Source organism: Ovis aries, chromosome 2 (assembly GCF_016772045.2).
Source record: "Ovis aries strain OAR_USU_Benz2616 breed Rambouillet chromosome 2, ARS-UI_Ramb_v3.0, whole genome shotgun sequence".
Lineage (NCBI taxonomy): Eukaryota > Metazoa > Chordata > Mammalia > Artiodactyla > Bovidae > Ovis > Ovis aries.
This window is the reverse complement of record NC_056055.1, coordinates 45,886,149-45,958,237: the sequence shown is the minus strand read 5'-3', so window position 1 is coordinate 45,958,237 and position 72,089 is coordinate 45,886,149. Positions and strand designations below refer to the sequence as shown.

The 72,089-nt window shown below is 39.6% G+C and overlaps 1 protein-coding gene across 4 annotated transcripts; it reads left to right on the top strand.

Annotated features, from left to right (window-relative positions):
- The first annotated feature begins 16,128 nt into the window (after positions 1–16,128).
- On the top strand, positions 16,129–41,368 carry LPL (lipoprotein lipase). Of its 4 annotated transcripts, NM_001009394.1 has the most exon segments (10): positions 16,129–16,378; positions 21,828–21,997; positions 28,372–28,551; positions 30,178–30,289; positions 31,281–31,514; positions 32,867–33,109; positions 34,352–34,472; positions 35,391–35,573; positions 37,094–37,198; positions 39,467–39,508. In NM_001009394.1, coding segments are annotated over 10 exon segments (1,437 nt in total). In that variant the 5' UTR covers positions 16,129–16,290; the 3' UTR covers positions 39,468–39,508.
- Positions 41,369–72,089: the final 30,721 nt, after the last annotated feature.

The window sequence follows — 72,089 nt, the reverse complement described above, 5'->3', positions numbered from 1 at the left end:
CACATGCATACATGACTACCAGAAAAACCATAGCCTTCACTAGATAGACCTTTGTTGACAAAGTAATGTCTCTGCTTTACAATATGCTTTCTAGGTTGGTCATAACTTTCCTTCCAAAGAGTAAGTGTCCTTTATTTTCATGGCTGCAATCACCATCTGCAGTGATTTTGGAGCCCAGAAAAATAAAGTCAGCCACTGTTTCCCCATCTATTTCCCATGAAGTGATGGGACCAGATGCCACGATCTTCGTTTTCTGAATGTTGAGATTAAAGCCAAATTTTTCACTCTCCTCTTTGACTTTCATCAAGAGGCTTTTTAGTTCTTCTTCACTTTCTGTCATAAGGGTGGTGTTATCTGCATATCTGAGGTGATTGATATTTCTCCTGGCAATCTTGATTCCAGCTTGTGTTTCTTCCAGCCCAGCGTTTCTCATGATGTACTCTGCATAAAACTTAAATAAGCAGGGTGACAATACACAGCCTTGACGTACTCCTTTTCCTATTTGAACCAGTCTGTCATTCCATGTCCAGTTCTAACTGTTGCTTCCTGACCTGCATACAGGTTTCTCAAGAGGCAGGTCAGGTGGTCTGGTATTCCCATCTCTTAAAGAATTTTCCACAGTTACTTGTGATCCACACAGTCAAAGGCTTTGGCATAGTCAATAAAGAGGAAGTAGATGTTTTTCTGGAACTCTCTTGCTTTTTCCATGATCCAGCGGATGTTGGCAATTTGATCTCTGGTTCCTCTGCCTTTTCTAAAACCAGCTTCAATATCTGTAAGTTCACGGTTCACATATTGCTGAAGCCTGGCTTGAAGAATTTTGAGCAGTACTTTACTAGCATGTGAGATGCGTACAATTGTGCAGTAGTTTGAGCATTCTTTGGCATTGCCTTTCTTTGGGATTGGAATGAAAACTGACTTTTTCTGGTCCTGTGGCCACTTCTGAGGTTTCCAAATTTGCTGGCATATTGAGTGCAACACTTTCACAGCATCATCTTTTAGCAGTTGAAATAGCTCAACTGTAATTCCATCACCTCCACTACCTTTGTTCATAGTGATGCCCCCTAAGGCCCACTTGATTTTTCATTCCAGGATGTCTGGCTCTAGGTGAGTGATCACACCATCATGATTATCTGGGTCATGAAGATTGTTTTGTACAGTTCCTCTGTGTATTCTTGCCATCTCCTAATATATTCTGCTTCTGTTAGATCCATACCATTTCTGTCCTTTATCGAGCCCATCTTTGCATGAAATGTTCCCTTGGTATCTATAATTTTCTTGAAGAGATCTCTAGTCTTTCCCATTCTGTTGTTTTCCTCTATTTCTTTGCACTGATCACTGAGGAAGGCTCTCTTATCTCTCTTTGCTACTCTTTGAAACTCTGCATTCAGATAGGTATATCTTTCCTTTTCTCCTTTGTTTTTTGCTTCTCTTCTTTTCACAGCTATTTGTAAGTCCTCCTCAGATAGCCATTTTGCTTTTTTGCATTTCTTTTCCATGGGGATGGTCTTGATCCCTGTCTCCTGTGCAATGTCACGAACCTCCGTCCATAGTTCATCAGGCATTCTGTCCATCAGATCTATTCCCTTAAATCTATTTCTCACTTCTACTGTATAATCATAAGGGATTTGATTTAGGTCATACCTGAATGGTCTAGTGGTTTTCCTACTTTCTTCAATTTAAGTCTGATTTTGGCAATAAGGAGTTCATGATCTGAGCCATAGTCAGCTCCTGGTCTTGTTTTTGCTGACTGAATAGAGCATCTCATCTTTGGCTGCAAAGAATATAGCCAATCTAATCTCAGTGTTGGCCATCTGGTGATGGCCATGTGTAGAATCTTCTCTTGTGTTGTTGGAAGAGGGTGTTTGTTATGACTAGTGCATTCTCTTGGCAGAACTCTGTTAGCCTCTGCTTCATTCTGTACTCCAAGGCCAAATTTGCCTGTTAGTCCAGATGTTTCTTGACTTCCTACTTTTGCATTCCATTCCCCTATAATGAAAAGGACATCTTTTTGGGGTGTTAGTTCCTGAAGATCCTGTAGGTCTTCATAGAACTGTTCAACTTCAGCTTCTTCAGCGTTCCTGGTTGGGGCATAGACTTGGATTACTGTGATATTGAATGGTTTGCCTTGGAGATGAACAGAGATCATTCTGTCATTTTTGAGATTGCATCCAAGTACTGCATTTCAGACTTTTTTGTTGACTATGATGGCTACTCCGTTTCTTCTAATGGATTCTTGCTATAATAGTAGATATAATGGTCATCTGAGTTAAATTCCAGACTCCAGTCCATTTTAGTTTGCTGATTCCTAAAATGTTGATGTTCACTCTTGCCATCTCCTGTTTGACCACTTCCAATTTGCCTTGATTCATGGACCTAACATTCCAGGTTCCTATGTGATATTGCATAGGCATTCAGTTCAGTTCAGTTCAGTTGCTCAGTCGTGTCCAACTCTTTGCGACCCCATGAATCTCAGCACGCCAGGTCTCCCTGTCCATCACCAACTCCTGGAGTTCACTCAGACTCACGTCCATTGAGTCCGTGATGCCATCCAGCCATCTCATCCTCTGTCGTCCCCTTCTCCTCCTACCCTCAATCCCTCCCAGCATCAGAGTCTTTTCCAATGAGTCAACTCTTCACATGAGGTGGCCAAAGTATTGGAGTTTCAGCTTTAGCATCATTCCTTCCAAAGAAATCCCAGGGCTGATCTCCTTCAGAATGGACTGGTTGGATCTCCTTGCAGTCTAAGGGACTCTCGAGTCTTCTCCAACACCACAGTTCAAAAGCATCAATTCTTCGGTGCTCAGCTTTCTTTACAGTCCAACTCTCACATCCATACATGACTACTGTAAAAACTATAGCCTTGGCTAGACGGACCTTAGTCGGCAAAGTAATGTCTCTGCTTTTGAATATGCTATCTAGGTTGGTCATAACTTTTCTTCCAAGGAGTAAACATCTTTTAATTTCATGGCTGCGATCACCATCTGCTGTGATTCTGGAGCCCCCAAAAATAAAGTCTGACACTGTTTCCCCATCTATTTCCCATGAAGTGATGGGACCAGATGCCATGATCTTCGTTTTCTGAATGTTGACCTTTAAGCCAACTTTTTCGCTCTCCACTTTCTCTTTCATCAAGAGGCTTTTTAGTTCCTCCTCACCTTCTGCCATAAGGGTGGTGTCATCTGCATATCTGAGGTTATTGATATTTGTCCCGGCAATCTCAATTCCAGCTTGTGCTTCTTCTAGTCCAGCGTTTCTCATGATGTACTCTGCATAGAAGTTAAATAAGTAGGGTGACAATATACAGCCTTGACATACTCCTTTTCCTATTTGGAACCAGTCTGTTGTTTCATGTCCAGTTCTAACTCTTGCTTCCTGACCTGCATACAGATTTCTCAAGAGGCAAGTTAGGTGCTCTGGTATTCCCATCTCTTTCAGAATTTTCCACAGTTTCTTGTGATCCATACAGTCCAAGGCTTTGGCATAGTCAATAAAGCAGAAATAGATGTTTTTCTGGAACTCTCTTGCTTTTTCCATGATCCAGCAGATGTTGGCAATTTGATCTCTGGTTCCTCTGCCTTTTCTAAAACCAGCTTGAACATCAGGAAGTTCACGGTTCACATATCGCTGAAGCCTGGCTTGGACACATCTAACTGTTAGTAAATTGGGAGGTTCTTCTTTTTGTATTTTGAAAATTACACATGAAAGTATCCACAATTGGACAATTCAATCACGTTTATTAATAAATAGATCATGCTTTCCTTCATTTTGTAAAATTAGTTGGGTTTCTCCTTGGTAATCTGGACCTATGATTCCCCTACAGACACAAATCCCCTTTAACACTAAACTGGAGCATTCTTTGATTAGCCAAAGTGTCCAGGGGGCATTTTAATTCCAATACCAGTTGAGATAGCACATATAAATCCCTTAGTAAGTGTATGATCAGGTATAGAGTATGAATCCAGTCCAGTGACCTCAGGAATATCTCAGAAAGGATCTGGTGCTCTTGGGGTAATTTCCAAATACTCAATTGTTAAAGAAAAACTGGAGCTGCAGTTTTGCAAGCAAAGTGATGATAATATCAGTTTGCATCCCGCAATTATAAGCGAGAGCCTCCAAAGCTGAATTTGAAGTCTCACCCATGGGGTGGATGCACCGCCTATGACTCCTTCCCAATTGGAGGATTGTTCCCTTATCCCCATTAGAGTTCTTTGGCAGATGCCCCTCCCAGAGTTCCTATTCAAGTCCTATCAGAACTTTCACAGGGGACATTGCAGGTAGGCACCACAATGAAAGAAGGAGCGGGGTTCTAATCCAGCTGCCCAGCATGGCCTCAAGTAGGTCCCAAGCATCAGTGAGCTTCATTTTCCTCTTGTGTAAGAAGAAACTATAACTTCTTGTCCTGCCTAGCTCTGAAGGCTATTGCGGATCAGAGGATAACATGGAAAGTTTTTTGAACTCCGACGCACCATTCCAATGTCAGTGTGAGAGGAGAGCAGGGGATAAGAATCTGCACCATCAGATGCCTCTTGGTCACTGCTGGACAGCGACCATCAGCTCTCTTAGGTTATCACTTATCCCCAAGGGGTGTTAGGGAAAACTCAGGGCTCACGCATCCTCTAATTCACTTAAGAATTTGGGTGCTGAAGTTTATTCTTTAATACTCAGCACATGAGACTTTTAAGAGGGAACATTCTCTCATAGTGTTAGTTCTAGGGAAATTTATATCAATGCTGTCTTTCTTTTGAGCAAGCAAGTAGGAGAGTTAAGCATGTTGTATCATCTTGTGGGTCCTAAGTCGCTTCAGTTGTATCTGACTCTCTGTGACCCTATGGACTGTAGCCCCTCAGGCACCTCTGTCCATAGGATTCTCCTGGCAAGAATACTGTAGTGGGTTGCCATGCCCTCCTCCAGGGGATCTTCCTGACCCAGGGATGGAACCCACATCCTTATGTTTTCTGAGTTGATAGGCAGGTTCTTTACCATTAGCCCCACCTGGGAAGCCTGTACCACCTTACAGCACAGGTCATGTACCTCTGTACAGAAATGTTTAATTATTACATTATAGAAAGTAGGAGTACATATTTATAACTGTAGTATCAAAGGCTAAAGAAGATGGTTTTACTTTATTCTGATTCTCTGCTCCCTTTCTTTTCTGAAAGACCAATTGTGCTTCTAACAAGGAAAGCATGTTCTAAGAAAACACATGGAAAGAGTCCCAAGTTTGCCCCTTTATTATCTCTAGATCTTAACTCCATCCATTGTTAATTTTCCTCACCAGTTTCAATTCCATGGTTCTCAGCAGAGTGCCAATATATTCTTCATGCATGATCCTTGGAAAAAGTTACTACTTTTATTGATAAATGACAGATCACAAAAGAAGTTTGAAAGAAGCCATCATGTGTACTTCTGTCATTAGTTCAAATTTTTTTGTTCCTTTTAGGTACCAAGATAAAGGAGATTTGCAGTTAGGCAGTAGGAAAATAAGCAAATGATCAAAAGGATTTTGGACTTTTACAAGTGATGTCTGTCTCCTCATGTGTGTTCTTAGTCAAATATGGCAGGAAAATAAGCCCTAGGCAAAGTAATTAGATCTTCAGAACAACATAAAGAGGGCTGAGTACTCATAAAAAGAAGCCTAGAGTTCAGTCAGAATTGATGTCTTTACTTGACTGCCTTCTGTTTATTTTGACATTCCCTTTATATATACACATTTAAACCTCAGTGGAAATTACATAGTGATGATATAAATAGTGGCAAAATGTATAAATAAGGCATAGGGTCTAGGTTTGAAGTCATATAAAATTAAACATGTATGGTGACATGTCTGTGTTATGACATGAATCACCATCGTACAGTAGGGTTCTGATACTGGATTCATATACAGCAATGCATGTCTACACTGAAAATTTGAAAAAGAATTACCAAGCTGGTTGTAAGTTTGCAAATATTCAGATTTTCTTTATCATATAAACAACTTGTCTGAAAAACTTCTATATACTTTTTCTTCAAAAATTATTTATTTGGCTGCTCTGGGTCCTAGGTGTGGGAGATGGGATTTTTCTTTCGGACATGAGAACTCTTAGTTGCAGCATGCAAAATCTATTTCTCTGTCCAGAGATTGATTCTGAGCCCCCTGCATTGGGAGCACTAAATCTTAGCCACTGGACCACCAGAGAAGCCCCAGCTTCTATATATTCTTGATGGAATAAAGGCAAACTCTAGAAACCATAGCTGCTACACTGCTACAGAATTCTTTTAACTCCCAACTGCGCTACCAAACCAATGTGACAAAAAACAATATCTCTGCTTACCAATAATTCAGTTCAGTCACTCAGTCTTGTCCAACTCTTTGCGTCCCTGTGAACTGCAGCACACCAGACTTTCCTGTCTATCACCAACTCCCGGAACTTGTTCAAACTCATGTCCATCGAGTCGGTGATGTCATCCAACCATCTAATCCACTGTCATCCCCTTCTCATGCCTTCATTCTTTCTCAGCATCAGGGTCTTTTCCAACAATAACTAGGCACTCAAATATATTATACAAGAGCAGGTATTTTTTTACATCTTTCTATAGCATGTCTTTGCAAAGCATGGGCTAATCTTCACTGAGATGTAGCAAATGATCACAAGATTATGTATTCAGTCCCCTATTTTATATCACCACATAGCCATAGATTAAACATTTCGACCATTAAAAAAAGATCAACCCAAATTTTTATCATTTAAGAAAACAAATCCTATTTGACTAAATCTACAAGGGCAAACATATTTACAAGGAAATATTTCAAACACAGAATGATTCCATAAACACCATAAAAATAGCCACCAAATATGAGAGCTCTCCTACAAACTCAAAGAACAGAAAATCAAAACCAAAATCCAAAACAATAACCAAAGATTCTTACTGCCTCTCTCAAAATCTACAAATTTACATTCAGTGCAAACTCCTGTTTACAAAAACAAAACAACAAACGTTGTTTTCATCTTATACATTTATTCTTCACTTCTTAAAAATACAGCCATGTTTATAATAAAGACATTAAAATAGAAAAACTTTAATTCTTTCTCTCCAATCATGGTTTTTCTCTTGTTTAAGATGACTGAGATTTTCTGTTTTAGAAGAAAACAAGTACCCGAAAAGAATCTATGAGAGTGAGAAATAAAATATTAGACTTGGGAATAGAGTGTATAGTCCCGTTCTCTATAAAAACCTCACAGCTCTGATCTCTTTGTTGACAATTGAGATTCCAGGAATTTAGGGTTTGGAGTATTTGTATTCACTAGTTAGTTTGTAAGGGAAAGCAAAAGAGAAAGGAGAAGAAATTTGCGCACATGTCCAGTCCCAGCCTTCATGCCTACAGAATCCTGGTGTACGTGTTTCAGTCCAGGGAAAATGCCACCTCTCACCTAGAACCAGACCACTGGGCATTGGAAGCTGAGCTGCCAAAAGAGTGAAGAAACAGAGGTCAGTGATCACCAACCAGCTGCCACATCCTTCCAAAGTCTTCACGTTCTCAAATATCATCCATGCAGATGTCTTCAGAGCATCTTAAAGAAAATATAATTAGGAGCTAAGGCATCAGTTGGGTTTGCCTCCTGACTCTTCTAAGATGACACCACAGTAACAGAGCATGAGAGATAGCTCTCTTATAAAACTTCAGATGCAGGAAATTCACAAGCACACAAATCACTCCACTCAGGTACATGGAGTGGTAGACATTGAACACACAGGATGTACTGTCTCCCACACTTTTACTAGTAAATTCCCACAATGGAGAAGCGGCCTTGGGTTCTGGGTTCCAAAGACATTTCCTGGTGAACTTCTTAGAACTTTGACTTATGAAGGGTAAAATTCTAAGCATTAGGAAAAGCTCCTACTTGTTGCGATAGTACAAACTGAGCCAGAACAATTCTGAGTGGAATTCACTTTCCACTTAGACGTCAGCACAGTTTCAGAAACACCATCAAGTTGAGTAAGCATGAAACGAAACTTCTTTCTTGTTATGATTTTTAATTACCAACTTTGAAAGTCTACTTCTGGGGAGCAACATAACATTTCAAAATGCTCCTGTGTCATACCTTAGAAAGAAGCAATGTCAAGAAGCTATGAATAATCCTTAAACCTCAACATATGTAAAACATCCTTCATTTCACTAAGTCCTTTAAAAATTGACCTCATTTGATTTCAAAATCCCCTAGGAAGAAGCCAGGGAAGATACTATTATCTCATTTTCACAAATGAAGAATCTGAGAAGCTCAGAGGGGTTAGGTAAATTGCTAACCCCCAGCCCACATTATAAACTGGAAAACAAGGACTTGCACTTCACCCTCACGACAGCATGGAATAGTAATAGTCCCCTGTATCTCAACTTCCTTAACAAAATAATAGCAATAAGAAGAAAAAGAAAACTTCCATTCTTGACCTCTAGTGAGGTCAAGTTCTCACACACCACATCCCAGTTTCAGAGTGTGTGCGTTCTCAGTCGCTTCAGTTGGATCCAACTCTTTGTGACCCTATGGATTGTAGCCTGCCAGGCTCCTCTGTCCATGGGATTCTCCAGGCAAGAATACTAGAATGGGTTACTACGCCTTCCTCCAGCGGATCTTCCCAGCTCAGGGATCAAACCCTCATCATCTGTTTCTCCTGCATTGCAAGTAGATTCTTTACTGCTGAGCCACCGAGGAAGCCCAGATTCAGAGTAAATCTACATATAGGCAAATTGTAACATTTTTCTTTAATTCATATTCAAATATTGCACAGAAAAATATTATTAATAAATGTTTATTGAGGGCTTGTGATGCAGTCAGTATTTATGACAATAAGCTGAAAATTTACATTTTACTTACAATTTTTGTTTTGCTGAATATTCATATCTATCAAACTATATAGAATGTTTGATAAATTTATATGCATAAAAATACATAGGCAAAATATGTTGGTGACTGCATTTTTTTCATTTTTCATCTAAATATTTTAGCATCTTATCATAGAAAAATCAAAGATCAAAGGGGTAAAAAAAAAAATCTGCTACTCTGAATCCCAGGCTCTTCCACTGGGAACATGGTCTTAATAAAAAGAGTTCTAGATTTTCAGGCAGGAGACACAGATAGTAATATTAGATTTATCCCAATAAATGTTTTTAGAAGATTCCTTTAGTTCCTTACCTTCTGAATCTGGTAAATATAAATATGGGCTCTTATCAAGAGGGCAAAGAAACTCAATAATCTTTAAAAAAAAAAAAGTGAAGAAAGTTTTAATGGTGAAAAGTCAATTGGGAGTTGGAGGAACCTTGCAAGTAAAAAATTTTTAATACTGTTGCTGCTGCTGCTGCTGCTGCTGCTGCTGCTGCTGCTACTACTGCTAAGTCACTTCAGTTGTGTCCAACTCTGTGCAACCCCACAGATGGTAGCCCACCGGGCTCTCTGCCCCTGGGATTCTCCAGGCAAGAACACTGGAGTGGGTAGCCATTCTCTTCTCTAAGGGATCTTTATCCAAGGCTCCAACCTGGGTCTCCTGCATTACAGACAGATTCTTTACTATCTGAGCCTCCAAGGTTTAATAAATGATGGTACAACTTAGCCATAAAAAGAAAGAAAAAGGGGAGAACCCTTCTGCACAAGCTCATTTCTGCAAAACAACAACAACAACAACAAAGTTGTGCATGTGTGGATGAATAAGCACAAGCACACTTTTAGAAACACATGTATGCAGGCAATGTATGGCCTTTTCTAGAAATATACCCATGAAAGGAAACTATTAGCTTCTGGAGAGAGACTACAGGATTGGAAGTCTGAGATTACAGAATTTTCTGGTGTCTATAAGAAGCTCACAGGCAAGTATGTTGATTTTGAATTCCCAGAGTTTCAGTTGTAAAGAGAAACTACTAAATAAAATATTGCTTACACAAAAAAGAAATCCTGCTTTCTCCCATTTAGCACTAGATAATCTTTTGTTGTTGTTCAGTAGCCCAGTCGTGTCCAACTCTTTGCAACCCCATGGACTGCAGCACATCAGGCCTCCCTTTCCCTCACTATCTCCCAGAGTTTGCCGAAGTTCATGTTCATTGCATCTGTGATGCTGTCCAGACATCTCATCCTCTGACAGCTCTGTTCTCCTTCTGTCCTCAATCTTTCCCAGCATCAGAGACTTTTCCAATGAGTCGTCTGTTTGCATCAGATCCCCCTTCAAGGATCACTGCCTTGTCGTTTCCAAGGGGCTTGAGTAACTCAATGAAGCTATAAGCCATGCCGTGCAGGGTCACCCAAAACGGATGGGTCATAGCAGAGAGTTCTGACAAAACGTGATCCGCTGGAGGAGGGAATGGCAAACCACCCCAGTATACTTATTGTGAGAAACTTATGAACCCTATAAAATGCCAAAAAGATAATCTTTTCAGTTCAGTTAGTTCAGTTCAGTTGCTCAGTCGTGTCCGACTCTTTGCAACCCCAAGAACTACAGTATGCCAGGCCTCCCTGTCCATCACTAACTCCTGGCGTTCACTCAGACTCACATCCATCGAGTCCGTGATGCCATCCAGCCATCTCATCCTCGGTCGTCCCCTTCTCCTCCTGCTCCCAATCCTTCCCAGCATCAGAGTCTTTTCCAATGAGTCAACTCATTGCATGTGGTGGCCAAAGTACTGGAGTTTCAGCTTCAGCATCATTCCTTCCAAAGAACACCCAGGACTGATCTCCTTTAGAATGGACTGGTTGGATCTCCTTGCAGTCCAAGGGACTCTCAAGAGTCTTCTCCAACACCACAGTTCAAAAGCATCAATTCTTCGGTGCCCAGCTTTCTTCACAGTCCAACTCTCACATCCATACATGACCACTGGAAAAACCAAAGCCTTGACTAGACGGACTTTTGTTGGCAAAGTAATGTCTCTGCTTTTTAATATGCTGTCTAGGTTACTCAATGTTAATTCATCCACCAACGATTGATGGAGAACGTCCTAATTTCCCAGCACAGTTTGCTGCTGTGGGAGGTACCACAGAGGTGAAAAGAGCAAAAAAGTTCCTTCACCTTGTGTATAACTTAACAAAAGAAACAAGAAACCCCAAATAACAATACAAGAGCCTGAAGATAAGTCCGTTCTGTGTCAAGTCCCTTAAAATAGTTTTGATACTTTGCAGTATCACCAAGACGCCAGCAGGGGGCACTTTAAATATGTCTTTGGTGAGTCAGGCTCAGCTCATGTTCATTCTAGGCCTTTGATGTTCTGTCTAAAAGTATCGCAGAATGTGAAGCCCTCCCCGTAAAACTTTCATGCTCTCCTTTGATTTACTACATGGACTTAGATTTTTAACTTTGGTTTTTGTTTTTCTTTGAAAATGGAAAATAAAAATTGCTTTTAAACAAATAGGGATTATAAATCCATGGATTATGTTTGTGACATTCGTTTTCGTTTTTATGAGCTGTCCTCTAGGAAAGGCCTAAATCCTTCTCTCCCTCCACCCGTTGCAGCTCCTCTGTCCAGAATCTGTATCTCTGGTGGTTCTGATGCAACCCCTCACTGTAAAGCCTTCTCTGTGTGTGTATGTATGTGCGTGCTCAGTCGCTCAATCATGTCTGACTCTTTGCGGCCCATGGACTATAGCCTGACAGACTCCTTTGTCCATGGAATTTTCCAGGCATGAATGCTGGAGTAGGTTGCCATTTCTCTCTGACCCAGGGATTGAACCCGAGTTCCCTGTGTCTCCTGCGTTGGCAGGCGGATTCTTTACCACTAGTGCCCCATGGGAAACCCCAAAGCCTTATTGGGGCTTATGCCATTGCAGATGCCATTGCAATGCATTCTTTCTTTTTTTTTTTTTTTCAATTATTCTCTTTTTAAAACAAATCTTAAAATTAAAAAAAAAATCTAACTATATTTAAACAAATACTTTAATGTTGATATTAGCACATGATTTTTTTTCCTTTCTCTTCATTTTTTGTTTTCTTAAGTGTTTGGAAGAGGGGAAGAGATGAATATCTCCAACCCAATGAAATGAAAATCTTTAAAATGGGTCTGATTTATTTAACACTGTACTTTAATCATTTAAAGCAATTTTCCCTACACCTCACAATTCCTTTGCCCCAAAACAAAGAAAGTAACCCTGCTCCCTTTACTTGATTCTGATGGAGGAGAGAGATAGTAGCAAATTGACAAAATATAACATTTATTTGTACTTTAAGTTTTTGAGAGGATAACTCCCAGCTTTACCAATCAAGAACTAATTCTATCTGTCTGAGATTAATTCCCTCTTGGATAGGTAGCTACTTGGGTAGCTTTGTTAGGCAATGAATAAGAGAAGAGATGTACAAGACCATTATCTTCACTTATCAACTGCTCCAACCTCAAGTCCTAGATTCCAGAGCTATAACTTCAGCTTCATTCTCATCCTCATCCTTATTGTCATATCGTCATCTCTGTTTAGATATAGCTTGGGTTTCTCCCTCTCTACAATTCAATCCTAGGATACAGTTGGGTAGCAATGGGAAAGTCTTTTATAGCAATATTTAGTAACATTTTGTATTTGTTTGTATTAAAGTCAGTAGATCTAAATGTTTTTTCTGGGTTGGCTTTCAGTGTCTCAAGATGTTCCTTTCCTCTTGCCTTTGCTGACTTCTTTTGGTTCTCTTATTTTAAGTTGTGGCTAGCATCATACTCTATCCTTTAGGCGTGCATGCCTGCTTAGTTGCTTAGTTGTGCAGTGACTCTTTGTGACCCTATGGATCGTAGCCTGTCAGGCTTCTCTGTCCATGGGAAATTTCCCAGCAGGAATACTGGAATGGGTTGCCATTTCCTCCTTCAGTAAAGCTTTTTTAAATATTTAAAATTTTGAATTTATAAATTTTATTTGTATTATCCATGTTTTTTTCTAGGTTAAATATAATTTTGGTGATAGAGACCAGGTTCACTTCAATATAGATGCTCTTTCAGAGTCCACTTAGACATTTCATCATATTAATTTAGCAAAAGAGCCACAAAATAAAAGCTGCAATGAACCATGGATGTAGAAAAAATATCTGCTTCCCAGCTATTTTTGGTTTGGACAAGGTTTAGGCAAGCACTTTGTTAAGGCACAGACAGTCTGGACTTGGAGATCATGTGAGCCTGTGCAAGAGAACACAGAGCAATTGGCAATTAGAGCAATATTAAAATATAATGCATCAAATACATTTTCATTCTTTCTTTGGATCACAAAGAACACAAACAAACCCCAAAACACTTTGTGATTTGTGGTTACTTCATTTAATCTTTCTTGAGTTTCATATTTCCTCCTCTATACAACAGGAATGTCATTAAGTTCAGGCATTTTTAAATGATTAAGTGCATAAAGGGATGAAAAGTAGCCAGCGTGTGCAAACAACAGGACTTTAATTTAAATGATAGATATATAGATAGGTAAGTAGATAGAAAAAACTTTCCTACATGTGGAGTTCTGGAGCTTTCTGGTCATTTCTTTAGGCATGCCCATTTAACGTTTTACATTGTTTTAAGCTTTATACCGCAAATGTCCTCGCCTATACTTGTTTGTTAAATGTTTATAAAAAGCTTAGTATCTTTTAACCTGAAGCTTTTTATATCTGTTACAAAGGAAACGCCACTCAGGGAAAAAGTCAAGGCTCACACTATCAGTGATCAGATAACGTTGCTGAAGTTTGGGCGAGGCACTTTGTTAACGCACAGACAGTCTGGACTTGAAGATCAGGCGAGCCTGTGCAAGGGAACACATGCGCCTAACGCTCTGAGGGCAGCCAATCAAGAGAGCGTCTTGGCGCCACACCCACCTGCCCACTGCTTGTTCCAGGGACTGGAGCCAACCTGTCTCCTTTTCTACCACGCTGAGCTGCTGTGAGTGAATTCTTCCTGGAAATCCCTGCAACTCTGATGCACACGCAGTATAACCATACAGGCCACTACAAAGCCTGTTTCATATTTTTTAAAATTACTCTTAACTCCTGATTGCTTTAAGTTTGTGTCTGTCTGTTAACCTGAAAAATCAGTTCAAACATACATTATAAGCATCACACTTCCCTTTTGCAATTATTATTAATACTTAAAATTTTGCAGTTCTCTGAAAGGCACAGCAGTGCAGATTGATTTGGCTGTCTTGGCAAATATTTCTGGTAAAAATAGACTTCATTTGTATTCTATATAAGATAGTAAACATTTCTCCACTTTTGTTTATATGTTATTTACACCTTGAGCAATGCGATGCAAATGTACTCATCTTATATCTTTTTTAAAGTTAGACTTTACTATAGAATTTTTAGAAGACTGCCATGTCATAGTTGTTCATCCACTGCTTGATCGGTTTGACTACTTCTAAAGCTCTTATAGGCATCTAAGTCCTTTACATGTTTTGCAGGATAGAATGAATGTGCAGAATACTTTTTAGTAATTGTAATACAAGACAAATTGTGCTGTGGCATTTAACACTTTGAGGCTTCCCAGATGGCTCAGTGATAAAGAATCTCCCTGCCAGTGCTGGAGACCCAGGAGACTTGGGTTCAATCCCTGGATGGGGAAGATCCCCTCTAGAAGCAAATGGCAACCCACTCCAGTAATCATGCCTGAAAAATCCCATGGATAGAGGAGCCTGATGGACTATAGTCCATAGGGTCTCAAAGAGTCGGACACGACTGAGCACAGCACACATTTAACACTTAAAGATAGAACTCTATTCCATAGAATAACAAACTGAATTATTTGAGCACTATCAAGTATTTTGTTTTTGAGAAAAGCTTAAACTGTGAGCCTAATTTAAATTGTATGCTCTTCATCTGTCTAACATATAAATGTAGATTGTGCTTGTGTGTGTTTTTGTGTGTCTGTGAGAGAGGGGGATGGAAGAAGGAGGGATGAGTAGAAGGAAGCATTAGAAGTATTCAGAGAAATAATCCAATATAGACAGTGAATTGGAGGGTTTGGGTTATGAGCCCATTTCTCAGATGTAAAGTGGAGTGTATACAGTTAATTATCTCTCCTGGCTAATTCAAGTTCTTTACATTTAAAAAGACATTTGAAAGTATTCTGAGCATTTTGTCAAAGAAAATACAACATCCAAAGTGATTTCATTATTCGTGTTATTTTACTTGCATACCTGAACACATCTTTTTAATAGCTTTATTTAAAATATAATTTATGTACCATAAAGTTCTCCCATTTAAAGTGTATAAGTCCATGTTGCTAGTGTATTTACTCAGCTGTACAACCATCACCATAATGTAATTTTTGAACATTTCCATCACCATCCCCTCCAAAATCATCTCCATTCTCCTGCCTCCCCTAGTCCCCAGCACTAGGTAATCATTAATCTACTCTCTGTCCCTAAGGTTTGCCTATTAGTGGACATTTTATGCAAAGGAAATAATAGGATGTGCATCTTCTGTGACTGGCTTCTTTCACTTAGCATAACAATACACTTCCAGGCTGTCTGGCTTCAACATTCTGCCTCTGAGGATAAAATGTTACTTTGCATTTCTTGATGAGTTTGAGGATTGAATATAACTTGCATTAAGGCAAAAATTAGAAACTAGTTAGAGCAAGAGGGCTTTTCTCAACTACATAAGCCAATCCATTTCACCAAAGTTAAAATACCAGATTGTGCAAGCTCAAGCTGCAGAAAAACGTGTGTCCATGGGTCCTTAGATTGACGTTGTCCAGGAGAATTGGCGGGGGAGGGGGCAAACAGAAAACAAAACAGACACTGCAAGTTACAAACAGAAGCCATCAAAAGAAGCTGGGTATTGCCCAAATGTAGTTTAACAACTTAACTTCCCTTTCTTAGAAAACAGATGATTACAGAGTATTTCACATAAAGCCATAAAAACCTTTGTTTGGTGTTTGTATAGGGGACCCAAGAGAGCCAGACCCCTTAGGAAAAGCAAATTGCCCTCCTAGAGAAAGTAAAATTTTTCCTTCTGCCCTTTCCCCTTCTTCTCCCTTGCAGAGTTGAACCGCATTTCAGTTTGCTCAAATATTTGAAAGTGAATTTAGTATCCTCCCCCCAACTTATGATTTTATAGCCAATAGGTGATGAGGTTTATTTGCATATTTCCAATCACATAAGCAGCCGTGGAGTGGAAACAGTGTCAGACTCATTTTCTCCTCCCCCACCTCCTCCTCCTCCGGGGAAACCTGCCGCTTCTAGCTCCCCACCCTCCCCTTTAAAGGGTGACTTGCTCCGCGCCAGACCGCTGCTCCAGCCTGCTGCCGCCTCGGGCTCAGCGGCTCTACTGCTCTGTCCGCGCTCGCGCCCGGTGCCCCGCATCTCCTACGGAGGGACATCCCCCGAGATGGAGAGCAAGGTCCTGCTTCTGCTGGCTCTGAGCGTGTGGCTGCAGAGTCTGACCGTCTCCCGCGGAGGGCTGGTCGCCGCCGACAGTAAGTTTTTTGCGCGCAGACTCCCCACTTGCAGAATAGGCTCAGTGGCCATTTGCACACGTTGTGAGGATGAGAAGGAAAGAAAGTAGGAAGGGGCTGCGATGAGCACCGGGGCCTCTCCTAGCCCGAGCGCTTGCCTCAGATAGGGTCGCGGGGGTGGGATCTGGAAGGAGCACGGAGGAGACTTTTCCTCCGATCTCTTTGGGGCGGCTCCCAACTCCCCTTTCTCTCTTTCGCGCGCAGTCCTCTCTACTCCAGCTGCGGCTGAGTTCCCTGGAGCCTGGGCTCTACAGGGAAATGAGCCGGGTAGGTCCGGTAGAGTGTGAGGGGCGGGGCCCGGAGGCGGGAGGAAGGGCTCTGCCCGCGGTGACCTGCTTTAACCTCTCCTCTTGCAGGGGCCCTGGAATGAAATGAAGGGGGCCAAGGTGACCCTGGCTTGGCCTTGGTCGCAGCTCAGCCCCAGCCAGTGAGAGCGCGAGTAAAAAGTGGCCCCTTCTGGAGAAGCCGGCCCGTAGTGGAGCGGGGGGAGGCACTGACCCCAACCCTGGACACTCTTGCTCTCCACGTGGAGGGACGTGGAGGAGAGGACGCGGGGCGCGAAGTCCTGGGCACGCGGGGTCCTGCACGCACTGGCGCGTCGGGGAAGCTGTCCATTTTCCACTCTTGTACCCTCGGCTTTACTTAGCTGCCAGCAAACCTGGTGAAGGGTTGACCACCGCTCCCCTCACCCCCACCCCCCGCCGTGAAAAACGTGGCAGAGCGACCAGCAATCTGACCGCTGACTTGGAGATTGCCAGGTTTGCGCTTGGCTACCCTTACTGTCCTCGGACTGTTCTCGGAGCTGAGCCCGACTCGGGCGCCCTGCCCCGCGGTGCGGTCCGAGCTCTTGGGGCTTCTTGGGCGCCACGGGGAGGCCACTGGCGGAACCCCAGTCACCGCTCACCAGGGATAAGGCGTCCAGGCCAGATGTGAGTTTATTGCAGGGAAGAAGAGCGCCCAGCCCGAGACCTGCCCACAATAGAGGCAGCCTGTGTAACTTGAGCCTTGGTTCAGCTAACACACAGCAGAACTAAAAAGGTAGCTGAAGCAAGTCATAAAAAGAGGCAACGTTTTCTTTTCTCTTTGGTGGAATTGCAGTTGGGGCGTGTCTCCTGGATGTGCTTTCAGGCGGCACGTCCTGCAGTGGCTCATTTTATAGTGAAGTTTGTCTCTGACTTTGCTACTAAGTTTGTCCCTGACTTTGCTATTTCAGCACAGAGTTGTGAAATAACATTTTTAATTTATTTAAGTCGGAGTAAAGTTGCTTTACCATGTTTTGTTAGTTTCTGATGTACATGAAATAGCATTTTTCATAGGTTAAAAAAAGGAAAGCTGATAAAAGTATCTTTTCTGTCAGATCAGTTTGAGAACACTGGAGGTTCAATTTGTTGTTGTTCAGTCGCTAAGTCGTGTCTGACTCTTTGCAACCCCACGGACTGCAGCACACCAGGCTTCCCTGTCCTTCACCATCTCCCGGAGTTTGCTTATACTAGTGTCCAGGGAGTTGGTGATGCCATCCAACCATCTCATCCTCTGTTGTCCCCTTCTCCTCCTGCCTTCAGTCTATCCCAGCATCAGGAGAAAGGAGACTCAGGAGACATGGGTTTGATCCCTGGGTCGGGAAAATTCCCTGGAGGAGGGCATGGCAACCCAGCCGGGTATTCTTGCCGGGAAAATCCCATGGATGGTGGAATCCAGCAGGCTAGGGCCCATGGGGTCCCACAGAGTCCTACAGAACTAGGGCGACTGACCAGACACACAGGCAAACATCTTACCAAGTAGCATGTGTGTTTTACACTATCTGAGAAAATGGTTGGAACAAAGTCCAAATTCTTGTTTCAGATAGTACATCACGGGATAATGTTACTTAGACCAGAAACACACACAAATAAGTGTCATTCACAGTTTTACAGTTTTTGTCAGACTCCCTGAGAGATTCAGGACCCTAAATTACTGGGCTAGTAAGTGTCACCTGTCTGGATTTTGCTTCTTCAGTCCTAAAATGAGGAATTTAGACCAGACTCAAAATCCTCTTAGACCCTTTAATTCCTTACTCTTCCATGCAAATAGACACAAGTGATTAAGGAATTAAATTGGATTTTAATCAATCTGTTTTTCCTAGCTATAAATGCTTTGTAAGGGAGGAATCATTTGGAAATGGACTTGAAATTAATCCCCCCCATCCTTCCTTCCCACTCTCACTCTAACCCCCATCCCCTCTTTACATAATGCCTCTTCTATCACAGCAACTCTCTGCTCTCTCCTCCAAACTAATTTAGGTAGGAATGTAAGACATTCAGAGTAGAAACGAACAAGTGTGAGGAGGGAATGGTAAGTACCACCACCTCTGGGCTCTGACTATACTTCTCTGTTTTCGATTTCTAAGAAAAATATGAGGATATGGGCACTGCCCTCAGGCTCTTTTTTTTTTTCTTGGAGCCACCACAATCTCTGCATGGCCTCATTAGGAAATTTGAAGAGCTCAGTAGCTACAAGTCTGTTTGACTGGCCATAGAGAATTTCTAGGCTAATATCTGAGTTAAACATGATGAGTGATGACAGCAAAATAGCACATAGCACCTTCAAATGAAGCAGAGCTCAGCAAGAGCATGATTGATTAATGTATGGAAAGGTGGGAGTCAGGCACCGGGGAAATTTTGGCAGCAGGAAATGTTCACTTTCTTTCTGGCGGTGTATTTTTAGCTCAACCATCCTTTCTTGCTTTATTTCAGGAGGAGAAATTAGGCTGTAGAGTTTACAGCTGATATTTTTGCAAACATTTTTTTTTGTAAAATTGGAAAGTCAATCTGCTTGTTAGGTAAGCAAGCGGCTTGTCTACATTAGAATGTCTGAAAACTCCAATCAGTTCATTCAGATAGCAACACTGATTTTTTTCCCCAAACCTTTTTTTTTTTTTTTGGTGGGGAGCGGGGGGTCAGCATTCTATAGAAGCTGAGCTGATAATTATGACCATCAGCCTCAGAGAAGAAGTGAATTACTGATGACATTATTTAGGAGTGTATGTTTGTGTGTGTCAGAGAGGAAAAACAAACAGAGAAAGGAAGGAAGTAAAAACTTTAAGAGAATGGCATTATAATTGAGCTCATATACCTCATGTCTTCATATAAATGTTAATCTTATTTATCTGATAACTGTGAACTGCCTTTAGAGTCACTTTTCTGGGATGCTCAATGCTCCTCCTATAATGTACCTTCTATAAGTATACCTTTAAAGGGTTTGGACTTGACCTAATTTCATCTCTGTGAGTTATTATCTGTGTTAAGATAACTCCTAGCCTTTGTCAACACACTTTGATTTTTTGTTGTTTATTTAGGAATTTAGAGATGAAGATTACATAGTCAAGAAATGCATTGACTTGTAACTTACCTGATGCCCCCAAATCTCCCTTAGTGTTTGATGAGGACACATCTCATGGTGTGATGTTACTAATATGATGAGTCAAATTCAGAACAGAGGCCTTAAAAAGGATTAAATGTTAGGCAACTTCCCCTGTAACACACACTATTCTAAGGTGGCTTTACTTCTAAGGGGATCTAGTGAAAGGTCCTTCTATTATCATTTCCATGTATAAAAAACAATAATTTCCTTAGTAGCAGTTGAGTCAAATCAGTTCAATCTGCCAGCCAGGAGCAATCCCCAGGGTATATATTATGATGACTAAACATACTGTTGACCCACAGTCAGGGTCTATCCTTCTCCCTAACTCTTCCTGGCCTAAGTCAGTTGTATGAGGGCTGGTAGAAATTGGGAAACCACACTCATCTTTAGAATGCCAAGACATCCTTAAGTGATTACAAACAACCAGGTATGTGGAAATACCTTTGGTATGTGTCAGAACACCAAGGAGAGGGAAAGACTGATTAAACACCAGTAGCATCTATAATTTCATATACAGAATAGACAAAGAATTGAAAACATCACATAGCATATAGAGGGGTACTGTTTTCTTGTCAAAGGCTTCATTATGCTTTCTGTAACTTAAAAAAAAAATCCGTGAAAAGCAAAACAGAAGTTTCCAAATACAAATTTTCTTGTAAATGTATGAATTTTCTTCTATTTTTCTTTACAAGCTATGTAGCCCATAGAAATGATGGTGTGGGAAATTGGAGCTCTGAATGATCCATATGGTAATCTGGTACAACAGTTAAAGATTTAACAGACTTTTCTTTTTCATAGAAATATACAAATCCTGCCTTAATAATTTCAAAGAATATTCTTAGTCATTTCAAAACCACCAGCAACTCTAGGGCCACCATGTTGCATAAATCTAGAAAAAAAATAGACTAAAAGTGACTCTTATCCTCTGGAGTTATGCATAGCAATAATCTTAAATATCAGTTTAGCAACCAGGTGGTGGGCGAGATCTGTCTGCCAGATTGTTCAGGTTATTTCTGCTTTAAAAAGCTTGCTGATCGAACATATTAAAATAAGACTGTTAAGAAGGGAAACATAAATCATTTGATACAGAGTGATGTGGGTGAAACTAACCTAGCTTGAAATTTTCTAAGGCAGTTTCTAACAGTAAAATAACTTCTTGGGCAAAATCAAAAGTAAATTGCAATACAATTTACTTAAAATTTACTTAAGATGTTTACTATGATATAGTATGTACTTCCTACAAATACCCTGTGAAGATTCATCAACATTTAGAAGTATTGTCCAGAGACTCAAAAATAGGCCAGAGTTTTCTTACTCTCCTGACTCAGTCGGGGCTTAACAATGAAGAGTGGATTCTTTCCAAAACCGCCTCTGCTGTAGTATTTTAAGCATCGGTTTTGTGTGGAAGTCTGTGAAGACATAAGTGAGGAAAGAAATATTAGGGGAAAGAATTAATCATAATTCATACATAGCACAGATATTTCTGAACAAATCACTAAAGCAATTTTGAACTGATGTATCTTGCCATGTGGGGAGGAATAATTCCATACAAAATGTCCCCATGCTTCTAACTTTTCTTCTTGTTAAAATTTTTAAAAATAGTGTAGTGAAAAGGAAACAGTCTTCCCTCAAACAAGCTTTGTTGTTGCTTGTTTTTGTTGGTCGGTCATTATGTCCGACTCTCTGTGACCCCAAGAGCTACAGCATACCAGGCTTCCCTGTGCTTCGCTCTCTCGGAGTTTGCTCAGACTCATATGCATTGAGTTGGTGATGCCATTCAACTATCTTATCCTCTGCAAAGTGTCAGATACAACTGAGCACTGGAGCACTGTCAACTTTGAGTACCACTGGAGGATCAACCATTCTCTTGCAATCTACTTTTTTTTTTTTTTTTTACTTTAGAAACAAAAATAGCATTAGTGGTATTTGCTTGTGAATCTAAAGCACACTAGTCCAGCAAATAAAACAAACCACCCTCTAATTAACCTCCTATCCAATTTTTCATTTTCAGGGATTACAAGAGGAAAAGATTTTAGAGACATTGAAAGTAAATTTGCTCTCAGGACTCCCGAAGACACAGCTGAGGACACTTGCCACCTCATTCCTGGAGTGACGGAATCTGTGGCTAACTGTCACTTCAACCACAGCAGCAAAACCTTTGTGGTGATCCATGGCTGGACGGTAAGGAAGGCTCTTCTTTAGGTAGGAGTAGACTGGCATGAACTAAGCATTCTAACAGGCTTGTTGAGAGCCCAGTGAGTGATGTGGGTTCCCAGTGATAACTTTGCTTTAAACTGAATAAAAACAGTTCTGGCTCAGGTGGGGATTGAGAAATCTAAAGCAACAAGTTGCCTACTATACAGAGTGAAGTAAGTCAGAAAGATAATTCCATACGCATTATGTATGGAATCTAGAAAGCTGGTACTGATAAAATTATTTGCAGGGCAACAGAGATACAGACATAGAGAACAGACTTATGCACGTGGGAGAGAGAGGAAGAAGAGGGTGGGATGTATGGAGAGAGAAACATGGAAACATACATCACCATATGTAAAATAGGCAATGGGAATTTGCTGTATGACTCAGGGAACTCACACTAGGCTCTATAACAACCTAGAGGGGTGGGATAGGGAGAGAGGTGGGATGGAGGTTCCAGAGGGAGGGAGCATAGATATACCTATGGCTGATGCATGTTAATGTTTGGCAGAAATCAACACAATACTGTAAAGTAATTATCTTTCAATTAAAAATAAATTTTTAAAAAGTATATAAGAAAAGCCACATGGGTACTTCCTCTGGACAGTGCTAGCCTTCAGTTTACCATGGTGCCTAGCTGTGACCTCAAACTGGCCGTTCCCCTAGCCTTTGCTCAAGTACAGAGCAGAGTGTAGGTTAGAGGAACCGGTGGAGACTGATGCATCTGGTGCATCGCCCAAGTCCTTTCCTAAGGAAGATGACCTGTGAGAGGGAGGAGAGGGCTGGGGTGGAGGGAAGAGACTGTGTTCTGCTTTGCCATTCTCTAGCTCTGCGACTGGATCCAGCCACTTCTCGCCACTGGGCCTCAGTTTACTAATCTGTTAAAAAAATGAATTTAGACTGGACGTCCCTCCTCTCCCAACATTCTCCAACTGTAAACTTTAGGGAGCTTTTCTAGAGATGAAAGAGAGCTAGCCAGGGAACTGTCATGCAAGATGATTAGCAAAGGTGAAAACTGCTTATATTTACTTTTCAAGAATATGAAAAAAGTAGTTCTCTTTAAATATACCCGCTAGTCCCTTTATATGGTATAGTTCTTACCTAACTAATTTGTTTTCAATATTTTCAGTCCTTAATGAACAGATTTTTATAGCTCATTAAAAATAACTTAGATAAAATAGATGCTTAAAGAAATATTATCTTTCCATTATGTCCAGAGTTTGTGAATGTGGTAATAGATACTCAACTTTAATGAGATGAATCAACTAATGGTTGTTCTTTCTACTCCTGATTTTTTTTTCATACAGAACTTAAGTGCCTTTGTTATTGACAGTGTAGGACAATTGCTATTACTTTTATAAAGATGAAGGCAACAACTAACGGATTTCACAGGAATATTTATTTTAACAAAACACATATATTTGTTAGAGTTCAGGAGCATATTATATATCTTGCATTTTCAAATTTTTGACATAGATTTTTTTTTACATTTTAAGAGGTTTATGTTGGAAAATATAATCTTTGGTTATTTTAGACACATTTTGGCTATATTTAGAACTTAGCTTTTAATACTTTTCTAAAAAGTTTAAGCTTAACATTCATATGACAGAAATAAATTAAATATCTCAGGTATCTCAACTTAACCCTGAGAGAATTTTGTAGTTTAGGAATTTTTGAAAAATATTTCCTCCTCACACTAAGATGACATGACTCACCCAGTATCAGTAGATAGTGGTAATTTCTATCATTAGCCCCACTGCTTAATAAGACTACTTATATTCTTCACATGTGTCCTGACATTTTTGAGTGCCTGGGCTCAGAAGCTGGGCCACTGGCTATGGGACTGTTTCACTCTGCAGAACTAGGTGGTCTGTGCAACAACTCATGTAGGCATTGCAGTGAACAACCTGGCTTCTTCAGTGGGACCACCAGGTGCAGGTGGCAAGGAAGACTTCAAGGGCAGCTGTGTGCCTGTGCTGCTGCTGCCGCTAAGTCACTTCAGTCGTGTCTGACTTTGTGCGACCCCATAGATGGCAGCCCACCAGGCTCCCCTGTCCCTGGGATTCTCCAGGCAAGAACACTGGAGTGGGTTGCCATTTCCTTCTCCAGTTCATGAAAGTGGAAAGTGAAAGTGAAGTCGCTCAGTCGTATCCAACTCTTAGCTACCCCACGGACTGCAGCCCACCAGGCTCCTCCGTCCATAGGATTTTCCAGGCAAGAGTACTGGAGTGGGGTGCCATTGCCTTCTCCGTGTGTGCCTGTGAATCAAAGCTATTAAAAATTAGTACTGATTTAAGGAAACTGAGAAGGAAAAAAGCTAGGAAATATTACCTTTTTGGAACTGAAGAAGGTGGGTCCTTGTTTTCCAGTCCTTTGTTGGGTTGTTGTTACTGTTCACTCAGTCGTGTCTGAATCTTTGTGACCCCATGGATTGTAGCATGACAGGCTTACCTGTTCTTCAGTATCTCCCAGAGCTTGCTCAAACTCATGTCCATCAAGTCGGTGAAACCATCCAATCATCTCATCCTCTGTTGTCCCCTTCTTCTCCTGCCTTCGATCTTTCACATCATCAGGATCTTTTCTAATGAGTGGTCTTTTGTCTTCGCATCAGGTGGCCAAAGTATTGGAGTTTCAGCTTCAGCATCAGTCCTTCCAATAAATATTCAGGACTGATTTCCTTTAGGATTTACTGGTTAGATCGCCTTTCAGTCCAAGGGACTCTTAAGAGTCTTCCCCAACACCACAGTTCAAAAGCATCAATTCTTCAGCGCTCAGCCTTCTTTGTAGTCCAACTCCTACATCCATACATGACTCCTGGAAAAATCGTAGCTTTGACTAGACAGACCTTTGTTGGCCAAGTAATGTCTGTGCTTTTTAATATGCTTCTAGGTTGATCATAGCTTTCCTTCCAAGGAGCAAGCGTCTTTTAATTTCATGGCTACAGTCACCATCTGTGGTAATTTTTGAGCCCAAGAAAATAGTCTGCCATTGTTTCCCCATCTATTTGCCACTAAGTGATGGCCCTGGATGCCATAATCTTCGTTTTTTGAATGTTGAGTTTAAGCCAGCTTTTTCACTTTTCTCTTTCACCTTCATCAAGAGGCTCTTTAGCTCCTCTTTGCTTTCTGCCATAAGGGTGGTGTCATCTGCATATCTGAGGTTATTGATAGTTTTCTTATAATTGATAGTTTTCTTAAAATTGATAGTTTTTTCTTATAAACGTATCTTATGTTAAATTTTAAAAAGAAAGGATAAGATTGTTAGGCCGTTACTAAAAGTATCAGTCACTGTAGGGGGTAGCTTGGGTTCCTTGTCCTTTGACAGACTGCCCAACTCAGAAGCACTGATAGTACAGAAAAAACTTATAATAGGGGTTGAGAGAAAATAAGATTTTCCTGCCTTATCTGAGGTAAGCTGCTCAGCCATTTAAGGGTATGGGACTAAGTGAGGAGGTTCTGCAGCCTTGTCATGAGAAACCCAAGGGAATGCTTAGTATGCAGGGTGCCCAGGACACTTCCCAGGAGGCAGTGCAGCCACAGATGTCCTGGAGGTTGGCCACCTGCTTGTGTTTAAGTACAGGGTTCTAATTGTGATGTTGGAGCTCCTCACCCTAGCTAAAAGGAGGAGTGATTAGCATTGTGTTCTGGAGAAATGACATCATCCTCTCTGGAAAGGCAGCTGCAAACGGTGGTTAGCCTTCAACCTACAAGAGAGGAGAAAGATAGGGCAGCACCAATTCTTCAGGGTTTTATGCTGGGCGGGCATTGCATCTGGTTCTTCCAAAGACCCAGGCTCTGCACCCTGACTGGAAGCAGCCACACAGAGATGTGTTCATAGAAGATTCAAACATGTTCCTAGTGATCTCACATCACCTTTGTGCTTTTTTGGCTTTGCTTTCTCTTCGTGCTTGAGATAGCTTATCAGTTCAGTTCAGTTCAGTCACTCAGTCGTGTCTGATTCTGTGATCCCATGGACTGCAGCATGCCAGGTTTCCCTGTCCATCACCAACTCCCAGAGCTTGCTCAAACTCAATGTCCATCAAGTCGGTGATGCCATCCAACCATCTCATCCTGTCGGCCCCTTCTCCTCCTGACTTCAGTCTTTCCCAGCATCAGGGTCTTTTCCAATGAGTCAATTCTTCTCATCAGGTAGCGAAAGTATTGTAGTTTTACCTTCAGCATCAGTCCTTCCAATGAATTTAAGGACTGATTCCCTTTAGGATTGATTGGTTTGATCTCCTTGCAGTCCAAGGGACTCTCAAGAGTCTTCTCCAACACCACAGCTCAAAAGCATCAATTCTTCGCTGCTCAGCTTTTTTATAATCCAACTCTCACATCCATACATGACTACTGGAAAAACCATAGCTTTGACTAGACAGACCTTTGTTAGCAAAGTAATGTCTCTGCTTTTTAATATGCTGTCTATGTTGGTCATAGCTTTTTTTCCAAGGAGCAAGTGTCTTTTAATTTCATGGCTGCAGTCACCATCTGCAGTGATTTTGGAGCCTGAGAAAATAAAGTCTGTCACTGTTTCCATATAGCTTATAGAGCTGGCCTTTTATCACTGCAAATAGATTGGGAACCAAAGTGGTCACAAGAAGACATTTAGGAGTGGAGAGTAACTTCCAGATCATCTGATCCCTTTGTTTCATAGGAGCCCTGACAAGGTTAAAACAGTGCCTGTGTTCATAGACGTAATTAGGGGAAGAACTGGGATTGGAACCAACATCTCCTGAGTCCCAGGCTTGCTTTTTCCTTCTACAAAGCACAGCAATGTGGTGAAAATTTGTCCACTTTCTTAGTGTCAGGTGTGAATCGAGAGTTCATGTTTTAATGTTTTATCCTACAAAATAGATTAAACAGAATGGAAGTATTTGGCTGATTCATGTTGATATATTGCAGAAAACAACACAATATTAGGAAGCAATTATCTTCCAATTAAAAAATAAATAAATTTTAAAAAAGAAAACAAATACAAAAATAATAATAATAAAGGAAGCAGAGCTGAAAGGACCCACCATCTAAGATCAAAGTTTCAAACGAAGTCCCTTGGTTTGGGAATTCAAGAATCTTATTTTTTCTATTGGCATTACTCTAAGAAGAATACAGGTTTTACAGATTTCCCCTTAAAAGCAGCCTAAGACATTTATTTCAGAATTTTCTTTGTCTGTTGAGTCATAGCGTTTACTAGGGCTACAGTATGATCAGCTCTCAGGTTGTAATAGAGGTGGGTAGATTTAAAACAGGTTGTTGCTATGTATAGGCTCTTGGCAGGATGGCATGGAATTTTGTCATCTGTATTTTTTTTAATGTGTTCGATTATTTTAAAATAAGCATATTTGCCAAGATGTTCAGTGTCTCCTCTTTGATGGCATAAATCTTTCCACTTTGAATTTGGGGGCCTTTATCAACAAGAAGCAAAGGATTACAGATAGCAGTTTGCTTATCTCCAAAACAAGACCAATCTCATAATTTTGGAAATTTGATAATTAAACCTCATTAATTTGCACTCTGATAATCAAGAATTTGAAAGGATGGTGAAAAAGTCTGAGCTGAAACTAATAATTTTCTAATGTATTAAGAGATTGCTAAATAAAATTATCTTCTGTTAGAATAGTATGTTTAAAACTATTTTGTTCACTATCACATCAAATTTTGTATGTAAATAACCCTTTATAAGAATAAAGGTATGGAATCTAGAAAGACAGCAATGATGACAATCCTCCTTGCAGGGCAGCAAAGGCAACACATACAGAAAGAACAAACTTTTGGACACAGTGGGGGAATGAGAGGGTGGGATGATTCGAGAGAAAAGCATTTAAACGTATACATTACCATATGTAAAACAGATAGCCAGTGAGAGTTTGATGTATGACACAGGGAACCCAAAGCCAGTGCTCTGCGACAACCTAGAGGAGTGTGATGGGGAAAGAGGTGGGAGGGTTCAAAGCGGGGGGACCTATATATACCTATGACTGATTCATGTTGATGTATGGTCGAAGCCATTATAATATTGTAAAGTAGTTGTCCTCTAATTAAAAACTTAAAAAAGAAAATGAAAAAAAAAGGAAAAAGGATACTCACATTCCCCAAAATATTTCTGTTGGGAAATATTTATTAACCCAATTGAAAGTATTTAAACTAAATTTCTTTTAAAATAGTCTGTCATTCTACTGTAAATTTTATCTTATTCAGACTGATCTTTCCTTTCAATACTAGAAATTATTGAAGTTTTACTGATGAACCAATGGGCTTCCTATGGATTTTCCCCCCATTTAATCTATGAGGTCGACATATGTATCTATTGATATAACAAGCTGTAGGTGGGCATTTTAAGGATGCTTGTATCATCCTCCTCAGGTGACAGGAATGTATGAGAGTTGGGTGCCAAAACTTGTGGCTGCCTTATACAAGAGGGAACCAGACTCCAACGTCATCGTGGTGGACTGGCTGTCACGGGCCCAGCAGCATTATCCAGTGTCTGCTGGGTACACCAAGCTGGTGGGACAGGATGTGGCCAAGTTTATGAACTGGATGGCGGTAAGACTGAGGGAAGGAGCCTTGTGTATCCAGAACAGACCAGTTGGCTAGAGCTGAACTAACGGCTGGTTTCTGTTCCTTTGTGGAAAAAAAGAGAAAGTGTCACTCGCTCAGTCGTGTCTGACTCTTTGCGACCCCGTGGACTGCAGCCTGCCAGTCTCCTCTGTCCATGGGATTCTCCAGGCAAGAATACTGGAGTGGGTTGCCATGCCTTCCTCCAGGGGATCTTCCTGACTTAGGCATCGAACCTGGGTATCCCACGTTGTAGGCAGATTCTTTACCATCTGGTCCACCAGGGAAGCCCTTTATTCTTTTACATTTAGATATAGATATTTTGGGGATCAACTCATATCTTCAGAATAAGCATAGACATTATTTTTTTCAGCTAAAAGTAGCATTATGATAAAAAATGATAATGCTATAAAATCCATAAAGCATAGTCCTGCCCTGCACTGTCCTTTGATATTTCCATGGTGAATAGATTTGCTGAGACCAAGAACTAAGTGGGCAGAACAGACAAAAGCTTGTTATTTCAGGGCAGAGGAAAAATGTCATGTTCTGCCGAATCCTTCTCTACCAGTTGGCTGGCACATGGAAATTTTATCCAGGCTTTGACCTGTTAGAATACCAATCTTTTGATGAAAATTTTAATATTACTTATTCCTTAGTGTGGATTAAAGATCTGAATTTTTGTTGAGAGTTGGAGGAGTGATGGAGATGAGCTAGGGAAAAAAATGCAGGAAAAGTGTGTAGGATATGAAGTAGCTGAGGGTCAGGAGCTTTATTCACTTTGACTCTCTGAGGTCATCCTCTGAAAGTTACCTTTGGAAAGTATCTTGGGGTTGAAATGAAGATAATACTCTCACAGGCCATTATTTAAGCCAAGTACTTAAAAATAAGCTCGGTTTATTGAATCGATCATTAAAAGATAAAAGTTCTTTTCTTGACTCTTTTGCTAACCAGGAGAGTGAACTTGGGCAAATCAGATCACATTCCTGGAACTCGGACTTCTCATCTGTTGAATGAGAAGGCTGGCCCATATGTGTCCCATATTCTGTAACACTTTCCAATTTTAAGTCATTGCTAGAGTAACCTTAAAGAATAAAGTAACACAAGGTATTTGAGTAGAAAATGATGAGTTAAATATACATTTGTATGTGTGTGTCTATACATATATATATAGAGAGAAATACCTATATATAAATATGGTGCTTGGTCACTTAATCATGTCCAACTCTTTGTGACCCCATGAACTGTGGCCAGCCAAGCTCCTCTGCCCATGGAATTTTCTGGGCAAGAATACTGGAGTGGGTTGCCATTTCCTACTCCAATATATAAATATACACATATACATATATTTTCAGATGTATGGAAATTCAACATTTCTATTTCAGACATTTGGAAAGCTCTAATTGAAATATTAGTAAGGAAAGAGAAAATCTCAACAATATAGTCTATGTTCCTCTTACCTGTAACAAGAAATTAAAATAAATAATTAAGTTTCAGTATTGCCTCTATTTTGAAAATTATATTTATTTATTTGAAACACTATTCAACTTTTATTTCTTTTAGCATTGATATTTTGCAAAGAACTGTAAAACTCCTTTTTCTGTTCGTCTTCCAAAGGATGAATTTAACTATCCCCTGGGCAATGTGCATCTCTTGGGATACAGCCTTGGGGCCCATGCTGCTGGTATTGCAGGAAGTCTGACCAATAAGAAGGTCAACAGGATTACCGGTAAGAAAGCAGTGCCATTTTCTCTTAAAACAAAAGAACTGCATTGCCTGTTGCTCTGAAAGAGAATCAGGATGTTTGTCAAACAAGCATATGTGTGTTACCCTCCTGGGTATGCCTGGCCATTTGATTATCACATGGGAGGGCTCTTTTTCTGGAATAAAATAAAATTCAGACCCTTGCTCTCATGGGCTCACTATCTACTGGCAGAAGAAGAGAAACGATGCAGAGTTAAACACAGAAAGCCCAGTGGCATCTCAGAAACCTGTTTCCCTCCTCCGTTTGCTCTGTGCTTTGATAGTGTATTGCACACATGTCTGTCACCTCTCACATCAATACTGGAGAAAAGAAAAAAGGACCCACACCAGAGGCCATTTGGAAAAAGGAGACCTGTCATCCAGGCCAATGGCAATAGATAGTTTGACCTATGTAGAGAGGAAGAAAGAGCCCAGCCCCATTTACAGGCCTTCTAACCAGGCACAGAAATAATTCACAAAAGGGAATCAAGTCATCCTGTGTGAAAATTGTTATTTAATGATTAGTTTGAGAAATTCAAATTTTTATTTTTGAAGAAGAGATAAGCCTTCTCTTACGAATCTCAGTAATTTAAAACTCAGTCACTGCAGAATTGGAGCTGATAACAATCTGTGACTGCCAATTACATTCAAATGATGAGCAATGGAATGCTAAGGTGATACTGATGGAGACTAAAACTAATGGGAATTAAATAATCTCTGAGTGACTTCCCTGGTGGCCTAGTGGTTAAGAATTCACCTCGCATGAAGGGAACACAGGTTCCATCTCTCCATGGGGGAACTAAGATCCCACGTGCGGTGGAGCAACCGGCCACATACCTCAACTAGAGAATTCATGCAACCCAAAGGAAAGATCCCACGTGATGAAATGAAAGATCCCACATGCACAGCTAAGACCTCATGCAGCCAAATATATAAATAAATAAAAATCTCTGAGGGCTTTTTGCTTTCCCTCTAAGGCCTAGATCCGGCTGGACCTAACTTCGAGTATGCAGAAGCTCCAAGTCGCCTTTCTCCCGATGACGCGGATTTTGTAGATGTTTTACACACGTTCACCAGGGGGTCACCTGGCCGAAGTATCGGAATCCAGAAACCAGTAGGGCATGTCGACATTTACCCTAACGGAGGCACTTTCCAACCAGGATGTAACATTGGGGAAGCTCTCCGTGTGATTGCAGAGAGAGGCCTTGGAGGTAAATATAATTCAGAAGTTAACGAAACGTAAGTTGTTGTCTTAACTCTTACTGACCAAGTGCCCTGCCATTCTCCACAAGTACATAGTTTGAATATACATTTAGCCAAGATGTGTTTTTGAAGAAGTCTGTCACATTTTACCACGATCACCTTGGAGCCTCAATACTTCCTGGGGTCAGATAGATGTTTCATCTTGTATTATATTGTAAGCTGCACTGAAAACTGCACTTGCAGTAATAAAAGGGAAAAAAACAAACAGTGATACGGCAGGAAAACTGCCTTGCCTTTGATAAAGTATTATCGTGCTACACATTAAACTTTGAATACAGTGCAAAACCAGTAGAGTTATTTTTAGTTCTACTAAAAGTAAAGGACATGTCAATTAGTCCAGATTTCTTTTGCCAGCCTTTTAAAGAGATGTACAAATCAAAAACAAATCACCATTCCCTAACAATAAATATTCCAAAATTTTAAGAAGAAAATACAGTTTAATATTAGTTTTTAATGTTGAATAATCATGTTAAAGTGAAAGTGAAGTCGCTCAGTTGTGTCAGACTCTTTGCGACCCCGTGGACTATAGCCCACCAAGCTCCTCTGTCCATGGGATTCTCCAGGGAAGAATACTGGAGTGGGTTGCCATTATGATTTGTTTTAAGGGATCTTTGCATACCTCGTGGGCAATGGGACCTACCTATAACCAATATACTCCTGGGGGTGGGGCATACATTATAGAATTTACAGCATAATGTTACTAATTTTAATTGGTAAAAAAGCTTATGATAAAAAACTGTACTTTTATGACATTGCTGATTATTTCTATAATTCTATAATTATACATTTATAGAAATATATAAATAATATGTTTATAATTATAGAAATTAAAGAAATAATTATTAATAATTCTATTATTTCTATAATTTAATGTAAATATCATGAACAGTGACACACTCCTCAATTATTCTGTTAATATGGCAATTATACCTATGATGTGGTTTCTAGGGGTATACTTCCAGAATCATCTAGAGGTATTATATACTTTCAATATAAGCAAAAGGTGTCATGAACTGGGGGAAATCAACTTCTATCTTGGATGTCCTTATTACAGCTTCGTAAACATACTCACAAATATAAGACAGCAGAAGCGTCTAAAGTTCCTGATAAAATTGGCAACTTTAACATTCTTGGGGTAGGGAAGAAGCTACTATCAAGAGTGCCTCCTTAAACAGGACCTACAATCAAGGAGATCATTTTGTTCTAACACCACATCTCAGCTGTATTAGACATGCAAGATGAAACATTCATTGTGAACTGTCACAGAGTTGAAATGTTCCTTGTGTCTCTTTTTCCCCAGATGTGGACCAGCTAGTGAAGTGCTCCCACGAGCGTTCCGTTCATCTCTTCATTGACTCTCTGTTGAATGAAGAAAATCCAAGTAAGGCCTACCGGTGCAATTCCAAAGAAGCCTTTGAGAAAGGTCTCTGCCTAAGCTGCAGAAAGAACCGTTGCAACAACATGGGCTACGAGATCAACAAGGTCAGAGCCAAAAGAAGCAGCAAGATGTACCTGAAGACTCGTTCTCAGATGCCTTACAAAGGTAGGCTGGAGACTGCTATAAATAGGAAAATGGATTTGATCCTATTTTTTTATTATCATGCTTGTTGCATCACATGTACTGATTTTGTCCATTGCAATAGAGATGATAAAACAATGTTGCTAAGTTCTGAGCCCTCATTTGTGTTTCTGTTGGTAGAGGGGAAGTTGCACTAATCCATTTTGCTGGAGTTCCTAATTCCCACTGCTAGTAAGGCCCAGGGCACAACTGCACTGCCTTGTGCAGCAGTTCTGCCTGCCACCATCCTCTGTGCTTGTGCCCATTAGCATGGGCCACCACATTAGTACCAGGCTCTGAGTTCATTTGAAACCATTCATACAGAGTCATCAAACTATGGCCCTTGAACCAATTCCAGCCCATCATCTGCTTCTTTAAAAAAAAAAAAAACTTTTGTTAGAATGTAACCACATTAATTTATTTCTGTATTGACTAAGGGTGCTTTCATGCCTCCATGGCAGAGTTGAGTGGTTGAGACAGAGACTATTTGGCCCGCAAAAGCTAAACTCTTTACTCTCATCCTTTGCAGAAAAAGGATGCCAACTCCTAAAATCTGCTTTGGGCTTCCCAGGTGGCTCAGTGGTAAAGAATCTGACTACAATACAGGAGACGCAGGTTCAGTCCTTGGGTTGGGAAGATCTCCTGCAGAAGGGAATAGCAACCCACTCCAGTATACTTGCCTGGAGAATCCCATGGACAGAGGAGCCTGGTGGGCTACAGTCCATGGGGTTGAAAAAGAGTTGGACACGACTGAACTACTAAACAACAAACAACAAAGTCTGCTTTAAGTGAAGGCAGGAACCACCTGTATTTGAAAATGAAACTAGTCCTGAGAGGGAAGAATATACCAAACCTTCTAAGACACTCCCATTTTGTTAAGAATCTGAGTCTCCTGCATTGCAGGCAGATTCTTTACCATCTGAGTCGTTTAGGAAGCCCAGTGCCTGATCTTTCTGGGTCTGCTTACCAAGTCAGATACACCTGAATTCTTCCTATCCACTAGAACCACACTCTTCTGCAAGGGAGTAGAGTTCAAAGCCTGAATATTCTAGTAGTAAGCACTGCATAGATATGAAGCAGTCTTTCCGAGTCACATTTATAGTCATGTATGAACACTTCCTGTTGATCACTAGTAGGATGCAGTCTGCTGTTGAGAGTGCATGCTTGTTTGTGCTGCGGCGTTTCCATAAAGACTGATCAGAGCTTGTTCTGATTTTCTCTCTACAGTCTTCCATTACCAAGTAAAGATACATTTTTCTGGAACTGAGAGTAATACATACACCAACCAGGCCTTCGAGATCTCTCTGTATGGCACTGTGGCTGAGAGCGAGAACATCCCTTTTACCCTGTGAGTAGCCACAGGATTTTACCTTCAGCATGGGGGCTTATCATGACACTGTTACCTGCCCTGACCATCAGTTTGAGGAACAGAAAGGGCATAGGATAGCAGTCCCCAACCTTTTTGTCACCAGGGACCTGTTTTGTGGAAGACAATTTTTCCATGGACCGGGAGATGGGGGATGGTTTCAGGATGATTCAAGCTCATTACATGAATTGTGCACTTAATTGTTATTATTATTACATCAGCTCCACCTCAGATCATCAGGCATTAGATCTCAGACCCCTGGCATAGGACTCCTAAAAAAAGGTGTACACTCAACAGAAAAATTTTTAAAAAGCTTTAAATTTTTTAAAAGGCAAAAGATGTTCATTACAGTGGTACCCACAGTAGCATAAAATTAGAAGCAAAGTAAGTGTCCAAAACTGAGGCAAGGTTAAGTGAATTGTGGTTCAACAAATCAATAAAATCAATCTAGCCTCTAAAAAGTGTAGTTATAGAAAACTAGGTAAAGCATGTTAAAAAGTGGAAGGTAAACCATAAAGTGAATAAAGAAAAAATAGAGAATTGCATGTACACTATGATTGTGACAAAGGAAACACATGTTCACATATCAATACAAATAAGAAGGAAATATATGAAAATGAAAATAATATCTCTAAATGATGGACTCATGAATTTTTTCTCTTAGGAATTATATTACATAATTCATATTGTTAGGATAAAAGTTGGAATACTTTAAAAGGATGTAGCCATCTTTCAAAATACGCTAAGTGCCATTGACATTCATCTTGTGTATTTTGTTGGACATTTTTTGCATTTTTAAAATATTCCCCAAACAATAAAGCTATTTACCTTTTAGGAGGAAGAAAAAGGGAAAAAATTCTGATTTTCAGAACTAACCAAATATGTTGATCTTTTATTCAGGCCTGAAGTTTCCACAAATAAGACATACTCCTTTCTACTTTACACGGAGGTGGATATTGGAGAATTGCTAATGTTGAAACTCAAATGGATTAGCGATTCCTACTTCAGCTGGTCCAACTGGTGGAGCAGCCCCGGCTTTGATATTGGGAAGATCAGAGTAAAGGCAGGAGAGACTCAAAAAAAGTAAATAATTTTTCTCCATTCACTTCTGATTCACTCAAATGTCTTTACCTAGAAATAGTATTTCTGGAGCCTCCAACATTCAGGTGAAACTTTAGTAGGCTTTGTTTTTAAAGCTATATACCTATACCCAAGGATTGAACCCAGCTCGCCTGCATTGTAGGCAGATTCTTTAGCTTCTGAGCCACCAAGAAAGCCCCATTCAGTATAAAAGTTTTAAACCCTCTGAGGCTCTCTATGCAATTCATTTAAAACTATATACCTAGATAATTATTCTTATTTTTTAAGAGTATTATTTTATTATTATACTAGAGAAGTAATGGTATTTCTGCATTTCATGGAAAGAAAACATAAACAACATTGAGTTGCCACAATCATTGAGTAAAGCTGAGATTAGAAGTCAAGAATCTCAACTTCTCATTTAACATTGATTCCTGCAAGCACAAAACAGTTATGCAGAGAAACTTAGTGATGCCACTCGGACATTCAGAGATTAAAACGAATCTCAGGACTTCCTGGCAGTTCAGTTGTTAAGACTGAAAGTTTCCACCGCAGCGGGTGTGGGTTTCGTCTCTGGTTGGGGAGCTAAGATCCCACATGCCAAGAGATATAGCCAAATATTTTTAAAAATTAAAATAAAAACCAACCTCTTCAAGAAGCATGAGATTCCAAGATAATCTCATCCTCTCTCCCCTACCCAAATCCACATAGATCTATAAAATGAAATGCAAAGAGAGCCTGAGAGGATTTAAAACTTTTATACTGAATGGGGCCTCCTTGGTGGCTCAGAAGGTAAAGAATCTGCCTACAATGCAGGAGACCTGGGTTCAATCCCTGGGTTGGGAAATCCCCTGGAGAAAGAAATGGCTTACCTACTCCAGTATTCTTGCCTGGGGAATTCCATGGACAGAGGAGCCTGGCAGGCCGCAGTCCATGGGAATGCAGAGTCGGCCACGACTAAGCGACTACACTTTCACTTTCTTTCATACTGAATGTACAGGGATTTTGTAAACTTCAGTATACCATTATTGTAAATAAAAATGACTCTTTAAATTAGGATCAATAATATATTTCTCCTTTGTCATTTTCTTCTATAACCAAAGTAGGGGAGGGAAAGAAGTTGTGAATGGAGAGGCTATACAGAGTAGTGTTTCTCTAGCAGGGCCAGTTGAAGGCTGCTTTCTGAATTCCTTAATGCAGACACTGAGAAGTGGTAAAGTTGATCTTGTATCATCTTTTGGTAAGAGCCTGATGATTTTAAACCTGCTCCAGGCTATCTGTATGCCAATCTATACTAATGAATGAGCTTTATTGCCAAACAGTGCATTAGGCCCACAAATAACCATCTGATTCAGATGTGTTGCTGACTGGAATGGCCTGAGTATAAATAGTTAATTATTGGAAATATCAAAAGAGTCAGAAGAATCATGTAAGTTTCAGACAACCCTGAAAGAAGAATTTATTTTTGAATAGTCACTTTTATTGTTCCAATATGCTGTGTTCACATACATTTTCTTCCACAGGGTTATCTTCTGTTCCCGGGAGAAAATGTCTTATCTGCAGAAAGGAAAGTCACCTGTGATATTTGTGAAATGCCATGACAAGTCTCTGAATAGAAAGTCTGGCTGGTGAGCATCATGGGCTCAGGCTCTCTGGGTATCTTGAACTTGCTCTCCAAAGGATGCTGCTTCATGCTTTGCCCTTCACCCCTGAACTAGAGACTTGGACTGAGTCTTGTGTTGGGAACCTTCAGATGGTCTTTCTTAAAGTCTTCTATTTACACATTAGGGGGCTTCCCGATGGCTCAGTAGTAAAGAATCCGCTTGCCAACGCAGGAGATGTGAGTTCAATCCCTGGGTCAGGAAAATACTCTGGAGGAGGAAATGTCAACCCACTCCAGTATTCTTGCCTGGGAAATCCCATGGACAGAGGAGCCTGGAGGGCTACAGCCTATGGGGTCACAAAGAGTTGGACACAACTGAGCGACTGAGCATGCACACACACACGTGCACACACGCACGCACATTAAACCTGTCCATTTGCTTTTAGCAATACTTCCTCTATTTTCTTTTTCCTGTTCTTTTTGCCATCTCTGGTGCACTTCGAAGGTTTTATTTTACTTCTTGAATTACCACAAAATCTTCACTTCTGCTTTTTCCTGTACTGCAGCCCTGCTCCCTTTACAGACCTGTGTGCAGAGCATATATCACAAGTTTGTAGCCATCGCTGTGGCTATGGGCACAGCTCCTCCTGGGAGGTACCCAGGGGAGTGAACCATCAGCCAAAACCAGAGTCTGCCTTGATTCTGAGTGCCAGCAGATTCCAGGACAGGGAGCCAAAGGGGCAGCCACCATGCATCCGTCTCAAAACCCCCAAAGCTTATGGACTTAAGAGTTTAAAAGATGGTTCTCTTTTCCACCTCAAAACAACTGCCTGGCTCTTTTCTACCTGACCTTTTAATCCACATGGCAGCTGGCAGCTGAATTTTTCCAGAGCGTCAGTACTAAGTAGAGACTGAACATGTGACTGCCTCTCTCTCCACCATGTCCCCTCCTGGAATTCCCAAAGTATGCCACTTCCATTCCTCCACTCATCCCCCTGCCAGGTGCAAGTGCTGAAGGGTTGTAGGTATAAAGGGGGAAAGCTTAGATCACATCATACCAGCCAGTGACACGAGAAAACAATGGGAAAAGTTGGTCACAACATCATCCGGAAATAGAAGAGCTAATTGCTTTTGGTTTGTCTTCCCCAGTAACATTTACAGACAAAAGTACAGAAGAATTCTCTAATCAGAAAAAGCATATTAAAGGCTCTATGTGACATATCTCTTTTATTTTTAATTTCTATTTTATAATACAGTTTATCAATGGATAAGTATGGATTTCAGACTTTCTCTATACATGTATAATATTTACCTTATTTTAGTTTTTTACATTATGGCCTTATGACATATATACTTTGGACAAAATGAAGCCATCTGGATTAAAAACATTAATGTAAGAGCGTTCAAGATAAACTTGAAAGGGAGAATAGTTACTGGTGTTGAGCAAGGGAGAATAATTGAATTTTTATCCAAGTGTATACTTCTACTAAGAGCTTCATTGCTTTTTTTTCTTCGTCACAAATCTGAGGCGATTCATATTTGTTTTAACTCTTCAAAAGGGACTCTTATAAGAAGTTTTATATATGAATTTATATTATGTACAAACATACATAAACATTCTTATGTATATATTATCCCAAGGTCATCCACAACTTTAATCTGTAATGTGAATTAAAAAAAAAAATTGAAAAATTAGGAACCAACTCTTATCTGTCTATCAAGTATTTCTTGTCACATTTGTGTAAGTTATAAGACTTTATCTAAGATAGTCTAATGATATGTTCTTCATCTGATGATAAGATTACTGAAACAACAGATATTTAAGGAGTTTTGTTTTTTTTTTCTTTTTATTCCTGAACTTTATCTAGGAGGTAATTATGACTCAGACTAATAACCTTCTGCCGTTTTTCACCTCTGTGACTAAGTCAGTGAACTAAAAGCTTCTCTCTCATCTTCTGGTAAAACTCTTTAGAAGACTCATATCACAAGAAAAGGAAAAAAAATAGGTATTTTATTTAACAAGTTTTAGAAGTAAGAAATCTTGCTAAATTTTGAAATCATTCAATTCAGTCTTCTGAAAAGGATACTCCTTATCGAGACATGGCTAAGTAAATACTAGACTGTCTTTGACTCCTATGAGCCTGCCACTTCCTCTGATTAGATTTATTCTCACAACCTTTGTTCTGAACTTCTGGTTGACTGCTTTTTCATCTTGAAGGTGGTGAGGGACGGAAGAGGGTTATAAAACACTAAGCAGATAATAAATTGCCATTCTTCCTCTGTTTTCTCTCAGAAACTTGGCAAAGCTACAGAAGAAAGAACAGCATATGAATTCTATGAAGAATGAAGTAACTTTTACAAAAGACGTCCAGTGCTTTAGATGGTGAAAAGTGAATTTTCCTGAGTATTAACCCCAGCTCTAGTCTTATTAGTTATTTTAAGATACAGTCTCAAATACTAAAACTAATTCAATTTGAGGTGTATAGTGCCAAATAGCACATCTTCCAACATTAAAACAAATAACAGATATGAAAAGCACTGCATTCTGTCCTTGGAGAAAAAAATGAGTTATTTAAAATGGTAAAATAATCAGATCTCTGCATGTAGTAAGTTTAGCCATAGCCTAAAATTGATTAAAATCTCATTTTTAATTGGGATTCTGCATTTTCTAGGTTGATAACCTTCTCAAAGCTTTCTCCAAGTCTAAATATAGAAAGTAGGATTTTTTGCAGCATGAGTAGGACCCGTTTACTCATCAATCAAAATCCCTACTTCCTTGGAATTACTCTCCTCTTGCCATTGGAATGTAGTTCAAGAGTGAACCAGGAACTAGTGACTTGGAGATAGAAATGAAGAATAGAGTTGATAAAGCACTGAACCTTTAAACACCCTCTACGGTTGGTTGCATCATAACTAAGTTACAAATTAAAGGAGATATATAAAGTTGAGATCAATTAAATCTTAATAAACTTTACAGTTTATGGTTTAGTATTTCCCCTTCCTTTTCCTGCTTTGTCTCAAGATTATATTTTAATAGTTTTTCCCTAGATAGGCTTTTCAAATGAGCCTGTTATCATCAGCTGATACAGAATTTTAACTACAGAGAAAAAAAAAAGATACCATAATTGTATTATCAGATTTTCAAAATTATATTCATTGAAGTCCTTTAATGTATGATAGTTACTGTTTAATTTTAGGCTTATTTCAGCCATGCTTCAGTCAGACTTCGAGCATGTCTCTTTCTTCCCTAACTATGATAAGAAAATATGTGTTCAAGATGAAACTTTGCATCATGCAAAGTCCTACAGATTTTAGACAAAGGTTGTTTTTACTAAGTAAAGAAAGAGAAAAGTTACAGTCAGTCATATAAGTGCTTAAAACCATTGTGGACAATGAAAAGGATCAATTTCTATATCCACGTGAATTGTCATGAAAGTTGTTGTTTTTAACAACTAGTCAAGAGTGAGTGAACATTTATTTATAAACCAGATCTCATATTTTCAGAATGCTTTTCTATATATTATTATAAAATGATAGAGAAGTCAAATATTTCAGAGGCTATTACTGGAAATCCAAACTGTGAATGCGTGTGGGTGTCTGAACACATATTCACGTATGAAGCCCCACATATATGATTATTCCTCAGCATGGCTTGGAAGGCAAATGAAGAGGTGCATTAGAACACAGTGCAGTAGAAAGTGTTCCAGTGGTGCCGGAACACTCCTTCGTCTGAGAGCTACGATTGTGCCTGTACAAAGTAGAATGAATGCTGGGATTGACATCAGCCAGTTTGGAATGAATGCTCTCTAAAAATAAAATGTTGTGCGACCTGTTGTTGGCATCCCCCTTCATTGTTATAATTCATTAATTCTCGGGATTTGGGTTTTGAGCAAGGGTGCGTCAACTTAAGAAAGTATAAATTCGATCAGCGTATGGCCCTGGGAACTCTGACTTCTACAGACTTCACTATATATATATATCAGCAATGCTTTGACTTTCAATGTTATTTATTAGCTGTAAATATATGTGTGTATGTGTAAAGGGAGATTGTACATACTGCAAAGGTCCCTGTGGCTATCTGCATTTATAGATGTTTGGTGCTAATTTTGTACGTGTTTTTATCAGTGACAGTTTCACTGAGCCAACTTACTCTGATGAAACAATACAATAAAATGGGCTTTAAGAAAACACAAAACTTACTTGTGTGAAGAAATGGAATCTACTTTTAATAAAACTGACAACATTTTATTACAATGCTAAGTCATTATTTTGTATCATTTAAACTCCCCTTTGGAGAAGGCAGTGGCACCCCACTCCAGTACTCTTTCCTGGGAAATCCCATGGATGGAGGAGCCTGGAAGGCTGCAGTCCATGGGGTCGCTGAGGGTCGGACACGACTGAGTGACTTCACTTTCACTTTTCACTTTAATGCATTGGAGAAGGAAATGGCAACCCACTCCAGTGTTCTTGCCTGGAGAATCCCAGGGACACGGGAGCCTGGTGGGCTGCCGTCTATGGGGTCGCACAGAGTCATACGACTGAAGCGACTTAGCAGCAAACTCCCCTTAAAAGAAATTTATTCTTAGAGCCAGATTCATTCAGCAAATTTTTACTGAATAATCCCTATGCTCAGTAAAAAGTACAGCTTCTAAAAATAACAGTGCACAGTATATTTTTTTATATTTACATTTGTACAAAGTCTTAGAGATCATTTAAACTATAGCAAAAAATGATACAGAATTATTCCTAAATAAAACACACAGAACTTTTCTTGCCTGCCAGACACTTCTTCACAAGTAACATGTTAGACTAATAATAAATATTTTTCACCATTTCCTGGAATAATGTCTCTGTTTCTGAGATCTGATCATTAGCTATGAAGCGGATGGCATTTGTATAATAAAATGAACACTTTGGAAGTACATTTTTAGACCTTTTCATTGAATTGTTTTGATAATGGAAAAGAACAACATACAGCCCACCCATGTAACTAAGTAGGGATTGCTTCTTAGCACAGTCAGTACTTAGTATTCTTGAACAAATTTTTGGAGAATGGATTGTTGTTCTAAGACTTGGAATAGTTTACTATTGGTTTGACTTCCTGGCCCACACTTTCTTCATTTAAAGTGTTATGAATTGCATATTTTGTTTTTCTAGTTACCTTAAACTAAAATAAGTATCGTTTTATAAAATCAGTAGTGACCTCTTAAGAAATTTACACAGTTACTAATGTTTAGACACAGCCTCTATCTTGTTCATTAAGGAAAGTCTTTTGGAAAGCCAAATTATTACACTGAATCTAAATGACATGCATGCTTATCAGCTACTTCTGGACAACCCAAGCTTCTAATCTACCCTATTAGCATTCCAGCTGTGCCCACTGAGTTTTAGAAATGCAAGATCAATGCCTGATTGTTCTCATTTCCACTCTATAAGTGTTAAATGATTAAGGAACACAATCAATAATATTGTAGTAACTTCATATGAGAATGGATGATCACTAGACTTATTATGGTGATCATTTCATAATGAACTCTGGAGTTCAGTTGAGGATGCCCCTGAGTCTTTGAGTACTGATCACTAGGTGTCTGTGTGTGTGAGAGGGATGGGGAGGGGGATAGTGAACTACCAAAGGTTCAGGAAAGAACTCACCAAAAGGAACAAAGAAAATAGTACCTATACAGCTCACATAGAAATAAGATAGTGCCCGTTTCCAACTCACAGACAGGAAAAACCTCATAATTTGTGCTACCAAGTACAATGAACAAAAGAGCTTTGCTTCAATAATTCAACAAAAATAGGTCTAAAACACTTCACTGGTCCTGTCAACACAGCTTAAAAGAAAGACTCAGAAACTAAAGCTGTTTTCAAGAACCTGTATCCCAGAACAAGGCTAAAGAACATTTATAAGAATTTTGAGCATCCACAAAGGCAAAATCCACAAATGTACCTGATCAAAAACTATTAAGAATGCAAAAGGCAGAAAAATGTGACCAGTACCGACAAAGAAAAAGAAAATAAAAACCAACCCATACTACAGAATCAGTAGTTCAGGACCTTAAAACAGTTAAAATGACTATATTGCATATGTTTAAAGAGCTAGAGATAAGAATGAGTATGTGAAGTAGAATCTTGGAAGCTCTTTCAAAACAATGGATAAGAAAGCTGTGGTACATATACACAATGGAGTATTACTCAGCCATTAAAAAGAATTCATTTGAATCAGTTCTGATGAGATGGATGAAACTGGAGCCGATTATACAGAGTCAAGTAAGCCAGAAAGAAAAACACCAATACAGTATACTAACACATATATATGGAATTTAGGAAGATGGCAATGACGACCCTGTATGCAAGACAGGGAAAGAGACACAGATGTGTATAACGGACTTTTGGACTCAGAGGGAGAGGGAGAGGGTGGGATGATTTGGGAGAATGCCATTCTAACATGTATACTATCATGTGAATTGAATCGCCAGTCTATGTCTGACGCAGGATGCAGCATGCTTGGGGCTGGTGCATGGGGATGACCCAGAAAGATGTTATGGGGAGGGAGGTGGGAGGGGGGGTTCATGTTTGGGAATGCATGTAAGAATTAAAGATTTGAAAATTTAAAAAATAAAAAACTAAAATTTAAAAAAAAAAAATCCAGAGATGAAGCTATACTGTTTGAGATGAAAAGATAAACTGGAGGAAATTAATGGCAGACTAAGCATTGGAGGGAATGATGCTGAAGCTGAAACTCCAGTACTTTGGCCACCTCATGCAAAGAGTTGACTCATTGGAAAAGACTTTGCTGCTGGGAGGGATTGGGGGCAGGAGGAGAAGGGGACGGCAGAGGATGAGATGGCTGGATGGCATCACTGACTCGATGGACATGAGTCTAAGTGAACTCCGGGAGTTGGTGATGGACAGGGAGGCCTGGCGTGCTATGATTCATGGGGTCCCAAAGAGTTGGACACGACTGAGCGACTGAACTGAACTGAACTGAAGCACTGCAGAAGAAAGGATTAAGGGCTTGTAAGACATACTATGCAAAATGTAAAAGAGAATAGAAAGTATCAAAAATTAAACAAAGCCTCAGTGAACTGTGGGAAAACTTGAAGTGTTTTATTAAATGTATCATTGGAGACTTCAAATGAAAGGAGGACTTCTTAAGGAAGAGAAAAAATATGAAATGAAAAAATGGTGCAAATATTTTAAAATCTGATGACCACCAGAGATTCAAGAAATGAAACCTGGAAACAAGAAAACTACACCAAGGTTCACAGTAATCCAGTGTCTCAAAACAAGTGAGAAAGAAATATTTTAAAGTAGCTAAAGAAATAAGATATATATAGAGGAAGAAATATAAAGATGGTAGAATAATTCTTGTTGAAAAAAAATGCATGAGATACAATTGAGCAACATCTTTTAAGTACTCAAAGAAAAAAACCTGCTGCTTAGAAGTGTATACCTACTAAGAACATCTTTCAAAAACAGAAGTGGGTGGGGGAAAGAGCTTTTCAGACATTGTTGTTCAGTTGCTCAGTCGTGTCCAACTCTTTTTGACCCTATAGACAGCAGCATGCCAAGCTTCCTTGTCCTTCCCTGTCTCCTAGAGTTTGCTCAAACTCATGTTCATTGAGTCAATGATAAGATTCAACTGTTTCATCCTCTGTTGCTCCCACATATGAAAGCTAAAATAACTTATCAACAGTAGATTCACACTACAAGAAATGTTTCAGAAATATTAAATATTTCTTAGGTGGAAAGAAAATTGTACCAAATGGAAATATGGATCTACACAACATAATGAAGACCATTAGAAATGGTAACTATTTGAGTAAATATTTAAGATCTTTTCTTATTATTTAAATGTGTTTAAACAATCGAGCAATTAAAACAAAAAAATAACAAAAGAATAGTGGGGTTTCTCACATCTGTAGGAATAAATAGATGACAATAGACCAGAGATTGGGAGGGGAGAAATGAAAGCATACAATTGTAAGGTTATAATGCTGAAGTGAAGTTGTATCATATAACATCTTTAGAACAGAAGCTGTCATAAGGTAAAGGTTTACACCATGATTAGTAAGGCAGTGAGTAAAATTACAAAACAGTTCAAGCTCATAAACCAAGGAAAGGGAGCTAAAGTTTATGCTAACAAATTCATTATCTTCTATTTCTCCTTGTGGCAAATATCTTCAACAAGATACCTCTGAGTTGTTCTTCCTAATCAACGTTTTAGCATCTAGCTCACCCTCTTTCCCACCAATGCTAGTCCTATTATTACCGATTTCAATGTTTACAAAAGCAGAAGATTTTCTTTTCCAAAGATGGCCACAACAATATCTCTCATTCCACGTGTTTGTTCTTCTGCAATGTTACTTTGCCAGCCTTTTCAAGAGCTAGTCTCTATCCTTCACTCCCCCTTGAATCTATGTGGGCCCTGAGACTGCTTCTACTAATAGAATATGGGGAACTTCCAGGCAGTCCAGTGGTTAAGGCTCCAAGCTTCCAATACAGAGGATACAGGTTTGATCCCTGATTGGGAAACTAAGATCTTGCATACTGCATGGCCAAAAAACCAGATTATGGTAGAAATAACACTCTATCACTGTACCAGTTTGGGTGTAACCCTGTACTGGCTTTGTGGTTTCTGCTTTCTTCTCCTTGGAACACTCACTGTTGGGACACTTCCCTTTGTAACCCAGTGCTTGTGATGTGAGAAGTCCAAGTTACATAATGCAACCATATGTTGGCACTCTGGGCAACAGCCTAGCTGAGCTTCTGGCAAGCAGCCAGCATCGACTGTCAGCCCTATGAGTGAGCCATCTTGGACTTCCACCCAGTTGAGTGTTTGCTGCTGCTGCTAAGTCACGTCAGTCGTGTCTGACTCTATGCAACCCCATAAATGGCAGCCCACCAGGTCCCCCTGTCCCTGGGATTCTCCAGGCCAAGAACACTGGAGTGTGTTGCCATTTCCTTCTCCAATGCAGGAAAGTGAAAAGTGAAAGTGAAGTCGCTCAGTCGTGTCCAACTCTTAGCGACCCCATGGACTGCAGCCCACCAGGCTCCTCTGTCCATGGGAGTTTCCAGGCAAGAGAACTGGAGTGGTTAGAAGACGATTTCAGCTAACCACTGGAACTAACCACAGTGCTATGAGATAGTACATTGTTGTTTCACCTAAGTTTTGATTAGCTTTGTTATACAAAAATAGATAACTGGAACATATACAAATAATGTGTTCAATATAATGGCTTCATAATTTCTTCTTTAAAAAAATTTTTTTTGGATGCTCTGTGAGGTATGTAGAATCTTAGTTCCCAGATTAGGGACTGAACCTGTGCCCCCTGCAGTAGAAGTAAGGATTCTTAACAACTGGACCACCGGGAAAGTCCTTCTTAATTTCTTTACATCCTGTCCTCCCATGATCTTATCTTTCAATAGACTACTTTTATATAGACTTCCTAACTCATATTTTCAGTTTAGTTCAGTCACTCAGTCGTGTCTGACTCTTTGTGACCCCTTGGACGGCAGTACGCCAGGCCTCCCTGTCCATCACCAATTCCAGGATTTACTCAAACTCATGTCCATTGAGTCAGTGATGCCATCCAACCATCTCATCGTCTGTCGTCCCCTTTTGTTCCCTTCTTCAATCTTTCTCAGCATCAGGGTCTTTTCAAATGAGTCAGTTCTTTGCAGCAGGTGGCCAACTATTGGAGTTTCAGCTTCAACATCAGTCCTTCCAATGAATATTCAGGACTGATTTCCCTTAGGGTGGACTGGTTGGATCTCCTTGCAGTCCAAGGGACTCGCAAGAGTCTTCTCCAACACCACAGGTCAAAAGCATCAATTCTTCACCACTAACCTGTCTTTATAGTCCAACTCTCACATCCATACATGACCACTGGAAAAACCATAGCTTTGACTAGATGGACCTTTGTTGGCAAAGTAATGTCTCTGCTTTTCAATATGCTGTTTATGTTGGTCATAACTTTTCTTCCATGGAGTAAGAGTCTTCTAATTTCATGGCTGCAATCACCATCTGCAGTGATTTTGGAGCCCCCCAAAATAGTCTCCCACTGTTTCCATTGTTTCTGCATCTATTTGCCATGAAGTGATGGGACCAGATGCCATGATCTTAGTTTTCTGAATGTTGAGTTTTAAGCCAACTTTTCCACTCTCCTCTTTTACTTTCATCAAGAGGCTCTTTAGTTCCTCTTTACTTTCTACCATAAGGGTGGTGTCATCTGCATATCTGAGGTTATTGATATTTCTCCCAGCAATCTTGATTCCAGCTTATGCTTCATCCAGCCCAGCATTTCTAATGATGTACTCTGCATATAAGTTAAATAAACAGGGTGACAACATACAGCCTTGATGAACTCCTTTTCCTATTTGGAACCAGTATGTTGTTCTGTGTCCAGTTCTAACTGTTACTTCCTGACCTGCATTCAGATTTCTCAAAAGGCAAGTCAGGTGGTCTGGTATTCCCATCTCTTTCAGAATTTTCCAGTTTCTGGTGATCCACACAGTCAAAGGCTTTGGCCTTTGTTGCTGTTGCTGCTAAGTTGCTTCAGTCGTGTCTGACTCTTTGTGACCCCATAGACTGCCGCCCACCAGGCTCCCACGTCCCTGGGATTCTCCAGGCAAGAACACTGGAAAGGGTTGCCATTTCCTTCTCCAATGCATGAAAGTGAAAAGTGAAAGTAAAGTCACTCAGTCATGTCTGATACTTCACGACCCCATCAACTTCAGTCTACCAGGCTCCTCCATCCATGGGATTTTCCAGGCAAGAGTACTGGAGTGGGGTGCCATCGCCTTCTCTGTTTGGCCTTTGACCAGTCAATAAAGCAGAAATATATGTTTTTCTGGAGCTGTTGCTTTTTCAATGATCCAGAGGATGTTGGCAATTTGATCTCTGGTTCCTCTGCCTTTTCTAAAACCAGCTTCAACATTTGGAATTTCATGGTTCACGTATTGCTGAAGCCTGGCTTGGAGAATTTTGAGCTTTACTTTTCTAGATTGTGAGATGAGCGCAATTATGCGGTAGTTTGAGCTTTCTTTGGCATTGCCTTTCTTTGGGATTGGAATGAAAACTGACCTTTACCAGTCCTGTGGCCACTGCTGAGTTTTCCAAATTTGCTGGCATATTGAGTGCAACACTTTCACAGCATCATCTTTCAGGATTTGAAACAGCTCAACTGGAATTCCATCAGCTCCACTAGCTTTGTTCATGGTGATGCTTCCTAAGACCCACTTGACTACACATTTCAGGATGTCTGGCTCTAGCTAGGTGATCACACCATCATGATTATCTGAGTCATGAAGACCTTTTTTGTATAGTTCTTCTGTGTATTCTTGCCACCTCTTCTTAATATCTTCTGTTAGGTCCCTACCATTTCTGTCCTTTATTGAGCCCATCTTTGCATGAAATATTCCCTTGATATCTCCAATTTTCTTGAAGAGATCTCTAGTCTTTCCCATTCTATTGTTTTCCTCTATTTCTTTGCACTGATCACTGAGGAAGGCTTTCTTATCTCTCCTACCTATTCTTTGGAACTCTGTATTCAAATGGGTATATCTTTCCTTTTCTCCTTTACTTTTTGCATTTCTTCTTTTCACAGCTATTTGTAAGGCCTCCTCAGATAGCCATTTTACTTTTTTGCATTTTTTTTTTCTTGGGGATGGTCTTGATCCCTGTCTCCTGTACAGTGTCATGAACCTCTGTCTATACATCATCAGGTACTCTACCTATCAGATCTAGTCCCTTAAATCTATTTCTCACTTCCACTGTATAGTCATAAGGAAATTTATTTAGGTCATACCTGAATGGTCTAGTGGTTTTCCTACTTTTTTTCAATTTAAGTCTGAATCTGAGTCATATTTAAATACTACATTATATCATTACTAATAACTCATATACTCCATTTAAATTTCTCTTCTTTTTTACCACTACTTGTCTTTTTACTTAATAAATTTAATCCAACAATTCCTCAAATGCTCTAGGAATTCCAACTCATTCATTTATCCATCTCTTGCTTCCTTACAAAGTCTCACTTCAAGCCTTACTCAGCTTAGATTTCAAGGCCCAACATCATTATTACTCCACTGCCCAAACTCTCAAGGCCCTTGTTTCTCTCTCCCTGAATTGAGCTTTATAGGCAAAACACAAGCAAATCCAAACATCACTTTCTCAGTAACTGCATCTGAGAATTTGAAACAGCTCAACTGGAATTCCATCACCTCCACTAGCTTTGTTTGTAGTGATGCTTTCTAAGGCCCACTTGACTTCACATTCTAAGATGTCTGGCTCTAGATTAGTGATCACATCATCATGATTATCTGGGTCATGAAGATCTTTTTTTGTACAGTTCTTCCATGTATTCTTGCCATCTCTTCTTAATATCTTCTGCTTCTGTTAGGTCCATACCATTTCTGTCCTTTATCGAGCCCATCTTTGCATGAAATGTTCCCTTGGTATCTCTAATTTTCTTGAAGAGATCTCTAGTCTTTCCCATTCTGTTGTTTTCCTCTATTTCTTTGCATTGATCACTGAAGAAGGCTTTCTTATCTCTTCTTGCTACTCTTTGGAACTCTGCATTCAGATGCTTATATCTTTCCTTTTCTCCTTTGCTTTTCACCTCTCTTCTTTTCACAGCTATTTGTAAGGCCTCCCAGACAACCATTTTGCTTTTTTGCATTTATTTTCCTTGGGGATGGTCTTGATCCCTGTCTCCTGTACAATGTCATGAACCTCAGTCCATAGTTCATCAGGCACTCTGTCTATCAGATCTAGGCCCTTAAATCTATTTCTCACTTCCATTGTATAATCATAAGGGATTTGATTTAAGTCATATCTGAATGGTCTAGCGGTTTTCCCTACTTCCTTCAGTTTGAGTCTGAATTTGGTAATAAGGAGTTCATGATCTGAGCCACAGTCAGCACCTAGTCTTGCTTTTGTTGACTGTATAGAGCTTCTCCATCTTTGGCTGCAAAGAATATATCAATCTGATTTTGGTGTTGACCATCTGGTGATGTCCATGTGTAGAGTCTTCTCTTGTGTTGTTGGAAGAGGGTGTTTGCTATGTGGGTGTTTCCAGCAAAATTGGAAAACTCAACAGTGGCCACAGGACTGGAAAAGGTCAGTTTTCATTCCAATTCCAAAGAAAGGCAATGCAAAAGAATGCTCAAACTACCGCACAATTGCACTCATCTCACATGCTAGTAAAGTAATGTTCAAAATTCTCCAAGCCAGGCTTCAGCAATACGTGAACCGTGAACTTCCAGATGTTCAAGCTGGTTTTAGAAAAGGCAGAGGAATCAGAGATCAAATTGCCAACATCTGCTGGATCATGGAAAAAGCAAGAGAGTTCCAGAAAAACATCTATTTCTGCTTTGACTATGCCAAAGCCTTTGACTGTGTGGATCACAATAAACTGTGGAAAATTCTTCAAGAGATGGGAATACCAGACCACCTGACCTGCCTCTTGAGAAATCTGTATGCAGTTCAGGAAGCAACAGTTAGAACTGGACATGGAACAACAGACTGGTTCCAAATAGGAAAAGGAGTACGTCAAGGCTGTGTATCATCACCCTGCTTATTTAACTTCTATGCAGAGTACATCATGAGAAACGCTGGGCTGGAAGAAGCACAAGCTGGAATTAAGATTGCTGGGAGAAATATCAATAACCTCAGATAAGCAGATGACACCACCCTTATGGCAGAAAGTGAAGAGGAGCTAAAAGCCTCTTGATGAAAGTGAAAGGGGAAAGCGAAAAAATTGGCTTAAAGCTCAACATTCAGAAAACGAAGATCATGGCATCTGGTCCCATCACTTCATGGGAAATAGATGGGGAAACAGTGGAAACAGTGTCAGACTTTATTTTTGTAGGGGCTCCAAAATCACTGCAGATGGTGACTGCAGCCATGAAATTATAAGATGCTTACTCCTTGGAAGAAAAGTTATGACCAACCTAGATAGCATATTCAAAAGCAGAGACATTACTTTATAGTCTAAGGTCCGTCTAGTCAAGGCAATGGTTTTTCCTGTGGTCATGTATGGATGTGAGAGTTGGACTGTGAAGAAGGCTGAGCACCGAAGAATTGATGCTTTTGAACTGTAGTGTTGGAGAAGACTCTTGAGAGTCCCTTGGACTGCAAGGAGATCCAACCAGTCCATTCTGAAGGAGATCAACCCTGGGATTTCTTTGGAAGGAAGGATGCTAAAGCTGAAGCTCCAGTACTTTGGCCACCTCATGTGAAGAGTTGGCTCATTGGAAAAGACTCTGATGCTGGGAGGGATTGGGGGCAGGAGAAGAAGGGGACGGCCGAGGATGAGATGGTGGGATGGCATCACAGACTCGATGGTCGTGAGTCTGAGTGAACTCTGGGAGATGGTGATGGATAGGGAGGCCTGGCGTGCTGCGATTCATGGGGTCGCAAAGAGTTGGACATGACTGAGTGACTGAACTGAACTGAACTGCATCTGAGAATGTGACTGGAAGCACTCCAGTATACACGTGCACACAACATCCTGCTGGCTGTCTACTTTAAATGTGTTACCACTTCATTCAAACAGTACCTTATAACTGCCCAACATTCCTCCTACATTTACAAACATTCTTTTTTTCTCCCCGATGATTATTTCACCTAACACCTCCAATAATTCCCTACTTCTCCTCAGTCCCAGCTGATGGCTACAGTTCTAATTTTACAGAGAACATGGAGGCAATCATAAAGGCTTGTCTATGTGCACCATTCCTAATGGTACCAATTTTCCTGCTCCATTCCTGCCACTTTCCCTCCATATAAAAGAGATGTTTTCAAGCTTCCCTGGTGGCTCAGTGGTAAAGAATCCACCTGCAGTGCAGGAGACACAGATTCAAGCCCAGATCTGCGAAGAGCCCACATGCCTCGGAACAACTGAGCCCGTGCACACAGGGTTGAGTGTGTGCTCTAGAGCCAGAGAGCCCCAGCTGCTGAAGCCCGGGTGCCCTGGAGCCTGTGCTCTGCAGCAAGAGATGCCACCTCAAGGAGAAGCCTGTCCACCAGCTGGAGAGAAGCCCCCAACTGGAGAAAAGCCAGCACAGTGATGAAGACCCAGCCCAGCCATAAATAAACCTTTTTTTTTTTTTAAGAGAGGGATGTTTTCCCTGTTTCTATCCAAGGCCAATTCATGCACAGATTGATTGTTCAGGAAAAAGAATTCCTTCTTTCCTACTCAGACATCACTCTAAAGTTATCCCTGTTCTCCCCTGTCCTTCAATTTTTACTTCAGGGTGGGTCATCCTAAAATGTTCATCAGTGGCATATAGATGGTTTTACTGAAGAAATAGCCAATGCAAGAGGGACACTCTGACCCGCCTTTCTGTCTGCCTTAAAGTAGGAAATAAATCACTCATGTGAAAATTCTCTACCTGTATCTGGAGACAGAAGGACATCCTCACGAGAGACAGAGAATTCAGGTCAAGAAGTCTGTATAAACAAGATTTAGTCCTTTAATTTATTACGTAAACTCAAATTCTGTTTAGATTCTTCACTAATTGAGCACCCAAAACCTAACTTTCTTTGTCCTCTCAGTTTTCCATATAGATTTGTTGTTTCTTTGTCTAAAAAGGTATAAAACCTCCCTGTTCTGGTTACGTCTTAGGTCTTATTGATATGAGACCTCCATGAACAAAAATGAAATTTACTGTGCCATCATGGTAGTTTGAATCACTTTTATGGGGCATTTCTTTTAGGTTTCCTCTGGCAAATCATCTTGCTTTGCCTGGTTCTGAGTCCATATTTGGTTTATCTCAGGGCCTTCCCACGTATGCATGTGCATCTCTTAGCAAAGATAGATTCTTGTGAAGAGGGCTACGGTGGGTTGACATCACCTACTATGGAGTGTCACCCCCTCCTTTTTGACTTTCAGGGAAGGTCTCCTTGACCTTGAGAATGAGAAATATGTAGTTTCATATCTGGGCAGGGCTTAACTCCTCCTCCTCTTCATCTTGGAGTATTTATCCACAGGGGACAAACTCTACCTGTTCAGCCTCGGATCTATCTATCTCCTGCCTCAATTTCTACTTAACACCAAACAAAAGACCCATGATCCCACATTCATCTCCAACTACCATGCTATGTATACATTCTCCTTTACAGCAAAGTTGCCTGATGCGTCTCCACTTGCTGTCTCTTCTTCTCTCCAGTCTCAAATGCTAACGAAGCTGTCAATTTCACTCTACCAAAGTTAGTTTTGTTAAGGTTATTGGCAACTGCTGCTGCTGCTGTTCATTTGTTCAGTTGAGCCTGACTCTTTGCAACCCCATGGACTGCAGCACACCAGGCTTCCCTGTCCTTCACTACCCCTTGGAGTTGGCTCAGACTCATGTCCATTGAGTTGATGATGCCATCCAACCATCTCACCCTCTGTTGTCCCCTTCTCCTCTTGCCCTCAATCTTTCCCAGAATCAAGGTCTTTTCCAATAAATCAACTCTTCAAATCAGGGAGCCAAAGTATTGGAGCTTCAGCTTCAGTATCTGTCCTTCCAATAAATATTCAGGATTTACTTACTTAAGGATTGATTGGCTTGATCTTCTTGCTGTCCATGGGCTCTCAAGAATCTTCTCCAGCACCACAATAGGAAAGCATTATTTCTTCAATATGCAGCCTTCTTTATGGTCCAACTCTCACATCCGTACATGACTACTAGATAAACCATAGCTTTGACTAGACAGAACTTTGTTGGCAAAGTAGTGTCTCTGCTTTTGAATATGCTGTCTAGGTTTGTCATAGCTTTTCTTCCAAGGAGCAAATGTCTTTCAATTCCATGGCTTCAGTCATTGTCCACAGTGATTTTAGAGTCCAAGAAAATAAAGTCTGTCACTGCTTCCATTGTTTCCCATCTATTTGCCATGAAGTGATGGAGCCAGATGCCGTAATCTTTGTTTCTTGAATGTTGAGTTTTAAGCCAGCTTTTTTACTCTCCTCTTTCACCTTCATCAAGAGACTTTTTAGCTCTTCTTCATTTTCTGCCATTTGGGTGGTATCACCTGCATATCTGAGGTTAATGATATTTCTTCCAGCAATCTTGATGATAATGTTTATATCAACCATCAACTTAAAAAACAAAACAACAAAAAAACCCTCAGAGTATGAAAATAATTTTGCATGTATGTAACAACTCTTCATTAAATAGAAGCATAAATAAATGAATGATGACTAGCATAATTAAGTACTGTTAAAACTTTGGTGAATAATACAAATGAATAAAATTCTTCACTCCACTCTCTGTATTTCCACTTCTGTAGGTTTCCTTCAGCAGTAGGTGTAATTGAACTTAACCAGTATATGCATTCTTCCTGGGATGTTCTAAAAATACATTCTTCTTTGATTTACTAAAATAAATTGCTCGAGTGTAGCAAACATGAACATAATTAGCTCTAGAAAGAGATTTTCCTGTATGTCCTAAGAAGAAGAAAAAAGGAACTGAGATATGGATCCAGAAAAAGCTAAGGAAAGAGTGGGTGAGCTGAGTTTAGGTTAACAAAAAAGCAACAGAAAACAGAAGTTAGAGACAAGGAAGGAAGATAATTATGTCATAACACTGTTTTTTTAAATTAATTTTAAAAGAAAAAATAACTTTTGTTTCCATTGTATGTGCCAACATCATGTGAGATTGTGTTATACACAGAATGCAATGACAGTACAAGTTAAATAAAGAGTTGATTGAATTCATCACTGTGAACTCAGCACTTTGATATCCAAGTAAGGGCTAAAAAAAGTAGGCTCTCAAAAATCCCCAAGTTGGAGAGTCTAGGTTGGAAATGAGGCCTTGGGACTCCCCTATTATCACCACAGGTGACTTTTGGGCTAAGATATCATTGATTAGCATGCTATCAGAAGTAAGGAATATTCTATTTGAATCCAGACCACTAATCATTTCGAGGTGATCATGAGTCAAGGGCACATAACTCCATATGCATCAGACAGTATCACCCAGTTCCTTTACTGCTCCTCTAATACTGAAGAAATGATATGAATAAGTGAGGATAATAGCTTTTATCCACACCAATTAAAAAAGAAACAAGTTATAGTCATTACTTTCTGTGAAAAAAAAATTAGCAGCAATCAGCTCACTATTATTATGTTTTACTGCTGTGGACAACTTTCCACAAGATGATTTGTCAAAGGAATTGATAAAACTACAGTATTTCCCACATTTTCTCATAAGGTCCATTTCTAGCTCATCAGAAAAATTAATGGAAATAATGAGATTCAAGTTAAAATATCACCTTTACACACATATCAAAAGCAAAGTTAAAAAATCATAAATTGACTAATAAATATTGATAAACAAAATAATATCCTAAAAATCAATTTAAAAAGTCATTCACATACACACACACACACATATACACACAGAGTTTAAAAATGGGCAAAAGATGGGAAGAATGAATATAAAAAGTTTCTTAAATAGAAGAAAAGATATTTATAATCACTCATAAAAAGAGATGCAATTTATACATTTACTGAAAAGAGTTTTTACCTGATGGTAAAACTTTTTACCTGATAGTGGGAATATACATTTGTAAAGTTCCTAGGAAGGGCAATTATTTATACTTATCAAAATTATAAATATACATCCTTTTCAATATTCCTGCTCCTGGAAATTTATCTTTAAGATATTAGCCTGATGCCATTTATTATGATCATGTTTGTAATAGAAAATTTGTGAACAGCAGATATGTCCATTAATTAAGATTATTTTTTAACCATTAAAAAAAAAGAGGATAAAAAAACATTTGTCAAAATTTGATATCCATTCATGATTTTTAAAAGAAACTCTCAGAAAATTAGGAGTAGAAGGGGATTTGATGAAGGGCATTGGCTTAATCAGAATTCTCCAAGAGAAAAAGATAGATTATAGGATACATCCAATAGGATATAGATAGATTAGATGCAGATATAGATAGATAAAAGAAGAGATTTATTCATAGGAATTGACTCAAACAGTTATGGAGGCTGAGAAGTTCCACAATCTGCTGTCCACAAAGCAAGTAAACCCAGAAAATAGATGGTGCAATTCTGTCCAGTGGTGTAAATTAGTTCTGATCTGAATCCCAAAGCCCCAAAACCAGGAGTGACACTGTCTGATGAGAGATGATGGATGTCTCAGGTTGAGTAGACTGGCCTGCCTTTTGTTCTATCCGATGGGTTGGGTGATGCCCACCAGCTTTAGTGAGAACTATCTTGACTCAGTCTCCTAATTCAAATGCTAACCTCTTCTGAAGAAACTCTTACACACATACCCAGAAATAAGGTTTACCAGCTATGTGTACATCCCTTATCATGGTCAAGTTAACATACAAAGTTAACCATCATAGGCACCTACAAGCTTAGAGCTTGTAGAAAAATCTTAGAGCTAATACCATTTACTGGTAAAATATTAAATTCATTTTCCCTAAGATCAGGAACAAAGCAAGAATGGTCACCTCACCACTCTACTCAACATTGTACTAAAGGCCCCATTCAGTGCAAGAAGGTAACAAAAAAGAAAGTAAAAGGTATCCAGATTAGAAAGGAAGAGATAAAACTGACTACCAAGAGTAAGTTCAATTACAAAATGTTGCAGAAATATAGGTACAAACTCAGAAACCTTTGATTTTTGAAGGGAGATAGATAGGAGAAGGGTTTTTACATGATGTAAAATAACCAACTTTATTAAAAATTTTTCAGCTTTTCAGTAAAGTTTGTACTGCCTACAAACCCTGCTTTTGGAGTGGGCACAGAAATATATAAAATATAGTTGTATAAACATATAACATCTCATATCTACTTACTCTTTACTGTCTGCCAGTTTTGTGCTAAGTCTTTAATGCACATAGACTGAGTTAATATTTACAAGAGATGTATGGATAAAGTTCCTTTATTATTTATATTTCTTCTTTTTTTTAATTTGGCTGCACTGGGTCTTAGTTGCAACGCTCAGGATCTTCACTGTGGAATGTGGGTCCTAGTTCCCTGACCAGGGATTGAACCTGGGCTCGCTACATTGGGTGCATGAAATCTTATCCACTGGACCACCAGGGAATTGCCTATTATCTGTAGTTGATGAATGAGAAAATCAAGACATGAAAAATTAAATAACTAGGTTGAGGTGATGTGTTTAGTAAATAGAAAGTTGGTATTTTGTAGAACAGCAATCAATACAAAGGCTACAAAGAACAGAGTTTCATGTGTGGTCTTAGGAACTGCAATTTGGAAGACACAGATTTGGGTAAAACCAAGAGTGTACAGGGAAGAAAAACAGTCAAAAGTTTATAAAGGCAAAAGGCATATGACTGTTAAAAGTTACAAGAGTTATGACTGATTCTGATGCAAGCCTCTCAGCTCCATTTTATAGAGCTTTCTTAGCAATATCCATTCCACCTTGATCTTCCATCACAATTCCAAGCTCACGCTAGTGCCCTCCACACAGGTGAAGTCCATGGATGAAGGCAATAGGGTCATTGCTGAAGGTGTGGACTGGGCTCTGACACAGAAGGGACAAAGGGGCTGGGAGAAGTGTTGAAGGAATTTAGAGAATTCCTTCAGCAGTTGAAGGAATTTAGAGAATTCTGGCAAAAAATAAGATGGTGAGGTAAGAAATAGCAGCCAATGAAGGTAAAAGGTTGGGAAATCTGTGAAAACCTTAATTAACATAGCAAAGGGAGTGAGGAAAAAAATATTCTGGGATTGAACAGAGAGGCCTAGCAGAGGGAAATAGAACTTAATTTAGGACTTAACTACCACTGGAATGTTTCTTCTGAGAAGCACATACCCCCTTTTCTGGAGAAAAAAAAATAACTTAGCATAACAATGCTATTGATGCTGGGTAGCTGCTATAAATGGGTAAAAGTATTAGGGGAATCACTGACTAAAACTGCCCCCAACTCCCTCACCCCCTCATTCCACCCCTCACCCCTAGCCAAGCCCAATAGTAACCACTTGAATGAGTTATCTTACAACAGGAGGTCCTGGTAAGGAACATGGAACTATTATAACAAGCTACCACCAGCCAGAAGAATTCAGGAAATATCAAAAGGAGAGAGGAGATACCTGTCCATATATTCTACAAACCTCCCAGAATCCTTCTTGCTGGAATCCATCTTGGCTGAGAGATGTTTGTGCCACCAGGAAGGACTCTAAGTCAGAGTGATTGGCCAGAGACAACCTGGAAAATAACCCCAGGACTCTAAAACCTGGGACTGCAGCCATGTAACAGAGCAGTTCTGAGTTCTCTTACCCTGCTGCTCTGCACTTGGGCGCCCCTTCCCGATAAAGTCTGTTGCTTTGTCAGCTCGTGGGTCTCCTCAGACAATTCATTTCCAAATGTTAGACAATTTGAAAGATTGTCTAACAATCTTCGGGCCCTAGAGGAAGTCCCCATTCCTGCAACAAAAGGAGTCTATTGCCTGAATTTAAACACAAATTACGCAAAAAAGTCTCAATCTCTCAGTCAGTTCCCCCTCTTTCTTCTGACAGGTCACACTTTACATCAGTAATTGAAATGGGAAATGGTGGTTTACTTTCCTGTGTTTCTCACTTGACTGTGATAAGCAAGAACAGATCCTATTTCTTTTCTACAAATATGTGTTTTGAGATATTTGTCCCTCCCCTCCCCTCCAACACATTAATGATTTAAATACATTTATAGTACCATTAAAAACTGGTAGGGACTCAGTGCTATCCTTTTATCTTACAAATGAGAAAACTGAGACTTCCAGGAGTGAAGTGACTTGCTCAGGGTCACACAGTAAATTAAGGGATTCCAGATGAATGTGAAGTCACTCTCTACCCAATTCTACCAAAATACATCCTAGCGCTCACACTGTCCCCTGGCTGCTCCTCACTGTGCTGATACGAATGCACTTGTGTGCACACACACACACTTCCAACTGAGACAAGAAGGGAGGGGCATGGCACAACCTTTAAAAGTGTCAGGGAGTGTATGCTCCTCAGTTTTTGTCTCGTCACAACAAAGATTTGGAGTGACGGACATTAAAGCCCCCCTCGGCGTGTCACAGCTCTCGAGTCTTGGACAGACCATGTTATAGCTCTCAGGTCTCAAACAGACCATGTTATAGCTCTTAGACAAATCAGTGTTACAGCTCAGTATTGCAGCTCTATTTTATTTAGAAGATAGCAGGAAAATCCATCTTTGAGGCGTGAGGGCACGTCGATTCAAAGACACGAAAAGAAAGAGAGAGAGCAAGAGAGAGAGCTAGCTTTGTCTCCTCTTTTTATAGGTTTTTTTTCTTTCCCCTGGGCCTGCCCTATGCAAATTGCGCTTAGTCAGGAGTACTGTTCTACCTGAAGTCCTCACTCTGGTCCTCAGACCTTCCTTTGACCTTCATCTGTTCTATTTTTGCCGGCTTTTCCCTTCCTTGTCTTTTTGCCACTGCCATTTTGGACTCCTTTTCCCTATTCTAACTACGTAACAAAAGAATAACATAGACAAAGGACATGAAAAAAACTGGTTAGAACCAACTGGGTCCAAGATGACAGGCAAGTCAACTTCCAGGGGAACTTGAACCTCAGTGTCCGCTTATTGTAATACATCAGCACACTAAATGACACACCCACAGGCACCATGACAGTACTGAAGCCAGCCATCAAAGACCAAGAGGTGGGTTATGTCCCATTTCCTGAAAATTCCTGCCCCTTATCTAAGATAGTTGTAATAATCCTCCTATTCAGTCAGTTCAGTTCAGTCACTCAGTCGTGTCTGACTCTTTGCGACCCCATGAATCGCAGCACGCTAGGCCTCCCTGTCCATCACCAACTCCCAGAGTTCACTCAGACTCATGTCCATCGAGTCAGTGAGCCATCCAGCCATCTCATCCTCTGTCGTCCTCTTCTCCTCCTGCCCCCAATCCCTCCCAGCATCAAAGTCTTTTCCAATGAGTCAACTCTTCACATGAGGTGGCCCACTGGAGTTTCAGCTATAGCATCATTCCTTCCAAAGAAATCCCAGGGCTGATCTCCTTCAGAATGGACTGGTTGGATCTCCTTGCAGTCTAAGGGACTCTCGAGTCTTCTCCAACACCACAGTTCAAAAGCATCAATTCTTCGGTGCTCAGCTTTCTTTACAGTCCAACTCTCACATCCATACATGACTACTGGAAAAAACATAACCTTGACTAGACGGATCTTTGTTGGCAAAGTAATGTCTCTGCTTTTCAATATCCTGTCTAGGTTGGTCATAACTTTTCTTCCAAGGAGTAAGCGTCTTTTAATTTCATGGCTGCAGTCACCATCTGCAGTGATTTGGGAGCCCAGAATAAATAAATAAATAAATAAAGTCTGTCACTGTTTCCACTTTTTCCCCATCTATTTGCCGTGAAGTGATGGGACCAGATGCCATGATCTTCGTTTTCTGAATGTTGAGCTTTAAGCCAACTTTTTCACTCTCCTTTTTCACTTTCATCAAGGGGCTCTTTAGTTCCTCTTCACTTTCTTCCATAAGGTTGGTGTCATCTGCATATCTGAGGTTCTTGATATTTCTCCCGGCAATCTTGATTCCAGCTTGTGCTTCTTCCAGCCCAGCATTTCTCATGATGTACTCTGCATAGAAGTTAAATAAGCAGGGTGACAATATATAGCCTTGATGGACTCCTTTTCCTATTTGGAACCAATCTGTTGTTCCGTGTCCAGTTCTAACTGCTGCTTCCTGACCTGCATACAGATTTCTCAAGAGGCAGGTCAGGTGGTCTGGTATTCCCATCTCTTTCAGAATTTTCCACAGTTTATTGTGATCCACAGAGTCGAAGGCTTTGGCATAGTCATAAAGCAGAAATAGGTGTTTTTCTGGAAAACTCTTGCTTTTTCCATGATCCAGCCGGATGTTGGCAATTTGATCTCTGGTTCCTCTGCCTTTTCTAAAACCTGCTTGAACATCAGGAAGTTCACGGTTCACGTATTGCTGAAGCCTGGCTTGGAGAATTTTGAGCAGTACTTTACTAGCGTGTGAGATGAGTGCAACTGTGTGGTAGTTTGAGCATTCTTTGGCATTGCCTTTCTTTGGGATTGGAATGAAAACTGACCTTTTCCAGTCTTGTGGCCACTGCTGAGTTTTCCAAATTTGCTGGCATATTGAGTGCAGCACTTTCACAGCATCATCTTTCAGGAGTTGAAATAGCTCAACTGGAATTCCATCAGCTCCACTAGCTTTGTTCATAGTGATGCTTCCTAAGGCCCACTTGACTTCACATTCCAGGATGTCTGACTCTAGGTGAGTGATCACACCATCGTGATTATCTGGGTCATAAAGATCTTTTTTGTACAGTTCTTCTGTGTATTCTTGCCACCTCTTCTTAATATCTTCTGCTTCTGTTAGGTCCATGCCATTTCTGTCCTTTATCGAGCCCATCTTTGCATGAAATGTTCCCTTGGTATCTCTAATTTTCTTGAAGAGATCTCTAGTCTTTCCCATTCTGTTGTTTCCCTCTATTTGTTTGCGTTGTTCACTGAGGAAGGCTTTCTTAACTCTTCGTGCTATTCTTTGGAGCCTATTCATTAGCCTATAAAATTATCCACCCCTATAAAAACTGACCACCCTCCACCCTGATGGTACTCTTGCCTTCTGAGATGGCCCACGCTCTGCCAGTGGGATGTTGTTATTATTGAGTCACTAAGTCATGTCCGACTCATTGAGACCCCATGGATTATAGACAACCAGGCTCTTCTGTCCATGGGATTTCCCAGGCAAGAATATTGGAGTGGGTTGCATTTCCTTCTCCAGGAGATCTTCCCAACCCAGGGATCAAACCCATGTTTCCTGCACTGGCAAGCAGATTCTTTACCATTGAGCCATCAAGGAACCCCTTGTGGCCTGTGTATCTGAACCTATCTTCTCTTACTTTACTATGGCTTGCTCTTGAATTCTTCCCTGTGCAAAGTCAAGAAATCACACTTGGTGGCCATCCCAGGGACTTGGTTGAAAATTGGGACGTGACCATCCTCTCCAGCCCCACTTTCTTTCCTGCACAAAATTAGTTAATTGAAAAGAAGGGCAATATATAAAGCCCCTTCTTTCCAGCTATGATGTCCTTGATGGAGACTAAATTCTCCATATGTTTTTAATTCTTTCCTCGTTTTCTGCTAATCACTTTACAATTAAGTTTCACATGAAACAGTGAAGGAGAAGTGTTACTAACGCAGATTAAACCTAAAAGTAAGTTGTGACTGTTGCCATTACTTTGTGAATAACACAAAGAATTGAGGAATATTTTTCCAATATTTAAAAACTGTTATCTGATTTGGCAAAAATGTCCTTGTGTCATTAGAAAGACAAGTGAAATTTTGACATACATCATTATTTCACTTTCTTCTTACTTGTTAAAATAAAGGAAAATATCAACAAATATTTATGGCAGAAGTACATGTAGAGAGATTGCTAAATGTTTACAAGGGTAGCTCAGACAGTAAAGAATATGCCTGCAATGTGAAGACCTGAGTTTGATCCCTGGTTCAGGAAGATCCCCTGGAGAAGGAAATGGCAACCCACTCCAGTCTTCTTGCCTGGAGAATTCCATGAACAGAAGAGCCTTAGGGGCTATAGTCCATGGGGTCACAAAGAATCAGACATGACTTAGCAACTAACACTACTATTTCTAAACTAAGATCTGCAACCTCTTCCTAGACCTTTGCCCACGGATGAATTTCAGAATGTCCATTATATTATATTTAACATCCATAAGCACACAATATACTTTTCTATGAGGTAGTCCATAGCACTCATCAGATTCTGAAAGAATATAACAAACCAAAAAATGTGTGAATATCTAGTGTAACATATGGTGCACCAGACTGGCAGGAAAAATATTTTAGGCAACCTGTATTCTAAAATCCAGCTCTACTCCTTATGCATTTGGCCTAATCATTTAACTTCTCTGAATCCCATTTTCACATCTAAGTAGATTTAGGACTTGCTGCTTAGGTTATTAGAATCAAACAGGAGAGGACACACATTAGATAACCATTCTCAGGAGCCCTAAGGTCTCATCTATTTACTTCTTGAACTGTGTGACCTTGAGCAAGTCATTTAACCTAGCTGGATCTGAACTCTAGCAGCTTTGGCCTGTAATGGCTAGAAGCAGGATTTTGGTTCCCTGGCCAGAAACTGAAGTCAGGTCACAGCTGTAAGAGTGCTGAATCCTAGCCTCTAGAGCACCAGGGAAAGTGATCCTGGTCTGTCGGCCTTGTAAAAATGAATTTCCACAAAAAGCCAGAAACTAGTGAAACAAGTAAAGTGTTTATTAGGAGGAAAAAAGGGAAATACACAGGGAAAGCTCTGAAAACTGAGTATAAATAACCATTTTGTAAGGGAAATTTACATTTACAAGGGCAACTTTTACTTGTAAGGGTGTTTCCTTCTCAGTTCCCTGAAGAGAAAGATAACAAACATTTTAGAAACTCTTATCAATGGAGAGGATTAAGCACCAACTAAAATCTGCACTAGAGCCATACCCTTCTTTACTGTGCTTTGTGTGATAACCTCGAATAGCTAGCTACTCCCCAAACTCCACCCCACCTCAACTTTTTCTTTTGTCTGTGGACAGGGAATGTTCCCTGCTACTCCAGTAAATAAAGAATTTTGCCCACAATTGCAGTTCTACAAAGATCAAGTCATCAGTCTCTAGCTGCCCTGATGGTGGATTCTGAGAGAAATTCAGGATGGAAAAAAGCAGGAAGAATTTTGTGCTTTCGATACTGATCCTCAGACAGTTTAGTTGTATATCTAAGGAATACTTTCAGTGAAGCCAAACTCTTGTATCTTCTCATAGCACTAAAATCATTAACTTGAGATGCCTGTTCTTTGTGATTAGCAGTACAGTAAGTCCCCTACATACAAACAAACCTTCAAGTTATGAAATTTTCAGGGATGCACACCTGAGTTCCAACAAATTCTGACATTACTAAAGTTGGAGCTTGCCCTCCATCTCCTGTTGCTGTTGATCTTTCAGCTCTACCATCTCCCACCTTCTCTCTCTCCTCCAGTCAGTTACTCTTCTTGCTTGTTCACTTGATGCCAATCCCTGTATGCCAGCTGGTGCACTGTACCACTGTACTTTTCAAGGTGCTGAATGATTAAAAACATTTTCTTTCTGTATGGCTTTATTTATGGGCTTCCCTGGTGGCTCAGACAGTGCAGAATCTGTCTGCAGTTTCTTTCCTGCAAGGTTACTACCTGGAATAAAGAAACCTAATCTGCCTGGGTTCTATCCAAGGGTCAGAAAGATTCCCTGGAGAAGTGAATGGCTACCTAGTCTGGTATTCTTGCCTGGAGAATTCCCTGGACAGAAGAACCTGATGGGTTGCAGTCCATGGGGTCACAAAGAGTCAGACACGACTGAGCATGCATGCACACTATAAGATTAAAAATATTTTCTTTATTCTTTGTGTCTTTTTTGTTTGTTTGTTTTTTGACGTACTATTTGTGTGAAACAAACCTATTACATTAGAGTACTATTAGCCAACTGTGTTAGTTGGCTAACTTTGTTGGACTTACACGCAAATTGGACTTATAAACATGCCCTCGGAATTGAACTTGTTCATATATAAGGGACTTACTGTAATCTTTCAATGCTCCACTAAATGTTTGTTTTTGTTTTTTTTTTTTTCCAGAAAAACCTCTTATATATCTTTTTCTTCCTTTACCTGTCTGTTGTAGCTCCTCGGCGGTATCTGAGAGGATGTCTCCCCAGGTTATAGTCTTCAGTAAGATCCCTGAATAAAAGTTAACTTTTAGGTTGTGCATTTTTATTCAGTTGACAGTTTTGATGACCATGAAGGGATTCAGAGCAGACTTCTCTCCTTCACCTGAACTCTCCAAGGATCCAGAGCCTTGGTACCAGCAAAGGCCTCTTGTGTCCATTTACCTCGTTAGTGAGAACAGATGAATCTGGATAAGTATCTCCTGGTTCTCAGATATCCCAACTATTGGTTGATGAACCTGAGTGGGTTTTTTTGGTGCATGTGTGTTGAGTCATTTCAGTCTTGTCCGACTTTTTGGAACTCTATGGACTGTAGCCCGCTAGGCTGCTCTGTCCAAGGGATTCTCTCTAGGTAAGAATACTGCAGTGGCTTGCCATGCCCTCCTCCAGGGGATCGATGCAAAACAAATATGTGGTTCCCCAGTTTGGAAGATACTGAAGGAAGCCCCTCTAGTTGAAAAATCCTACTGTAGTGGGGAAACAGTGGAAACAGTAGCTGACTTTATTTTTAGGAGCTCCAAAATCACTGAAGATGGTGATTTCAGCCATGAAATTAAAAGACGCTTCCTCCTTGGAAGAGCTATGACCAACCTAGACAGCATATTAAAAAGCAGAGACATTATTTTGTCAACAAATGTCCGTCTAGTCAAGGCCATGGTTTTCCAGTGGTCATGTGTGAATGTGAAAGTTGGACTATAAAGAAAGCTGAGCACTGAAGAATTGATGGTTTTGAACTGTGGTGTTAGAGAAGACCCTTGAGAGCCCTTTGGACTGCGAGGAGATCCAACCAGTCTATCCTAAAGGAGATCAGTCCTGGGTGTTCTTTGGAAGTACTGCTGTTGAAGCTGAAACTCCAATCCTTTGGCCACCTGATGCAAAGAGCTGACTCATTTGAAAAGACCCTGATGCTGGGAAAGATTGAAGGCAGGAGGAAAAGGGGACAACAGAGGATGAGATGGTTGGATGGCACCGCCGACTCAATGGACATGGTTTTGGGTGGACTCTGGGAGTTGGTGATGGACAGGGAGGCCTAGCATGCTGTGGTTCATGGCGTCACAAAGAGTCGGACATGACTGAGCAACTGAACTGAGCGGAACTGAAGTATAGTCCAGTTGAAAAATTCTGAGATTTTGTTCAGTTTAAAGACATTTAAGTAGGTTAAGTAGGTTGAGAGACACTGGGAAGAATTCATTATGAATGTACAGTATTTATACTGACAAGTACTCGCTTAATTGCTTACTTGGGAATTAAAGGAAATCTTGCCCTAAAAGTGATAAAGTTGCTTTTTTTTTTTTTTGGACATTCCAAAATTAATTTTTTTGTGTGCACATCTAAAAAAACCTATTTTGGAAAAAATATATTTTCAGAATTCTGACCTTAAAAGAACAAAAGAACTCCACCTTCCTTCTGGGACAAATTTGTATTTCTCTCTCTCTGTCTTTGAGATGTAAATTTTCTTCCTAATCTTCTTAGACATTTTGTTCTGTGTTCTGAGAGCTTTATCTCTGCCATCCTGAAGGTACACATATGGTGTGCATTTGGCGATCAGTCAAATGGATTCAGATTCCAAGTAATCCTTTTGTCTGGTTATGCCAGCTCTCAGGAAAACCTGGCCGATGGGGTTGCAGTCCATGAGGAATCTTTGTTATCTTGGCTTCAGTTGTGTCTACCTGTATACAATGAAAATCTTTACTTTCTTAAAGTATTTTGGAGAGTAAACTTTCTAGATCTAATGAAGGTTGCATCTTTTGCACTTTCTTATGGGAATGCTTCTTGCTTTTTATTGGTTTGAATTGCTATTAAGATACTACTGGTCAATGGCAAGATGATAAATCTTTTAAGTTGGAGAAGTTTCTAAATTTGGTAAATTTTTAGAAAGCTCTTGCTATAAACAGCTGTCTTATTAGTATCTATAAAAAGATCAAATTAGAATGTGCATACACATAGATAATGACCAAGCTTAAGAGTTGACTCATTGGAAAAGACCCTGATGCTGGGAAGGACTGGGGGCAGGAGGAGAAGGGGACGACAGGAGGAGAGGATGAGATGGCTGGATGGCATCACCGACTCGGTGGACATGAGTTTGGGTGAACTCCAGGAATTGGTGATGGACAGGGAGGCCTGGCATGCTGCGGTTCACAGGATCATGGAGTCGGACACAACTGAGCGAGTGAACTGAACTGAAGCTTAAGAACTCCCCTTTTTTAAAACAAATAAAAACAATCATTTGGGAAACCTTATTTGTGGTCTTGGTTTCCCCTCAATGAACCTTACTGCTGCTAACTCGCTTCAGTCGTGTCCAACTCTGTGCGACCCCATAGACGGCAACCCACCAGGCTCCCCCGTCCCTGGGATTCTCCAGGCAAGAACACTGGAACACTATGTTATAAAAACATTAGATTAATGTTCATTAGCTTCACAGAGGAATAAGAAGAAGCTGAGAGAAAAATCCAGAGACTTCTTCCCAATAGGTGAAAATTTTAAAGAGATTTGTTCCAGAAGAATGGCAATCTTCAGATAGTTATTTAAAAATAGAGATTAAGCATATTCATATTCATGGAATTAAAACAAAGGTCTGATATAGTACTATATCTAAGGTTGTACAAGCCAAAGGGACCTCCTTTTGGTTCCCCCAGTCTTAAAGGACCCCAAAGAAGTCAACTCTCTTTGCCCTAGTTTAAAAAAAAAAAATAAGGATGGAAGACAATTACACTGAACAACAATTGCTTGGGTTAACAGTTAGGTCAATTAAGTTAAAAGATTGATAAAGGGATCCGCCTGAGTCCCTTGTCTCAATTCCTCATTGGGAGCTCTAAAGCCTTTTATACAAAAATACATAAAATGGCCAAAGGACAAAAAGAAAAGTTTGTGGGACTGCTTGTCAGATCAGACTTGTTGATGGAGTCTTAATGGAGGCTAAAATTAGGTATAAGAGTTGACACAAGAGAAACGAAAGCTTATAAGAACTGATATATTTAAAGGGGCTTTATATAAGATGGTTACATCTCTTTAGCCTAATTATATTTTGGGATAGCCATTATATTTCTCTAGGGATGCTTGCCCTGCCTGGTATTATAAGGGAGCGTATATAAATCTGCTTCCAACATAATATTAATTAAACATGCTAAGAGAAACCAATAGGGTTACCTGAGCCTAGAGAGTATGAAATAAAAATCAGGAGCTAATATTTGGAGAGTAATAAAAGCAAGATTTCCCAGGTGCCACTAATGGTAAAGAACCTACCTGTCAATGCAAGAGATGTAAGAGAAGAGCTTTTGATCCTAGGATCAGAAGGCATGGGTCCCCTGGAGGAGGGCATGGCAACCCACTCCAGTTTTCTTGCCAGGAGAATCTCATGGACAGAGGAGCCCAGTCTGCTCCATAGGCTTGCAAAGAGACAGACACGATTGAAATGACTTAGCATACATGAAATAAGAGCAAAAATTGAGGGTTAAGTTACTCTGGCTAACTTTTGAGGGCATTGTAAATTTAACCTTAAAGTTCTAGAACATAGAAATCTTGAGTTCCAGTTTAATTGGAAATCTTGCTAATATATACTTATATTTTTTAAAAAAAGACACAATAAAGTCTGTACAATTTTTTAACAACAAAAAATAAATGAATAAAAAGGAAATTAAAGAAAACGTGGCTAGGCAAATCAATTTTTTTATATCATTTAGGGAATAGACCAATTCTTTAGGGAATTAAAAAGCAACTATATTTGTCTTGAAAATCGCTACAAATCAGAAATTGAAATACAGCACACAATAAGCTGAGACTCAGTCTAACTAGTTCAATCAGGTAAAAACTGTAACCAAAAGAAAAAAAGGAGGAGGGGGGAGGAAACAGGAAACTACTGGAAAGACTCCCTCACTCAAAATCTAATTCACAGCCTCCTTAAAGATTTATCAAGGAAAATACAAATCTTGAAAGCCTTTTCTAAAAATATCAAAAAGCCTTAGTCATATCTGAGCAAATAACTTTAACTGATTCCAATTGTTGTTTATAAGTTAGCAAGTTTATATTGTAATACCTGATTCATGACTAAGTTTTGAAATGAAACTATGAGATTTCTAGTTACGCCTGTTTATGTATCTGTGTGTATATTATACATATGATATATCTTTACCTTCAAATAGTATTTTCAAAATTATGATTAATTTAAATTAAAGAATTTACAAAGTAATTATTTCTAAATGTAATAGAGACTAGCCCAAATTACTTTCAGGTTCATGCTATCTAGAAAATATTTAGTATTAAATTAATATTCAGTATTAAAGTTTGTTTGTTCATATAATTAAATTAGACATGTCTTATGTTTATTGCACCTAGGTTTACTAAAAGTCAGATAAAGTCATGTTATCTCTGTTGTAAAATTTATCAGCAAGAAAGTAGCTTGGAATGATGGATGAACTGGCCTAATATCTCATAAAGTTTTCAGGAACAAACGAATTCAACAGATATAAATGGGGTAAGAACTTTTAAGTTAACTCTTTAGAAATTATTACGTTTTATGGTATGTCTACTTGAAAAGAGTTTGTCCAAATTTTTGGTAATTTGAAATTTTAGAGTTTGCTAAATTAATTTGAATGACAGAAATTATTTAAATATCTAGGTCATTCCCAAATAAGATAGTGAAACTTTACCAAATATAAGCCTCCTTTTACAGAGAAACTAAAGATATTGAATCTTTTAATAAAAATGTTTGAAAATTTTTATTGAAAAATTTTCTATAAAAAAGCATGTTTTTTTTTTAAACAGTCCAATGTTAGACACACTTTAATTCATCTATCCATTCTCTATTATGAATCAAATTTTTTTTTTCTGTTTATCAGTGTTTTTATTTTTATTTTATTTATTTATTTTTTTAATTTTTACTTTTATTCTATTTTACTTTACAATACTGTATTGGTTTTGCCATATATTGACATGAATCTGCCACGGGTGTACATGAGTTCCCAAACATGACCCCCCCTCCCATCTCTCACCCCATATCTTCTCTCTGGATCATCCCCGTGCACCAGCCCCAAGCATCCTGTATCCTGCATCAAACATAGACTGGCGATTTGTTTCTTACATGATAGTATACATGTTTCAATGCCATTCTCCCAAATCATCCCACCCTCTCCCTCTCCCTCAGAGTCCAAAAGTCCACTCTACACATCTGTGTCTCTTTGGCTGTCTCGCAAAAAAGCATGTTTTAGAAATCACAAATAGTATTTACAATATTACAATCTATAGAATGCAAATGTAAAAGACTGTCCATAACTTCTGTCTTCTTAGTTTTCACCAGCTATTACAGTTTTAAAAGTTAAGAACTTAATTAACATATATAATTAAAACTACTAAAATTAATAAGGAAAACATTTTGTATGAAAAAAAGCATAAGGAATGGAAATCCATTTGCTAAGGAAAAGGAAGTAATTGTGTACTGGAGAGAAAAAGGAAAAAGAAAGCATAGGACAAAATCCAAAGGTAAAGTAAGATTTATAAAAGATTTGTGGGAATGGAAGGCTGAGAAAAGAGTTCTGTGCACGGTCAGGACTAAGATGAAGATAAAATTCAGCTGAGTAAATAAATAAATTTTAATATTAAAAGTAAGTTGATAAAAACTAGAATTTGATTTTTTCTCTGTGTTGAAAACAAAGTGTTTTGTATTTTTTTTTTTGCTTACTGAGCTGCTTTTGATAACAATATGTGAAATTTCTCTACCTTTTAAGTAATCTATTGTAACTTTCTGTATTTGCATTTAAAATATTTTACTGTCACTTTCGTTGAATGAAAAAGTATAGTTTCACAGTTACATATAATCCTCTTTGACCAAGTATTTTACAAACTTTTTATGTCTTTGACAAACTTCTCAAAATCAAATTTTAAATAAACTTCTTTTGACCTTTAACTAACTTTGAAATGCTTCAGTGGGCCACTGAAACATCCCAAAGAGAGAATTAGATCTATTTGATATGCTAAATTACATGGGAAACATTGTTAAATAAGCAATGATAAATCTTCTTTGATTGTATTGTATGGGTAAATGTGATTAATGTAGATATTCCAAAAACTTATATGGAATTCCTAAGAGTCTAATATGTCCTGGTATAATGTTGGTAGTCATAATTCTAGTTATTATCTTTAAATGTTGTATGACGCAGATATAATCATTTGTCAACTGCATTGCAATCAGATATTTAACTATGCCTTTTTAAATCTTTTGTCTTTTATAGACAGTTACTGTTTTGGTGTCTTCCCTGGTGGCTTAGACAGTAAAAGAATCTGCTATGAGGGAGACCCAGGTTCCATCCCTGGGTCAGGAAGATCCCCTGGAGAAGGAAGTGGCAACCCACTCCAGTATTCTTGCCTGGAAGATCCCATGGGCAAAGGAGCCTGGTAGACTACAGTCCATGGTGTCACAAAGAATCAGACACATACTCTGATGCATTTACAAAATTAAGATCTTCAAGAAGATCCATAGAATAACCAACAAGGACCCACTGTATAGCACATGGAACTCTGCTCAATCTTATGGTATGTGGCAGCCTGGATGGGAGGGCAGTCTGGGGGAGAATGGACACACGTATCTGTATGGCAAAGTACCCTCGCTGTTCACCTAAAACTATCACAACATTATTTGTTAATCAGCTATATCCCAAAAAGAGTCAAAAAAAAAAAAAAAAAGATCCATAGAAAGGACTTTTTGACAAATATAAGTTCTGATGACTTTTAGATCATGCCACTGAACTGAGAAAGAAATTACAAAACTAATAAAATATCTGATGGCTTCATCCAGGTAAATAAGGATTAATTACAAGGGATAAATAAACTGATCAATATCACTTATAATTGTATGGCTTTTGGTCTAAAATATTGTCTTTTAATCTTTGTTTTTCAGAAAAACTTCTCCCCTTATGCTAACTATGACCCACATGAAAAATTAAATTATTGCCTTAAGTGATCTACCTCCTAGTTTTGGTGAACTGGTTTTGTTCTGAGAGTTCATGACTTCTCAATGTGAAACCAAGTTTCTGACAAAATTAATGATGACTAAATGACTTGAGGCAACTGATCATATATATAACCCTATATTGGATAATTGTAATAGTACAACTCTAGATATGGAAGAACACAACAAAGGAAAATATTTCCTGGATTATAATAGACTAGAAAAACAGACAATCCAGAGAAT

Bases quoted from the DNA above. Each gene is read 5' to 3' on its own strand.
- LPL (XM_060408796.1), top strand. From the start codon at position 16,291: ATGGAGAGCAAGGTCCTGCTTCTGCTGGCTCTGAGCGTGTGGCTGCAG. The intron at 31,515-32,866 runs GTAAATATAATT...CTTTTTCCCCAG, and splicing joins TGCAGAGAGAGGCCTTGGAG to ATGTGGACCAGCTAGTGAAG. The intron at 34,473-35,390 runs GTGAGTAGCCAC...TCTTTTATTCAG, and splicing joins GAGAACATCCCTTTTACCCT to GCCTGAAGTTTCCACAAATA.